Source organism: Abrus precatorius, unplaced genomic scaffold, assembly GCF_003935025.1.
Source record: "Abrus precatorius isolate BTA unplaced genomic scaffold, Abrus_2018 Scaffold7, whole genome shotgun sequence".
Taxonomy (NCBI): domain Eukaryota; kingdom Viridiplantae; phylum Streptophyta; class Magnoliopsida; order Fabales; family Fabaceae; genus Abrus; species Abrus precatorius.
Genome location: NW_020874417.1, coordinates 26,712,718 through 26,767,148, shown reverse-complemented (window position 1 = coordinate 26,767,148; position 54,431 = coordinate 26,712,718). Strand labels below are relative to the sequence as shown.

At 31.6% G+C, this 54,431-nt stretch overlaps 5 protein-coding genes across 8 annotated transcripts; 4 read left to right on the top strand and 1 right to left on the bottom strand.

Annotated features, from left to right (window-relative positions):
• Window positions 1-5,282: 5,282 nt before the first annotated feature.
• Window positions 5,283-12,369, top strand: LOC113872442 (AT-hook motif nuclear-localized protein 1-like). Its single transcript, XM_027509991.1, has 6 exons — window positions 5,283-5,370; window positions 5,460-6,121; window positions 8,000-8,067; window positions 8,648-8,779; window positions 9,845-10,006; window positions 10,318-12,369. The coding sequence occupies exons 2-6, from the start codon at window positions 5,779-5,781 to the stop codon at window positions 10,609-10,611; spliced, it is 999 nt and encodes a 332-aa protein (XP_027365792.1). The 5' UTR covers window positions 5,283-5,370; window positions 5,460-5,778; the 3' UTR covers window positions 10,612-12,369.
• Window positions 12,370-14,120: 1,751 nt separating this feature from the next.
• LOC113872108 (uncharacterized protein At2g17340-like) lies at window positions 14,121-19,474 on the top strand. Of its 2 annotated transcripts, XM_027509381.1 has the most exons (14): window positions 14,172-14,385; window positions 14,858-15,029; window positions 15,343-15,369; window positions 15,938-16,003; window positions 16,252-16,318; window positions 16,497-16,565; window positions 16,907-17,047; window positions 17,662-17,790; window positions 17,898-17,984; window positions 18,375-18,449; window positions 18,526-18,603; window positions 18,713-18,790; window positions 19,023-19,085; window positions 19,183-19,257. In XM_027509381.1, exons 1-14 carry the CDS (start codon window positions 14,271-14,273, stop codon window positions 19,255-19,257), a joined length of 1,242 nt encoding a protein of 413 aa, XP_027365182.1. In that variant the 5' UTR covers window positions 14,172-14,270. The 2 variants fall into 2 exon arrangements, with proteins under 2 accessions (XP_027365183.1, XP_027365182.1); XM_027509382.1 differs by lacking the exon at window positions 15,343-15,369 and having other exon boundaries at window positions 14,121-14,385; window positions 19,183-19,474.
• Window positions 19,475-29,830: 10,356 nt separating this feature from the next.
• Window positions 29,831-36,226, top strand: LOC113872125. 3 transcript variants are annotated; one of them, XM_027509412.1, is made up of 5 exons: window positions 29,886-32,338; window positions 34,310-34,537; window positions 34,717-34,895; window positions 35,605-35,660; window positions 35,765-36,226. In XM_027509412.1, exons 1-2 carry the CDS (start codon window positions 30,072-30,074, stop codon window positions 34,323-34,325), a joined length of 2,283 nt encoding a protein of 760 aa, XP_027365213.1. In that variant the 5' UTR covers window positions 29,886-30,071; the 3' UTR covers window positions 34,326-34,537; window positions 34,717-34,895; window positions 35,605-35,660; window positions 35,765-36,226. The 3 variants fall into 3 exon arrangements, with proteins under 3 accessions (XP_027365214.1, XP_027365213.1, XP_027365215.1); XM_027509413.1 differs by having other exon boundaries at window positions 29,831-32,338; window positions 35,605-36,009; XM_027509414.1 differs by having other exon boundaries at window positions 29,930-32,338; window positions 35,611-36,009.
• An 8,727-nt stretch (window positions 36,227-44,953) lies between these two features.
• Window positions 44,954-47,079, bottom strand: LOC113871688 (ribosomal lysine N-methyltransferase 3-like). The gene is made up of 3 exons (XM_027508786.1): window positions 46,820-47,079; window positions 45,817-46,086; window positions 44,954-45,587 (listed from the first exon to the last, which is right to left on the bottom strand). The coding sequence occupies exons 1-3, from the start codon at window positions 47,077-47,079 to the stop codon at window positions 44,954-44,956; spliced, it is 1,164 nt and encodes a 387-aa protein (XP_027364587.1).
• A 111-nt stretch (window positions 47,080-47,190) lies between these two features.
• Window positions 47,191-52,630, top strand: LOC113872127 (RAP domain-containing protein, chloroplastic). Its single transcript, XM_027509415.1, has 5 exons — window positions 47,191-47,458; window positions 47,546-49,495; window positions 49,600-49,682; window positions 50,729-50,827; window positions 52,284-52,630. Exons 2-5 carry the CDS (start codon window positions 47,674-47,676, stop codon window positions 52,329-52,331), a joined length of 2,052 nt encoding a protein of 683 aa, XP_027365216.1. The 5' UTR covers window positions 47,191-47,458; window positions 47,546-47,673; the 3' UTR covers window positions 52,332-52,630.
• The last annotated feature ends 1,801 nt before the right edge of the window (window positions 52,631-54,431 follow it).

Genomic DNA, 54,431 nt, shown 5'->3' with positions numbered 1-54,431 from the left:
CTCCTTTAATATACCCTTCTTTCAATTGAGTAATACATGCATCATTATCTTCGCATATAATTGTTGGGGTCATTTTTCCTGAAGATAAACCACAAGTTTCTTGCACATATTGAATCATAAATCTTAACCAGACACATTCTCGACTTGCTTCATGTAATACTAAAATTTCTGCATGATTGGATGATGTAGCCGTTATGGTTTGTTTCATAGATCGCCATGAAATGGCTGTACCACCACATATAAACAAATAACCTGTTTGTGATCTACCATTATGTGGGTCAGACAAAAAACCCGCGTCTGCATAACCAATCAACTCAAATTTAGATTTGTTTAGGTAAAATAAACCCATATCTATTGTACCTTTAAGGTAACGAAATATATGTTTAACTCCATTCCAATGTCTTCTTGTAGGTGAAAAACTATATCTTGCTAATAAGTTAACAGCAAATGATATATCAGGTCGTGTATGACAAGCAAAATACATTAGTGCTCCAATTGCACTAAGATAAGGTACTTTAGAACCTAGTAGTTCTTCATCTTGCTCTCGAGGCTTGAAAGGATCTTTGTTTACATCTAGTGACCTTACAACTATTGGAGTACACAAAGGATGTGATTTATCCATATAAAATCGTTTTAACACTTTTGAAGTATAAGTTTCTTGATGCATAAAAATTTTATTCTTTACATATTCAAGTTGTAATCCAAAACAAAACTTTGTCCTTCCAAGATCCTTCATTTCAAATTCTTTCTTTAAGCAATTTACTGTTTTTGAAATCTCTTCAGGAGTTCCAATGATATTTAAATCATCAACATAAACAACAATTATTACAAATTCATTATGAGATATTTTTATAAAAATGCATGGACAAATAAGGTCATTTTTATATCTTTCCTTCAACAAATATTCGCTGAGGCGATTATACCATATGCATTTAGATTATTTCAATCCATAAAGTGATTTATTCAACTTGATTGAATAACCTTCTCTAGAATTTGAATTATATGCATCTAATAAATTAAAACCTTCATGGAGTTTTATATATATGTCATTATCAAGTGAGCCATACAAATAGGCTGTAACAACATCCATTAATCGCAAATTGAGTCCTTCATTTGCTGCTAAACTGACCAAGTATCAAAAAATATTTGCATCCACTACAAGTGAATATGTTTGTTCAAAATGAATACTAGGTCTTTGCAAAAAACTTTGGGCAACAAGTCGTGCTTTATATCTCACAATTTCACCCTTTTTATTTCATTTTTGCACAAAAACCCATTTATATCCAACTGGCTTTACATTTTCAGGTGTACGAACTATAGGTCCAAAAACTTGATGCTTTGTAAGCGACTTTAATTCTTCCTCAATTGCAACTTTCCATTTTTTTCCAGTCACTTCTTTGTCTACACTTGTTGATTGATTTTGGTTCATGATCTTCTATATCAGTTATCACATCCAATGCTACATTAAATGAAAAAATATCATCAATATTGACTTCATTTCGGTTCTATTGTATTCTATTTATGACATAATTTATTGAGATCTCTTTATTTTCATCATTTTTATGTACCTGTGTTTCTTCGGGAACTAAAATATTAATTATGTCTGATGACTCCTCTGGAGTCTTTATATCCTCATTTTGGTCACCTTGATTCTTAGTTCATTTTTTTTTTCGAGGATTTTTATCTTTGGAACCAAAAGGTCTACCACACTTCATACGTGATTCAGATTGATTTGCAACATTAGATTGTCCAATCGGAACATTGATTTTGATTGGAGCATTAGCAGCTAGGACATATGATTTAATCACTGTTTTTGGATTTGTAAACACATTTGGTAGTTGGTTGGCTAAACCTTGCAAATAAATTATTTTTTGAACTTTCAGTTCACACTGTTTTGTTTGAGAATCAAGATGAGATAAAGATAATTTATTCTAACTTATCTTTTTTTCCAAATGTTTATTTTCTTCTCCTAAAGTAGAAAAAAATGATTCATCAAAATGACAATAAGCAAATCGAGCAGTGAACAAATCTCCTGTCATTGGCTCAAGGTACTTTATTATAGATAAAGATTCATAGCCAACATATATTCTTAACCTTCTTTGAGGACCCATCTTAGTGCGTTGTGGTGGAGCAATAAGAACATACACTGCACATTCATAAATTTCAAGATAAGAAATATTTGGTTGTTGACCAGAAACTAATTGCAAAGGGGATAACATATGATAGCTTGTTGATCTGATGTGAATAAGTGTTGCAACATACAAGATTGCATGTCTCCAAGTAAAAATTGGAAGTTTTGATCTTATTAGTAATGGTCTTGCAATTAATTTAAGACGCTTGATCAATGATTCAGCAAGTCCATTTTGAGTATGTACGTGCGCTACAACATGTTCAATATCAATCCCAATAGACATATAATAATCATTAAAAGCTTGAGATGTAAATTCACTAGCATTATCAAGGCGTATTTTCTTAATTAGATAATCAAGAAAATGAGCTCTTAACGAATTATTTGTGCAAGTAACCTCGCAAACGCCTGGTTGCGAGTTGACAACAAACAAACATGTGACCATCTCGTTGATGTATCAATCAAAATCATAAAATATCTAAATGGTCCACATGATAGGTGTATTGGTCCACAAATATCGCCTTGTATACGTTCTAAAAATATGATAGATTCATTTCCAATTTTAGCTGGTGATGGTCAACTAATTAGTTTTCCTTGAGAACAAGCAACACATAAGAAATTATTTGATTGAAGAATTTATTGGCTCTTAATGAATGTCCACATGAATTTTTAATTATTTTTTGCATTATGATTAATCCAGGATGGCCTAATCGTTCATGCCAAATAAAAAAATTATCATGATTTGTAAACTTCTGGTTTACAATAATGTGTGTTTCAATTATATTTATATGTGTGTAATATAAGCCAGAAGAAAAAGAAGATAACTTTTCTAACACACATTTTTTATTTGAGATAATTTTTGTGATATACATGTATTCTTATCTTCCTTTATTTGTTGTTTCAACATGGTATCTATTTTTGCGAATATCTTTAAAACTTAATAAGTTTCTATGAGACTTAGTGGAGTATAATGCACTAACAATGTGTAATTTTGTTCCATCAAGCAACAATATATTAGCGCTACCGGAGCCTTCAATAATTTTTATACTAGTAGATATAGTACTCACATTAGCTTGTTGCATTACTAAATGAGAAAAATATTTTTTATTTTTGAAAATTGTGTGAGTTGTTGCACTATCAACAAGACATATGTCTTCATTGTTGGTGTCATCCATAAAAACATTCATTCTTCATTGCAAAAATAAATAATAAATAATAAAAAATAAATTTGATACTAAAAAAAATGGTAAAATTTATTATTTTATTATTATTTATTTACAATGACTATATTAAAATTTAATTTAAATAACAAATATATCAATGAAAAAATAACTATAATACATGACAATTTATTTAATCATTACTATTTTTTTTAGAGAGAAATAGAATACATTAAACATAAATTAACATATAAAAAAAAATATAATAACTCAATAATAATAAAAATAATAATAAACTTATTTTAAACACTACCATAGGATTATAAATAAAATCATTAACAAAAATAATAATAGATCACTAATGAGATGGTCATTTTTTTTTTATCTTGATCGACAAAATGATTAGTGACATTTAAGTGGGTAACGTCCATATGATCATAAAATTATTATCATTTTCACAAATAAAATTTATCTTTATCTTTTTTTCTTATTTTTAAGTGATTTTTTACAAAGATCAATAAAATGCTTTGGTGTATGACAAATACATGATCAGTGAACCTTTGCTTCCACAATACATATGTTTTTCATATTTTTACCACTTTGAGTACCTTTATTCTTTTCAATTTTCTTACTATTTTTTCACTTCTGGTGTGAAAAATGTATATTTTTAATTATCGAAACGATCATGTCCATAACCATTACTACGATAGTAAATTCGTGTATAGTTACAATAGTCATAAGTTGTTATATTTACTTCTGGGAATGGAACAATGCCAATTAGACGAGGTTTATGATTTGTATCAAAATCTTATTATTTTATTCGACCACAAGGAAATAAGAATAAATTTAGAATATTTTTAAATTTTTTTTCACGATATTGCTGCTATAGGAGCACGTGCATAAAAAGTTAAGAATATTTTTTCTTTTAACGTATACTCATAAAAAATCTTTTCTCTACACAATTTTAATTGAGATTATAATAAATAAATAATGATATATTTTTATAAGAAAAATAAAAATAAAATAATATCGTATTTTTATTCAATAATATTCTTTTCTTAAAAAGTGTGTATTAGAGTTTTTAATTATAAATTACTTTATTTTTTAAATTTTATTAACAAATTTTTAATTATAAATTATATTAACATACAATAACCCAAGCCATAAATACGCTAGATCTTTTTGTTTTCTTGGGTAGGATACATTACCAGTACAAGTAGCAGAGTTTAAAAAACCTCGTATTGTAACTGACCCATAATAGCAGTGGCTTTATAGCACCCCAGAATTCAAAAAGATACAAACAGCACATATTTTGAACATCATAATAAAATTTTGAAAGATACTTACCAAACCTCAATAAATTTTTCTGAGAAACATGATATTGTCTCTCTGTCTTTTTTCTTTGTTTTATTTTTGTTTATTTCTGATACAGAAGGAAAAGTGGTTATATAGGAAACGGTCCTTTTTGGTCAACAGAAGCTGTAAATGAGGAGGAGAAAGCGGGGAAAAGATGAAGCAGAAGAGCATGCGTTTACAGTGGCACTTGCAGTAGATTCACCAATCCAAGAGGGCATTTCAAAATTTCATTTTTTTTCCTTTTAAATTCATCAATATGAGTTTCTTGGTCAACTTTAATTTAATTTAACTGAAAAGACAAAGAACTTGTCAGTAGTTGAGAAAATGTAATGGCTCCTATCTTAGCTTTACAGCTTTGAATATTTTTTTTAAGAAAAGCTTTAAATAAATAAATGCCGGTTTTATATAAAAAAAGCCAATTTCTTTCCTTTTCAAAAATTGTACATATTTTTTTAATGCATTCAAATTAAGTATCTGCATTCACAGTCATTTATTAAATCACCTTTATTAAATTTCCAAGACGGACGTGAACCAATTTCTTAACCAAAATTTATACTTTGAATTTTACAATTAAAATATTAATTCATAATTAAATTCCCAATATTTAATTACTTTATTTTAAGATTTTTTAATTTTCCAATTTTTTTATCAACTTTATTTATTTACTCCACCTTTTCCTGCAAAACCCTAAATTCACGAATCACTCTGGAGAATTTATGAAACAGAGTTTGTATTTTTCTCCTTAATTGTAGAATTTTTTTTCTCAAAATTCTGTGTTAATTTCGAAGCTTTCTGTGTTTTCTGCAATGGTGCAGATTTGAGCTTACAGCACTGCGATTTTCTCGGAGGCCAAGCTCAACTGCTCCAATTCAACTTCGGGGGTTTCATCTTTTCACCATTTCATACAATAAAGTTTCTAATTTTGAAGTTTCCTGCGAGATTGTAAAATTTTCCTGCTCTCAAATCCGCTTTCTCTTAATCAAATAGCATTTCCCCCCCTTTTATAAAGTTCCTATTTTTTTAATATTTTTTTTGGGCGATTGGGTGTGTAAGCGTTGGAATCTTCAATGGGAATGGTTTAAGCAGCGTATTGAGGTTTTGGGGTATCTTAGTTTTCTCTTGATTCGCATAAAAATGGAAGAAAGAGGGAATTTTAGTATTGGGCATGCGGTGGTGGGTGATGAAGCCCCAGAGAGCTTCCACGTGGCCCCCAGAATTGAGAACAACTTGGACTTTACCCGGACCACGGTGCCAGCGCCGTCGCCGGCGACGGAGGTGAAGAAGAAGAGAGGGAGGCCTAGAAAGTATGGACCGGACGGCAAGGTAGTTTTGGGGGCGGTGACGGCGCTTTCACCGATGCCGATTTCTTCGTCGATCCCGTTGACCGAGTTTTCTGCTTGGAAGCGGGGTAGAGGGAGACCTATTGAATCTATCAAGAAGTCGTCATATAAGTTTGAAGTTGACAGTACAGGAACAGGTATTATATAGTTCTTTGATCTTTTGAATTGGAACCTTTAATGGTGTTTTTAATTTTTTTTGTGTTTTACTGTTACATCTGTTGCCAAGGTTTTATTTTTACTGTTACATTTGCTGTTTTGGAGATATGAGAGAAGGGTTGTCATAATAAATGAGTGAATGCTTCAAATTTGGTGGCTCTTGTCTTTTAGCTCTTTAATGGAGGAGTATTGTTAATGCTTTTGTTTTTGGGTTTTAATTGATTTGGGGTGAATCATTTGGACGGTTAGTTATTTACTCTGATCTGTGTTTTAGTGTGCAGTGAACTTTTTGATTTGATTTTTGCTTTTGAGAGATATCGGGGGTGGGGTGTGAGTGGACCCTTATCTCTGATTCCTTTTCAGATCTGGATGCGAATTGTGAGGTGGATGGTGATATTTGTGGTTGAAAGTGAGGTTGGTTTTTTCTTTCAGGTAGCATATGGTGCTCTTTATTTTCCTATATGAGGAGAAGAAGAGGATTGCATTATCTGACCATGACAATTTTTAGAGTTAATGAAGGGACCGCCTATTTAGTAGGTTGAAGTCCAATAGTTTGTTAAGTTGATGTGCCACCCTTGAACTTGTCTAAAGTCTAAACTATTTATTATTTTTAGCAGCTTCTAACTGCCTTGTTGAATATTGGCATGATTTGAAAAATTTGCATAATAGGAATTTTGGTCGGAAATATTTTCAAAAAAGTTGAAGTTGTCCATTGAAGGATGTTGGGAGTGGCTTCTTAAAATGATAGTATCCATTTATATAACATTTAAATTCAATGAAATAATTTCTAAGTTCATGAGGGCATTTGTGGTCTCCTTGGGTATGTTTGGATGGAGGAGGATTACTGAAGGTTTTATGTGGACCTTCCCATGCATGGAAGTTCTATAAAAGGAAAGTTAGGAAATAAGGGATTTTCATTCAAACTTTTTAAACTATTCCTTATTCATTTTTCTTGAACATTAAAATATTCTTGATTTTGGAGAATTTTAAACATTGTAATAAATGGGAAATAAAAATAAAAATAAAAATCATTACTTAATCCCCCATTCTCTTCCTTTTTCCTTTATTTATTTTTTGGTTTCTGTCTCTGCTGACATTAAAAAATACTCCTATGTGCTGGATATATTTCCACAAGGGAACATGTGAACAAGACTTCCATATCTGAACAGATGGCTTATGAATTGATTGAGGTTTGGCTCTCTTTGTCTTTAAGGGATCTGAAGGAAGTTTAGAATGCCATAATGGACTTGATTAGTTAAGCAGAATTCTAGTGTTGGAATCAGGGTTACAGGTTATATATTGTGTGCATACTGGATAGATGTGATTTCTACCATATTTTGGCATAGCAGGGGTTTAGAATTTCTTAAACAACACATGGAAGGGAAGAACCTTCGCCGGCTTGACTAGAAAGACAGAAAATTTCGGGGGTAGTGATGAATCCAAAATTAGGATTTTAATAGGGTATTTTATGTGGCTATTTCTCCACCGTGTAATATTTTAATGTGTGAGGTTGAGTTTGCTGTTCATTGTTCAATTACTATATGAATGAGGTGGACTAGAGACATAGATGTGGCTTGTTGAATGCATCTTCTGCTTCTGATCACAGTGCAAAACATGCTTTATTCATTGTTTTTTCTTATGAAAGCCTTTTGGTTAGAATTATTCCTCTAAATGTACCTTATTCTTCCATAACTTATTTTCTGTAATTTCATGATTTGCTTTTATGAGGAACTAATTGTTGCAATTTCTTTCTTTTCTTTTTTGAATTATGAAGAACATTTCTCTCTGGACTCATGTTAATATTTTTGTTATTTCTTTCCCTCTTCATCTATTCATCTTGCCAAATATGTATTTTATAGGTGAGGGAATTGCATACTCAGTTGGTGCCAATTTCACACCACATGTGCTCACTGTAAATGCTGGCGAGGTATTTTGTTCATTTCCTTCTAGGTTTATATGCTGAAGTTAATTAGAATATAGTTTTAATACAGTTAATTTTTGTGTATGTGAATGCCATATATGGTGGAAATACGAAGGCCAGTTGTTTTGCTTACACTTCAAATGCCATTTTCATTAAAACAATCTTTTGATGAAACAAAATATTTTATACATAAAATGTAATAACTTAAGAACATGTAATATTCTTATTTCTGTCAATGTCGAAATTCCACATTTGATTCTCTACTGTATGTGTTCATTGCTTGTTCCTTTAATAGTGTTTATTTCTTGTGCTAACATATAATTTTCCTTATGATTAAATCAATTTGTCGGCCTTAGTAATAATTATAGGGAATTAGGATATCCAATTAGATAAAATTATATGATTCACCTGATAGTTGTAACAGAATTGGCTAATTTCTTAAAATAAAATGCTGGCCCAACTCACAAGGATGTGAGCTTCATTTGGTTGGCACAACTACTATTGACTAAGTTGTTGTTTGTTATTTCATTATTGCTTTGCAGTCTGCTTATTTTTGTATTTGTGATTTTCTTATGGTCTATCTCAGGACGTTACCATGAAGATTATGTCCTTCTCTCAACAAGGATCACGTGCTATATGCATTCTCTCTGCAACTGGCACGATTTCAAATGTTACACTTCGTCAACCAACTTCTTGTGGGGGTACTTTAACATATGAGGTGAGTTTGATTTTATTTCATAGGCACAGAAAGAAAATGAATTCAGGCATTTGTTTCTCAGATAATGTTTACTTATCATTAAGTTAGTCGCATAATATATGACACTGGTCACTAGTGCACTTGTTTTATGTGCAGCTCTGTCTATCTGGCATTGCATGTATGATGTTAGATATGATTATGAAGTGTTAATTTTTATTCAAGTTAATTGTTCCCTAATAGTGAAGGCTTGTTTATTTGCTGAGTTTTACTACTCTAGAAAGAAGTGCACAGTTAGATGATATTAAGAGGAAATGGATGTATCAAATTTGGATTGTTTGAATTTAGTGCACAAGGATAATAACCTATATTATGCGGTTAAACTTCTCTTGCAGAATTATCTGAAACTGCTGATTCTATTTAGTTACATTAATTAGGTCATCAGCTAATTGGTTACTATGTCAATCTTGTTATTAACAAACTTTGAAATGACACTTGTAGAAGGATTATTGTAACTGTTCTTGCTTTTCAAATGCAAATTCTAGATTTGAGATGCTGTTTTGTTTTTATATATTCATAATTCTAGCTGAATTATTTTAGTTTGAATTACTCTTATAGCTCAACACTATTAACTTAGTGTTTGGCATCTTTGATTTATGAAAACTGTGGATAAATCCCTTATACTGTGTTTTTTGATCCAAATAGCTCAGATGTTCATTCTCTTAAATCCAACAAGACATGCTAACTTATAACTAAACACACAATTAGGTTAATATGTTTTCATGCTTGTCTCGTCTCAAATACCACTTAGGATCTCACTTTGTGCTTCACCAACTAATGTCTCTTTGCATGTTATACTTGTGGAGAATGAAGACTAATTATATATAGTTTCAGGATAAAACTTCCCTTGCTTTTGGAATCAGAGATTTGACACATGGTTAATTCACTAACTTCCTCTACAAACATAACTGATCCTTCCTTGCCATTTATTGTCTAACATCAAACTGATCATGGATATATCATCCAATTTCAAGTTATGGCCTTCTCAAATAAATTAAATATGCTCACATTTAATTGTTTTTTTTACAGGGACGGTTTGAGATTCTTTCGTTGTCTGGTTCCTTTATGCCAACAGAGAATGGAGTTACAAGAAGCAGATCTGGTGGGATGAGTGTCTCTTTGGCTGGTCCAGATGGTCGAGTAATGGGGGGTGGACTTGCTGGTTTGTTGGTAGCTGCTGGTCCTGTGCAGGTAAACCTTATGCTGTACATGAAGGGATATTTGATAAATATTCAAGAACCTTATCAAAATTGCTAATATAACATTTCATAACCTTTGTAAGAAAACAAGATAATAGTATGTCTGGTTGTTCAAATTATTCCCATTATCTTAAAGCAATTTTTAGCTTTATAGGTTAGATGACCAATGCTCTTGGAATTATATTTATGCTATATCACATACCCCCAAAAATAGGAATAGAAACTGAAGACATGCTATGAAGAACAAAATTTCTGTATGAAGGACATTTCAGTAGTCTCTTCTCTCACTATCTTCTGCATCAGGTTGTGGTGGGCAGTTTTCTTCCTGGTCATCAGTTGGAGCATAAACCCAAGAAGCAGAGAGTGGAGCATATATCAACTATTACTACTACGCCTATTAATCTCCTCACTAGTGAGGAAATAAAAGTCAGTTTTGGTGGTGTAAAGCCTATCATGACACCTGCTGCTTTTCAAGAAGAGAATATTGCTTCTTTTAACAATGTTCAAGATTCTAGGAACTCATCTGCTGATGATAAAGATCCTTTACCTGAAAAGGAGTCTAACCTGAGCCAATCAAATGCTGAGGCTGCATGCTAAATATGTTCCTGTGAATTATTTGATATTATGCAGAGTCAACCTCATTTAGACTCACTCATGCTTGACTCATAGCTGACAATTAACCTACAAAGACAACTCTGATAGTCAAATGAGTGTCACACGATGGTTTTGACGCAAAAGTTGCAATCTTTGGGTTTAGGTGTTAGTTGGCAAATCTATTTGTTAGGTTTCCATGTCTCCGTTCTACAGATGTATCTTTAATATTGTTTACTCATTGTTGTAGCAAATTAGATGTAGGATATATGCTGTGTCTTTTTTTTTTTTTTCCTTATTTGTATTCTATATGGATGTTACAAATGTGAGTGGATGCGAGTGTTTCTGAACTGTGATTCAATATTATTTTGTTGTGAAAGAAGAAATTGCATCTCAGTCTTTTAGGCTTGCTTTCTTTTGGTACTATGAGTCTTTGCTCAAAATTATCTCCAGGACACGGGAACTAATAGATATCTCCAATCCCTTGAAATTATTTTGCCAAACACTTTAGATTTTGGTCAAGTAAAAAATGCACAAGATTATGATTATTGTTTAGTTTATGATAATTGAAAAGATGCATAAGGGATTGATGCAGAGATTATATGTCTTCAATCTTATCAAACAACTCTAGAATGTTTTAACCAGCACCTATTATGCCTACCTAATTGTGTTCAATACCCAAATTTTAACTCTAGGGTGGGTGTATCAATTTTGAATTTGTTTCTAAATTTTAGCCATGCACAAGACTATTGGAAGTTTGATGTTCTTCATCTTGTATACATATTTTCTTGTCATACAATTGTGGTAATATATAAGTAATTATCTGTCTTTTATCTCGATCTTTTTTTTTTTCCTAAACTAATCTTAATTGAGACCAAAATATAGCCTAAAATATCACAGCTTCCAGTTAATCATGATATTTACACGACCAAATAAACTTTAGGATCATTTCATTTAAAATTGTTTTCACAAACGCTTTAATATGAATTGATTTTAAAGTATCAAATTGTCTAAAACATTGATTTTTCCATATATAAATTTATTGTATTAGAATAGCAACAGTTTCGCTGCATTTCTTGCAGTTTACCATATCTTGCGCTTTATGATGGTCTACCCCGTTTCAACATCTTTTCCACATATGCTGCTTCGTAGCATGCATTTATGCGTCTTACTTTTTTCTCCTTATCCATGTGACTCAGAACTTAGCAAGAATTTAGTTCCAAAACACTCAAGAAAGAGTAAATTTCAGTCAGAACTCAGAACCATGGAAAATCAGTACTCACTTCTAATCTAAATACCTTGTTTTAAGATACTAAATTCAAGGATACAACAAAACTTAAAATATAATTTTACAAATGTTTCAAGAATGAGGGAAATAGCCCCACAAACAGGTAAATCTCAACATCCTCATTCCAACAGTTCCTTAGTATTGGAGTCCCATAGCAAACTAGATGTGCTCAAATATTCTTCTTTCCATCCTTCATTAACTCTCTCTATAAACTCTTCCACTCTTTTCCTGAGCTCATCATCTTCCTCATTGTAGCAATCATCATTACTTTCAGTTTCAATTTGATCCACTTCCACTCCTTCCTGGGATTGTAGAGATAATGTGTTTTGGTTGACTAAACACTTGGAATTTGCTCCTTGTATGCCTGTGTTTGTGGGCATGGACAAAGAAGTTTCACTTCCTTGATCAAAACTCAGCTTAGGCTTCAAGTCCACTAGGATAATGACTATGATCAAATTGCAGAAGCAGAAAATGAAAGCATAGCTAGAAGCTGCGTTAGTGATGTACTTCATCACAGAATCTAACATGGTTATGAACATGAAAAGTAAGGAGGAGACTGAAGAGTGAGAAGGTGGTGGCTTGTGTTAGATGCTGCTTGTTGATTTGAAGTCTATTTAAAGTCCTGTTTGGATAGATGCAAACGTGGACAGAACCTTCTTTTTTGTAGCAAATTTTAAGGAGCTGATGTGTGAATGATATCAGACCAGACAGTACAATATTCTTTTGTGTGACAATTGATGTAAAAATGTCTTCATAAAATCAATCAGAAGTCTATTGTACAACCTCAGATGCAACTTTCTTAATTGCTCATAGGCACAGCCTTCTATGTCATTAACTTGACTTCAGCCACCAAAATTTGTACGCACTATGCAGAATTCATTTTCTCTCTCTGGATTATTTCCCTTATTGTCTTATTTTTCATTTTTTTTATCATGAATTTTCTTAATTTCAGTCCTTGAAATATATATAAAAAAAAATTTAATAAAATTTTGCTATTATTAATTACTTATCTTCAATTCTCAATACGAGATTAACATATTCATGTTTTTCGTTAATAATCATGGGCAGTTGGGGTTAAAAGAAAATACTCCAGATGGATTATGATTTTCTGGGGTGGTTGAACATTTTGAGAATTAGGACTATGGCCCACTGAAAGCGACAAAGGACCAAAGTAACTAAGCGATTTGGCCGTTGGCAAATTGTTTCGTTGTTTGATTGAAAAATATACAACTGATGTTCACAGCTTGTCTATTATTGTTCATATATTACTCTATCTGTGAGCCTTATGTCTTTATTTTGCAATTCATCATCTTCACAACTAACCACAATAGGAGGAAAATGGATCCTCTTAGTGACACTATAGCTGAAGAATTTTTTTTTTTCATTGAAATAACTATTTTGTCTATTTGAATGATTATTTTAAAAACATAAAAGTCAGATTTTAACACTTCATTATGTCAAATTTTTTTACAATTAAGAGAATTTTGATCCCAACAATAGAAGTAGACGATCCGACAAAGAAGAAAAGGAACAGATTAAGTCTTGAAGGGAATGTGAGATCAATCTTACATGGAAAAATGGGTATCCGATGTTAGAAAACACATGAAAAGTGGAAATTTTTCAAAGGTAAGAAGACAAAAAGTAGCGCACATGCGTAGAAATAAAATGAGATGTTTAACCAATCGGAACATTCCATGTAAGGTACCACTCCATTCGTAAAATTGTTACAAATTTTAATTCGAACAAATAAGCATTTCTAATATTTAAATTGATTGAAATTAAGTCTCAAAATATTTATCGTGCGATTGCATCAACGGATAATGCTGAATGCTACACTTAAATGCAACTATTTTTTGTTAGAAACTCGATTAATTGGTGGCTAAAATATACAGGTAAGTTTATTATTGCCTGGTTATGTTTTTCTTTTTTAATACCTTTTTGGCTAAGATCAATTGGTTAGGTTTTTCTTTACCCATCTCAACACATAAGTTGCATTATTACGATTAAAATGAGACTCCACCATTTCATTTTGTATTTTTTTTTTCATTTTTGGCGTAATAAATCAATGAAAAATTTCTGGCTTTTCTGATGGATTATCCTATCCACCAGATTCTCTCAGACGGTGGACAGGTTTTAGCCTGAAAATGTCAAATTAACGTACACCAGAAAAATGTTTGCACGCCATTTCTTAGCAAAATTAAAAGAACAAAGGGAAATGATGAAGAACATAAAGAGAACCCAAGAATCCCAATTCAAGAAACCAAACCAACCCACAAGAACCAAAGTTAACCACATGCATGTACAATAGTATGCCTTGCCTAACATATGAAACTTCCCAACACTACCACTCTCTGTAACAAGGTCATTAACAGCTTCAATGGGGATTGTATCACCAACTCTAGCCACTTGGTATCCTTCATCTACCTCCTTCCACCTCTCAACCAAGGCTAAAACCTTGTCCCATGCCACGTGCATCAATCAACTTCAATTCAGTAGGTAACCCTACCTCGGAAAATTAATAATGCTACTACCACGAACTTTACATATATATAAAATGAGAAAAACATATGAAAAGTGCGGCTAAGCCTAAAAGTATTGTTGTAACTAAGGTAAAAAAAGAAGAAGAGAGAATGTTTGGTTTTGCATTAAAATATATATAAATTTATGTTTATTTTAACTTTGCACTTATAACTTTTAGATTAAATTTACGTTTACAGATACTTTTAATGTGTTTGAAAAAAAACACACGTACTATTTTGTAGGAAATGCCAGCAAACTAACACAAAAATTTATTACAACGTACTATTTTAGATTATGTACATGTTTACTAGGACTCAGTACGTTAAAAGATGTGTTTGTTTGTTTGTTTGTTGTTGAACTTGTCTGGGCGAGGCACAAAAGAAGGGTGAGTGAGTGGCCATTAGCATTGCATCGTTTCCTCAAAGTTGAACTCATTTGTTTCAGAAGCAACAATGGAGAGTAGATCACATATGGTGCCATTGCCGTTGTTGATGAACAGTGGGAATTACACAGCATGCACCATTCCTTGGAGGTTACCTTCTGATGATCCACGCGTCCCCACTCCCACCGAGCTTTCTTGGATTAATCTCCTACTCAATGTTATCCCCTCCTTCAAGTATGTTATCCTTTTTCCTATTCACAAACAAAAATGGATGTGGTTCAAATTTATTCATTTCACTCATTACTTACCTTTATCCTTAGAAAAAAATGTAAAGAACAAAATTCGGCGTGATTCATAAAAAATAGACAATGCAAGTCCTTTTTTTAAAAAAATTAAAAGATATATATTTATTATGTGGTTCAGAATTCTTTTTCAGTAGGACAAGTGGTGCACAGCCCCCAATAACATTTTTCTCCAATGTGGAGTAAAAAACTTCTTCGGAGTACTGGGTTTGTGGGTAACTTTTGCATTCTGGTGCTTTTGGAAGGTTGCTACCTTCAAGAGCAATTGTGTGGTTGGTAAACATTTACCAATGGTATTGGTATCATAGTCATCTATATTTCTAAATGGACATGCAAACAGTGAAGTTATAATAATGAATGTTCCAATGGATGGGTTTTATTATGGTTTCTGAATCTGTCTATGTATTTTGTGTTAGAGATATAATATGAGAAAGTTTGAGCTTTTGTAATAATTGGTTTTTGCTAGCTGTTAGAGCCTCTGTGATTAAGTGTTCCAAAAGTTTGATGCATTCATTCTTCTAATTACAAAAATAATCAAATTTCATCACTTAGATTGGGCCCAAGCATTGTCCATTCTTCAATTTCAAGGGGCTTTTCCTGAAATAAGAGAAAGAAATAACAAATTTAAGAGTGTTTCCTAACTGAAGTTTAGAAGCACAGTGTAGATGCTGCTCCTAATTAGTAATTATGGAAAATAGAAACAACTTAAGTTAAAAAAACAATACTAATGTAGCAATTACCAGTTTTAGTAAAATGTGATTTTAATATAATTGCAATGCCAGGATTCTATTATTTCGACATTTCTTGTTTACATCAATTTTGTGCATTGATTTGGTACAGGAATCGTGCTGCGAGTGATACTTCTGTTCCTGATGCTGCAAATAAAGCTGAAAAATTTGCTCAAAGGTGGGCTTTTACTGCTTATCTGTTAATTTTTTGTACGCTTTGAGAGGTTTGTTGCATGTCAGAGACTTAGGCTTTTTAATAACATCAGCACACTTGTGCAAATTAGAAAGGCATGAGCACGACCTTACTTGTGGATCTTTATCCTCCTCTTGTTATATTTATGTAATATCTTAATTCAAATTGTTATCAATACGGGGGTATTGTTAATTTCAAGATTGCACTTTTTATTGACTCGTTGCCTGCAAAAGGTATGCAAAAATACTAGATGATTTCAAGAACGACCCTGCAAGTCAAGGGGGGCCTCCAGATATCCTTGTATGTTCTTTAGCTGAAGTTATATGCAATTTTTTCTCAGCAACACCCTTCCCCCTTCTGTGTTTGTCGAATAGCAAACATAAAATGCAGCAGTTTGGTATATGTCTAATTTCTCCTTTTGTGTTTTACCTTTATTTCTCTTTTCTTTGTGTGTGTGTGTGTGTTGGGGGGTTTCTAGCTTCTATGCAAACTTCGTGAGCAAGTCCTTAGAGAACTGGGATTCAGAGATATCTTCAAGAAAGTCAAGGTAAATTTAACTGCATAATCTGGGGTTCTGTATGCTAAATGATAATACCGTTCACCTAAAATGTTAAAGAAAAGCATGTATATATCTGTTATCTGATATTCTGATTAAAGGATTGTAGTAATGTAACATCTTTCAAGAATACTGGGAAATTTAATAGCATTCTTTTCATGATGTTGGCTAGTGGTCTAACTTTTATAAGCCAAAGTTGAAGAAATTTAACATATTAGTTTTCAATTTCAATAAGAGAAGTGGTGGAGTGGTATCATGACTATCAAGTATCAATGAACCTTGTAGTTTACCTTTGCTCAAGATTTGTGATTTTCTCTGATTGAATGTGACAGGATGAAGAGAATGCAAAGGCCATCTCCCTATTTGAGAATGTTGTTCGTCTTAATGACGCCATCGAAGATGAAGGCAAGCGACTTGAGAGTTTAGTTAGAGGGATTTTTTCAGGGAACATATTTGATCTTGGTTCTGCCCATGTAAGCTGATTTTCTGTATGTAATTTTGGTCACTGTTGGTATAATGATATTAGTCAGCAACTATTATCTTGCATGCAGCAACTGCATTATCACATTCATCCTCTGACTTGGCACCTGATTCACTTCATTCATTACATGCCAATAACTAAAACCATGAGTCTTGGCACAAAGTGGACTAGCCTACTTGTTCGTGCAAACATTGGTTTTACTTGATTAATGTTCCATGTGACTGTACCAATCCTTTTATTACTCACTTTCCTATTGTCTGGTTTGGTCTAGTTACTCTCCAATATATCAGCGTACATGGTGTGGCTAATGATGTTTAGAATATGATGATCCTTCACTACGTTCAATTGGCATTTGATAGTACTTGGCAAGTTGTTAGCGGCATTTACCCATTATCTCACCTATCATTTATCTACACAACCATAGGTCGACAATTTGAGTAGAAAACCATATATAGTTCAAACCTTTTTTCAAACTAAATTTATTTGGCTACTTGAAGAAGTTGACAGTGTGTGTTATTTATTACAATCACATGCCACAGTTTGGAGGATTATATAACTAGTTGTAGTTTATATGGGCTACCTTTTTCTCCATTCAATTTCTTGAAGCTTGCAGAGGTTTTCTCTAGGGATGGAATGTCCTTTTTGGCTACTTGTCAAAATCTAGTCCCAAGACCTTGGGTTATTGATGACCTTGACACTTTCAAAATGAAATGGATCAAGAAGTCCTGGAAGAAGGCAAGTGTCGTATGGTTATAGAAATATACAAGTTTGTGGTGCATTTTATGTCTTCTGCCATATTTTGTGCAGAGGTCGTGTCCTAATCAATCCCTTTTTCATGGTAGGTTATCATATTTGTTGATAACTCTGGTGCAGATATCATTTTAGGTATTTTGCCATTTGCAAGAGAGCTCCTTCGGCGTGGAAGTCAGGTTTGCAGACATTTTATTTCTCTTTCAGCTATGTTTTTGGTCTAGCAGTTTAAAACCCATTACTAATTTTTGCCATTTATTGTCTTATGTTTATTTTTGTTTTAAAGTGGAGGAGAGTAGTGAAAGCATTTTTCTTATTGATCACAATAGATCAATGTGTGAAATACTTGGAATTTATTTTGTATTAAAAGGAATTTAGTGGAACGGCAGATTTTGTTAATCTGTTTTAAGTAGTTTGATTAGATCCACTACACTCGTCTTTGTTTTAGGTGTAATAGTTTTTATATTTATCCATTTTGAAGTTTTGTTTGAAATTGAAATTCTTTTTCATGTGCTGTTCTTATTGCTACCTGCTTCAAAATATTTTACATAATCCTATTTTGAACGCAGGTTATATTGGCTGCTAATGACTTACCTTCCATCAATGATGTGACTTACACTGAGCTAGTTGAAATTATATCAATGGTAACAAAAATTAAGTTTGGAAAATTTTTTGCATGACCAAATTCTTTTCCTAGATAACACTGATGTTGATTGCCAGTTAAAGGATGAAGAAGGATGTCTCATGGGTGTCGATACTTCAAATCTTCTAATTGCCAACTCTGGAAATGATTTACCTGTAAGAAAATCAATATATATACACACACACACACACAATTGGTCTATATTGTAAAATCATTGACTTTGATGATGGTAACATGTTTCTTGTTATGTTCAACGGATTGAAGATTATTGATCTTACAAGGGTGTCACAGGAGCTAGCATACCTTGCCAATGATGCAGATCTTGTCATCTTAGAAGGGATGGTAAGTTCTTCCTTATTGATGCTTTCTGTTGGGTTAGACAAATTGCATGCTCATACATTTATCTTCATCATTTTTTGGATTCTTCGTTTCTTCACTACTTGCTCCAAATTCCAATGAGGCCTTCACACTTATCCATTGAGTCTTGTCACAAATTGTTGCTTCATAAATATTCAACATTTTTCACCAAAAGTAAATAAATAAATACTAAGCACTTTCCTATTTCTTTTGACAGGGTCGTGGACTAGAAACAAATCTCTATGCTCAATTTAAATGTGATTCCCTCAAGATTGCTATGGTAAATTTTATCATATTTTTTCACATGCTTCTTAACAAAAGAAAATTTGAATTCTGATGATTCTACTGTTTCTTCTTATTTCTTTTTCTTTCTACAGGTGAAACATCCTGAGGTTGCAGAATTTCTTGGGTCACGTCTGTATGACTGCGTAATCAAATACAATGAAGTTTAAAGCTTATAATTAAGGCTGATTCTTTCCTCTGATGATTGCTAATACTACATTAGTATATGTATGAAATTAGACGAGTTTTTAATGTAAGAGTAGAAGAATTAAATTTTAATCATTAGATTTAATAATAAATAGTTAAGATTAAAATAGCGAGTGATGTGGCATTTTAAAATGATTGTGACCATTAAAAAGCTTTTAATCTTGATTATCTATTTTTGACTGCATGATTAAGATTTACTTCTCTCACTCTTTATATTAAAAATTCTTTTTACTAAGAACGTTCCCCGTATCATTATATACATGGTTGAAATAATATATCCTGAGTTGATTTATCAAAAAATACAATTTTAATTTAATTTAATTTATCCCAACCAATTTAGACTTTTTATTTGGATTGAGTCAAGTTAGGAGGGTTGACGGGTTGGATTGGATTAATAATAACCCATATATTTGATTTCTATATAAACTTGTTATTATCATATTAAAATTTGAAATTCTCAACTCTTTCAATAAACAATTACCTTTTCAAGGATGATCGCATGTCTAGGGTTGGATTGAGCTTAGAAAAAAAAAGAGCCAATTAAATTTGACTAAATTGAGTTGAATAGGATTTACTATTTTTTAAGGATTTTCTAAATTTTTTAACAAACCCAATCTAAATTGATACAATTTAAATTAAGTTGGGTCGCGAGATTTTTGTGCGTGTGTATAACACAAAATATTCAGAAAAGAATTAATATTTAAAACTTAAAAAAAAAGGTCATAATAAAATAAGAAAGAAAAAATCTTTAATAATAAGGTTGTCGAGTTTATAGAATATAAATGCCTAGTCTTATATTTGACCTTGAATTGTAATGATAGGATGATATCTTCCAATAAAACCCAGTTCTTGAAATCAATTTTTTTTATAAAATTGGATTGATTTGATTTACAAATTGAATTGGATCTACAATGACTATATTTCTTTCCATGAGATAATTATGTATTCTAATTAGAAATTAAAAGCCCGTGAAAAGGGTCAAATTTTTAATTTGACTTTTACATCTCAATAAACACAATTTCAACTATATCCATGATAATTATACAAAATTTTCTTTCTTCACAAATGACATTTATCTTGAATTTAACATGTCAATGCATTGTCTCTTTCGAAACTCGTAATAAATGAATCAAATTAAAGGGTATTTAAATTCATTTCTACAAAGAAATTAATGTGAGTTACAAAGCGTTTTATATTCATCATATTTGTTTCCTTTGACTCTGATGGTTCTTTTCTTTCCCAAAAGTGACGGATGCAATCCACATCTGTGCAAAACTAAGCAAACTGAAAAAGATCGAAGACAAACGCTTTACAGTGTGTGTGTGTGTGCACTTTAATAAACAGAATGAGACGTATTCCATAAGAAAATGGATTCGTTTAAATGGCTATGATTAAAGCAAGATTCTACTTTTTCTATTTTAAGATGAAAATTTCTTGCCAAGCTTCAATGTTGCTCTTTAATGCAAAATATGGCAACTCACTTATCCAAAGATTTATGATCTAATTAGCTTTTTCTTAGCAAGTAGGTCTCTTTTTTTCAAAGGCTTTCGCTAAAATGTTGAAATTTAACTTAGTTTATTTAAGAGAATATCAATAATATATATATTGTTATGATTTTTTTTATAGTAATGTCAATTTTTTATTTCTTCAAATTATATATTTATTAATCTGTTTAAAAAGGCTTTAAGTTGTTAAACTCCATAAAGGCGTAGGTCTTATAGTATTTTTTTTTAATACAATTTTACTAATATTAAAAAAAAATTGAAAGGTTTTGATACACCTAGAGATTTAGATATCAATTTCTGTCCTAATAAAATTGTCTATCAGGATGTTATTATTAGTATAGATTTATGATAGCTATATTCAATACACAAACTTTATTTAATAACAATTAATCTATAGAATTATCTTTATTTATATAAATTTTGTCCAATACTAATTAAATTATTAATATAAATTTATACTTAATAATATGGTACATTATTCTGACAAATAATTTTAATAATATAAGAATTTGATAAACTATTATCACATCATATAGCTAGTATAATATATTTTATTATATTAATGTAGACTCATGATAATTATATTAAAGTTTAATTTTCATTAAAAACAATTTAAACTAATAGGAGCTTACTAAGCGACAAATTGTTATTAAATAGAACTTTCGTGTAGTGACTAATAGTTTACTTTTTATTAAACAAAAATTATAATCAATAGAGATTAATTTAAGACCAAAGCATTAATGTAAGATTTTTTTTATTTTTATAATAAAGTAATTTGACCATTTACCTCTTAGATGATTATTTTGTATGAATGAAAAGGCAAGATGTGGTGGTCTCATCAGAAACGACAGTGGAAAGTGAATTATTGGATATTGCTATGATCAGATTGGTATTTGTTTTGCTTTCAACGAACATTTATGGGGAATTTTAAAAGAGATAGAAACTATTTGGAAGAAGAGATACTGTAAGGCAGTGGTTGAAAGCGATTCACCAAAGCATAATCTCAGAATATACGATGAACAAGGATCATACCCTTCACAAACACCCAAGAAATTCACTTGCTTAATTGCCTAATGTGAGAATTAGGAAAAAAAATGATTTAAAAGTAAAGTTGATTAAAATTCTTGATTTACATTAGTTTCAAAATATCAAGAATCTCATGATCGGAAATTGTTACACAAATGAATGGTACCATAGAATTTAGAGGGGAAATTAAAATAATACTTTTTTTCAATTTTTTTAACAATCTTTAATATAAATTTTTTATAAAAATTTAAAATATTTTTTACTTTTTATATATTCATTTTTCATAAATATTAAAGCTTTTAAAATTTTCTAATTATTAATATAATAATAGAGTTTGAGTTTAAATAAAAATAAATTTAAAATATTATAATTCATTTTTAAAAAAACTAATATATTAATTAATTTTAAACAATTTTTTTATTTCGTGTGATTTACTTCCTTCGTTTTTCTTTGATGTTAAAAATTTTGCACAATAATTAAAAATAATTAGTATTGTAAATTCATAAAAAAATATTACTTAAATTTGTATTATACCATTCATCTATTATATACTCAGTAGCTATATTTATAAGACTATTTTAATTAAATCACACAAAACTAAAAAAATCGTTGAAAGCAGTTATTAGATTGATTTCTTAAAAAATTACAACATTTCAAGTTTACCTCCCGTCAAAGTAGAATTCTATTATTATACCACCTCTATTCTCATTTATGTAAAAAAGAATTACATAGACTAAGTAATTTAGTTATTTTGTTAAAATCAATTACTAAAATTTCTAATTTAAATTTTGCTGTTAAGTTTTCTTCTGATTATTTCATTACTCAAATAGTACAAGTACTTTAAAATTTTGGTCAAATTTAAGTAAGGTTGTGAATAAACTCTTGTAAGAAAAAATTAATATAAAAATTAATAAAATTTCTCCTATAAATTAAAAATAAATCATTTCTTCAAATTTTAAAGAAGCTAAATAGAAAAGACTTCTAAAAAAAAGTATAATTTCATTTTAGCACACATTAAGAGTTATATTCAATTCTTACATTGTTTTTAATTTATCTACAAGCTCATTCAAATTGAATTTTTGTTGATCTCATTTTTTAGTCATTAATTAGTTTAAATATCAAAATAATATATTTTTATTAAAAAATACATTCATTATATTAAAGTTATAAAAGTGTAACAATTAATTTTTTATATAAAAATTTAGTATTATTAGTTGTGACACTCAGGTTAAAATTAATATTTTTCTAATATGTTAATGACAAAAGACATAAGTAGAAAATAACAATTAAAACTGTCTACAACTTGTACATAAACAGATAAATAAGAATAATGTGAATATTGACAGCTAAGATGTCTTGAAGGTTTAACAATGAAAGACATGCACAAAAAGTAATAAATAATCTTAAAATTTTATATATAAAAAAAACTTTATATTATTTATTATTTTTATCAAGTAAATATTTTTAGTGATAATAAATACTTAAAAAACAACTAAATTTATAAAATAATGGTAAAAATATAAATAGAAAAAATTGTTAAAACACTTTAAAAAGTGTTATAAATAAAATAAAAAGAACTTTAAACTCAAAAGCAGCGAAGGTATATATAGCTCAAGGCCAAAGGTAAATTAAGGCAAACACATAATGGAAAGGGGCAAAAGGGAATAAGATTTGGAGGTTAAGGCTAATATATGGCTTACTAATGAATAATCTTAAAAATGCAGTGAGACATATCCTTGTGGCACTCCAATTATTTGGTCTAATCTAAGGGCCCCAACCAAGTTTTGAGTTTTTGTTTGAATGTTGGTTTTATAACAGATTGGCAGTAATTGAATTTGAAAATATATGCATACCCCGCCCCACCACTCTCTTCAATCAATTACATCTTCCCACACCATTTTATTCCTCTTCTTTCTACTTTCTAAGCTCCCTTTCCTGCATTCCATCTTACCCCAATTTTTCATCACTCCCTTCACTTTCCAAAGGCTGTAATAAATTTATCATATTAAGCACCAATAAATTTAATTTTTTAAAATATATATAAATTAAATTTAAAATAAATATTGCATGACACAATAAAAAAAATTAATTCATCAAAATAGCTTATTTAAGATAACTCTTAAAAGTGCTCTCTTTTAAAAATTAAGATTCATAATTTATATTTTAAAGGCACATTATAAGCAAAATATTATATTATTGAATTAATAATATTAATATATATAAACTCTAACATATTAATTAAAATTAATACTAACATTACTAATCGAGATTAGTTTGAGTGACAAGCAAATTAGTATCGCTTAAAGAAAGTCTCAAGTTCAAATTTTTTTATTATTAAATTTTTTTTAATAATACATTCATTCAGTACATCTAGTTAGTGACAGAATTTCTCAAAAAAATGTATGCAAACGACAGGAAGCTTGCACGTCGTATAGTCATTTTTATTTTATTTTTTTCACGTTGTCTTAGAATCTACTGATTGGAAAATTTGTATATAAGTATTAAATTAATAATAATATTAGATACTATATTTGTCGTGAATAAAACTTTGGAGCCAAAAAAGGATTACAAATGGTAGATTAATTTTTTACTCTAAGAAATGCTTAGATTTATACTTCCTTTACCACTTCTTTTAAAAGATAAAATAAAGATTTTAGATGAAATTTTAAATATAATAATAGAGGCATTAAAAAATTTATTCTACTTTTCAAAGTATTTAAAACAATAATAAAATTTCTAGAATCAATTATTAGAAACATTAAAAATAATAGAAAATAAAATAAAATACTGTTGAACGACATATTTATAGTAATTATTCGTATATGTTAAGTTTATTCATATTTAACACAATTACAGTGAAACAGAACTGTGCCAAACAAGTCTGGGAGCTATGGCAAAATTGATAGAAAAGCCTAATGTAATATTAATATATTATTATTATATATATATATATATATATATATTAGCTTTTTAAACTCTAATATTATTTATTTTATGATACATACAATATTAAAAAGTATCTGTTAAATAATATTAAATATTATAATTAATGTAATAATTATTATAAAAAAACTTAAAACAAATATTTTAGTTACTTAAAATAATTAAAATGTGAAAGAAAGTAGTTTCATATTGTATCCTTAATTGAAATAAAAGTTTATAATATAATATTATAGGAAAGTGGATAATTGATTTCCGTCATGTATATCATTCTCAACATTAGCTAAAACCTAAATCATATTTCAATTTTTGCAAACAAAATCTCATAATAAATTGATGTTTCGTGACATTACAAACTGTAGCAATATTAAAATAAATCTGAGAGAAAAAGAGGCTATTTTCTCATTCAGTGTTAGACACAACTAGTATGGAGTATTAATCGGCAATTTTATTTTTATTTTTACTTGGCATGGAATTTTGATAAGTTAAGTTATCGTAGAATTAAAGTCACTCTAATTATTACACTTTACATTGCAAAGCCAAATCTCCGGACCAAACTATTATTGATTGAGTGTTTGAATTATTATGTGTACCTTTCTTGGTGATAACAAATATAAGGCTAATATTTAAAAGATACATATGTGGTAACATGTATTGTGTAATCATTGACAATAATGATAATTAATCATAGCCACACATAATACATATGGGAGGGAGAGGGGTACTTACCTTTTTTGTCCCGTGGATGATGGATATTGGTTAATCTTTTTCAGCCCCCAAAAACTTCAAATATTAACTTCAATAATGTTACTTTTTCTCTTAAGACTACTAATGTCTATGTTCAACATTTAATTAATTTAACTTGAATCAAATAAGATTACTATAACGATTAAAACAAATTCAAAATTTTAACATAGCTATTTTTTATTGATTCAAATTTAAAATCTTAGAATAGTCATTTATCAAAACTTTAAAGTAATTACTTTTTTATTTTTTAATAATGAATTTATATATGCATGTTGGCTTTTGGAAGCTAGTTTAAGTTAACTTTATTCAAGGTAAACAAATTCCATTGCCGTTTTAGAATACTGGAACTAAGGTGTAAATTAAAATAAAACCACATCTCTCATCACTTTTCAATTTATAAAGTAGAATTACGTTTTTAAGTTTTAAAAAAAAATATTTTATGTAGAAAAAACAATTACATTAGTTTTCACTGTTTTAAAACAATACGTAAAACAGCAAGCAAAGAAAGTTCAATAAACGTTGTTTAAGTATTTAAAAATGTTCCCTCCAAAGAACATTTAAAAATCTCAGGACATGTCAACGTAAAACTCTTCCTTTAAACTTTCGCTTAGTTTAATCAAAATCCTAAATATAAAAATACTATTCTTTTTACAATGATGACAGAGAAGTTTGAACTTGCAATTTTATGTATGTAAATAATCTTAATCCTTAATTAGTTACTAATTAGCGAATCTTAAACAGCTTGAATTTGTCTTATACAATAACATCTTTTGTTGGGTTGCAAGTATAAACTATTTTGGTATTTTCAAAGCTCAGTTATTGAAGAAATATTCTCTCCAAAACAATGGCTTTCTTCTCACAGTCATGTATATTAATAAACATGGCCCAGAAAATCTTCAAATGTATATTCAATAAATTAAAATGCTCTTTTTGCTTTTCAGTTTGAAGTAGTCATCACTGTATATGTATATTTTGCTGATGGATTTAGACACGGTTGAGCTATGCCCCCACTTGTTCTTAATTATTTATAAAATTCTCATTCTCTATATATATTTATTTTGTAGCTAGCTACCTCTGCAAAACTATAGCATGAATAAGTACTCTATTGGCTTAAGTTTTACTCAACTAATAATTAGTAATTAATTAGTCCAAAACAAAGAAGAAAAGGTAATGTACTCAACTGAAGAAAATTAAAAAAAAAAAACATGAAAAAACACCAATCTTGGTTGCTTAATTGTCTGAGTGCATCACTGCATAATTTGCAAAACATAAGCCATTATAAGACAATAAAATAGCGTCCTTGCATTGCTCAAAAGTGATCCAATTACAACGTCTTGTTCCCAACCCCCTCTCCTTCTTTTTCTTCTCTTTTTAAAGGCGAATAAGACATTACAACTTATAATACTTGCAAAGTCTATGGTTAACAACCACATGCTTTAGGTGAGATTATGTCATCGACCCTCCTTACCACAACCAAGTATTTATATCTTTGACTTGTCATCCTAATCATACACCATCCTTCTTTTTATCTTCCTTCCCTTTTATGGGGATTATTAATAATTATCACTGAGATTATTAATAAATTTATTAACAATGTCATCTAAGATTATTAATAAAAGTATTAAAATTCTATTTATGTTTATATAAAACATTTTAATAGAGGTAGCTGTCTTTGTTCCTCATATTCCATCACGATACAATAGAGCATGCATTTGGAAAATGATGGGAAAGATAGTGTCGCAAATGGTCATAAGATAGACCTGTGTTTTCATGACTTGATATACAATATATTTATTATGTCAACACATAATCATATCGAATATTGTGTGAATATTTTAATTAGTTTTAATTGCATTTTAATAACTTTTTTTTTAAAATTTATATTACAAGTTAGAATACCATAATGTTTAGATAAATTCTAATATTTAGTGTCTATATCAATGACTCGTGTTCATTGATTCAATATTAATTTTTTTCCTGCTATTCAAAACTTTTATTTTATATTAGTTATATTTTTTTCTCTCCCATGCATTTATATATAATTAAGTATTCCCGTATAATTGAGATTAAGATAGAAAATTATTAATAATATTGTAAAATAAAAATGATAAATCAAACAAAAAAATAATTTTTTAATCGTGCAAGAATTAAATTATGTTTATAAACGTATATCAGAAGTTCATCAACATACCATTCTATAAACAAACTAAATTAGTCATATACTTATTAAATTTTAGATACATAAAGTTATATATTTTAAATGCAATATTTTTTAAAATATCAATATAAGTATATAAGCTTTGATTCAAAGCTTTAACTGTAAAAAAAAAATGAAATATGTTTATAAATATTAAAAAAATTAAAACTGCTCAGGCTTAAAGGAAAAAATAGCATCTTAATTATGAACACAAAATGATGAGTTATAAATAAAACTAAGAAGTGATTACATTTTTATTCTTAAATGCTTTTGCATTATGAGTGGGACTGTAAGAGAGAGGTTTCCATACATGATGCATCAAAACTAATTAGAAGAAACCAAAACATAATGTCTTGGGCTTAATGAAACATAAAGAAAATTAATCATTATCTTCAGGAATCGTTGATAAATATCAAAATCGACAAACTTAAAATGTCATATTCTAAATTTGTCACTCTCAAATAAGTTGAATGACATTGAAAATTGAAAATCACATTTAGCTTCTAATTGTCTTTTAAAAATGGAGATGAGCAAGAATCTCATCATTTCATCATATCAACATTGAATAAATCTTTGGAAAACAAGAGTAGACAAACTTAGGAGAATGATTGTGCCGTGCATTAGCTAGTAATCCCTCTGTTACACAAACTTGTTATGAGAAGGATATTCGGTTTTAAAGAAAAAGAAACAGTGTGAAAAATATTGCATTATTCACATACATTTTACTCAGGTTACTAATTACTTTCAGAATTACACTAGTCATAAAAATTTCCATAGTGAGAAATTTAAATATTTTATTATAGACCATATGTTCAATCTTCTATATAATATCATCCGAGAGAAAGAAGGAAATGGTTCATAACATTTAACTTCAAAAAGTATAATTATTTCTTTATTTTAATTATAGAAAGAAAATTAGGTTGGAAATAAGTTCGTCAGCTTCTCTCGTATATAAGTTTGATCTAAATTTGTATATATTAGATACCTCACTTATGGGTAGTAATAAGTTTTTCATCTAAATTTTGTCTTGCATGTTTTTTTTTATGTAATATTCTAGTTTAATTTGACATATTATGTTTCCTTTTTCTTTTTTTTTTTGTATGAAGTTTTATTAATATAAATTATTATCATCAAAAGAAAATATTTAAATTACATAAAAATGACAATTGTAACATTTTATTATGACTAAGTTTTAGATCCCGATTGATATTCGGTTTATAATGTATCTGGAAATTTCTATTAAAAGATATGATATCCACTTAATTTCTCGCAAGAGATTAATCTTATATTATTGTTTCTATAATATCTTTGGTTCAATAAAATGATTTAACCAAAATATTGTATAGAGATTTATAATTTTGAAGATATTGATGATATCGTATTTGAGTAAATATTTCTGATTTTTGAGTGCGAATATTACCACTCTTAAATATTTATTATTATGTTTCAAATTAGTTTTTGTTTAAAATATCATCTTCTCTCTCATGATGATATCAATATTAAATACATATAGTAACAATAAACATATAGAAGTGACAAGAAGCACTCTCCTCAATTTTTAGTCCATCATCCCTTAATGAAGTGTTCATTAATGAAAGTGAACATGTTGCCCAAAATCTTGTTTGTGTGATTAGAAGTAAAGTTAAAATATGTTTAAAATTTGTAAATTGTTAATAAATTTAAAAATAATATATTATTTATTTAATGATAATATAATGTAAATATAATCTCTTATCAAGTTATGTGATATGACTTAAAAATAATTATTAGCGCAATACAATTAGATATAAGATATGTTCAATATTAAGTGATGTTAGTAGATTGAAACGAGTTGAGTGAATTAAATTACCATAAATGAATTGAAAATATAAAAGTGAAACTCCTCTGAATATGTATATGTATGTATATGCAGCACTCGATTGTTATCTTGTTCCGTGTGTAAACCTCTTCTCGAGAAGTGAAAAGTATATAAATGGAAAGCAAGAGAGGAAATTACAGTGTTGGTTTTACCTAATTGAAGACGAGAAAGAAAAAACACAAGTTAAAGGCATGCATGGGCATGTTTGTTGGTAAAAAATACAAATTCTGTTGACTCACCACACTCATCACTTTCTACTCTCCACCAAACACAATAACAAAAAACCTTCTTCCCTCTTCCCCTCCTTTTCTTTTCTCCATTCCATATTTCCATTCCATTCCATGCCATGCCATGCATCTCTCTCTCTCTAAACAAATTCTAAGTAAACACTCGTTCGTTCTCGCCTTTCACTCACACAATTCTTCAAACACCTTATAATAAAAATAATAGCATCGTTCTCTGCATGGAACACCGGCGAAAATTATCACGGCGTTAACAACCCCAATGGCTTCCACCAACTCCACCTCCACCGAACCCGACCCACTCACCCCTTCCCTCCTCGATGACGTCGCCGTTAGAGCCGTTAACAAGCGTTACGAGGGTCTTCTGACGGTGCGGACGCGAGCCATAAAGGGAAAAGGCGCGTGGTACTGGGCCCACCTCGAACCCATTCTGGTTCGCAACGCCGATTCAGGCGCGCCCAAGTCCGTGAAGCTCAAGTGCTCCCTCTGCGACTCCCTCTTCTCCGCCTCCAACCCTTCTCGAACCGCTTCCGAACACCTGAAGCGAGGAACATGCCCCAATTTCAGCCATTCGTCGTTGCCGTCGCCGTCGCCGATTTCCACCGTGCTTTCCGATTCCAAACACAGGAAGAGAAGCTCCCCTAATCAAATTCAAAACCACTCCTTGGCTATGGTTGAACAGCTGGGTTACTCTCAGGTGGTGCAGGTTCAGGAGCAGTTGAACCATCAGAGTCAACAGCATTTGGTCTTGTCTGGCGGCAAAGATGATTTGTGTGCTTTGGCTGTGTTTGAAGACAGTGTGAAGAAGCTCAAGAGTCCTAAGAATTTGTCACCTGTTGCTGTTCCTTCTTTGACCAAGGATCAGGTTGACTCCGCCCTTGAATTGCTTGCAGATTGGTTCTTTGAGTCTTGTGGCTCTGTGCCTCTCTCCACTCTTCAACACCCTAAATTTCAAGCCTTTCTTGCCCAGCTCGGTTTGCCATCATCTTTGTTGGGACGTGAGATATCGGGTTCTAGGCTTGAGGATAGGTTCAAGGTGGCCAAGGCTGAGTCTGAAGATAGAATAAGGGATGCAATGTTTTTTCAAGTGGGGTGTGAGGGTTGGAAGAGCAAGGAGTGGTGTTGTGGAGGAGGGGATGGTTTGGTGAAGTTTACTGTGAATCTTCCGAATGGGACTAGTGTGTTCCAGAAGGTGGTGTTCACTGGTGGGGGAGTGGTGTCTTCCAAGTATGCAGAGGAGGTTTTGTGGGAGACTGTGAATGGTGTTTGTGGGAGTGGTGTTGTGCAGAGGTGTGTTGGAATTGTTGCAGACAAGTTTAAGACCAAAGCGTTGAGGAACTTGGAGGTTCAGAACCATTGGATGGTGAATGTTTCTTGTCAGCTTCAGGGATTCATTGGTTTGATCAAGGATTTTAGCAGCGGCCTCCCACTTTTCAGGGTTGTCACTGAGAATTGTCTTAAGGTTGCTAATTTTATAAACACTGAGTCTCAGGTTAGGAGTAGCTTTCTCAGATACCGGATGCAGGAGCTGGAGTGTGCCGGGTTGGTTCGAGTTCCCTCGCCCAAATGTGATGTGTTGAAGAACTTTGCATCTGTGTTCCCAATGCTGGAGGACATCCTGAGCTGTTCTAGAGTAATCCAAATGGTGATGTTGGAGGACACGTTTAAGGTGGCGTGCATGGAGGATCCACTGGCCAGAGAAGTTGCCGGGATCATTCAGAGTGATGCGTTTTGGAATGAACTGGAGGCAGTTTATTCACTGGTGAAGCTTATCAGAGGAGTAGTTCAGGATATTGAGGCTGAGAGGCCATTGATTGGTCGATGCCTGCCACTTTGGGAGGAGGTTAGAACCAAAGTGAGGGAATGGTGTGCCAAGTACAGTGTTGTGGAAGAACCTGTGGAGGAAATACTTGAAAAACGATTCAGGAAAAACTATCACCCTGCATGGTCAGCTGCATTTATACTTGATCCACTTTATTTGATTAAAGACACTAGTGGAAAGTACCTTCCTCCATTTAAGTGCTTGACCCGTGAACAAGAGAAAGATGTAGATAAATTATTGACGAGGCTAGCTTCCCGAGAAGAAGCTCATGTTGTGTTGATGGAGCTAATGAAATGGAGAGCAGAAGGGCTTGATCCGCTTTATGCACAGGCTGTACAGATGAAACAACGAGACCCGATTACGGGGAAGATGAAGGTTGCAAATCCACTGAGCAGTAGACTTGTTTGGGAAACTTGCCTGAGTGAGTTTAAATCCCTGGGGAAGCTTGCAGTGAGGCTCATTTTTCTGCATGCAACTTCATGTGGATTTAAGAGTAGTAGCTCTTTCATGAGGAAGATTTCTGCACATAAGCACTCAAGAATTTCCTTGGAAAGAGCTCAGAAAATGGTATATATTGCAGCTCATGCCAAGCTTGAAAGACGAGACTTTTCCAATGAGGAAGAAAAGGAAGCAGAACTGCTTGCCATGGCAGGTAGTGATGATGGCAATGGCATGCTGGTTGAGGTCTTTGCTGATGCACCCCTATTGTAATGTGCTTCTTTTCTACTCCTATAGAATTTGTAATTTTAGGATTTATCAGATTTTTTTTTCCAGAACTGTTCTATTATTCCCTTATTCCTAGTGAAAAATATTTTGTGACTTGTGATTGAAACAAAAGGATATTGGAAGAGACTTAAAAAGCGTGTCATGACTGTTATATCATCTTTGATTCAAATGAATCATTAGTATTTTTTCCTGCCATTTTTTGGATTTCGTAGGTTTGTTGAGGAGGAACCATTGTTCATTTATTAGCAAAACAACAATTCAGGAAGAGGGCCAGAAAAATACCATAAAACGTCTGCTTTAATAATTTGTAACAAGAATTGTTTTGAGCCTTATTCTAGAATTAATTTTACAATTTATGATATCTTAAAAGGCTGAGCTTCATTAGATCTTGCGAATGAATATATGAAATTGGTCATAGTGAACTACGTCATGTTTAGTCTCTACCTCGTCTGTGAAAATTGAAGTTCTAATTGTCTGAAATGCTCAATACTAAGACCTGAATTTAATCCAGTTCCACAAAATGCCCATGGTATCGGTTGAATTACTATCCCAGTCTCAGTTTCAGAAAAACCGTAAACATCTTTCTGAATTGATTATTATCGTTAAATTTCTGTGGACCATTTTTTAGCTGTTGAACCTGATACGATGTTGACACCAAGCACTGAAGCAAGATATTCAGAAATTTAAAGCTAACTGAATTGATGGTCAATATGAAAAATTATAATGACAGGAGGAAATATTGTGGCTGGAGCAATTTCCTTTTTTTACGTTGAAAGACCGTTTTTCTTTGGAGGGAACTATTAACTTCATGTCTTCACATGAAAGTGGAAAAAGCATCCTACAACAGTCAATGACTTTGGTATATGCATCTCATTGATACTTCATGTCTTGATATGACATAACACCGTGCATAATCTAGATTCTGCTTGTCATGATCAGTTGTTTGAGTAGAACAAGATGAAATATCTCACTGTTTGACCAGCTGACCTCCATCCCATCCAAAGACCATAGTGTTCAAGTGTAGTTCCAAACTCAGTTGACCAAGAACAAAAGGTTCACCTGCTTCGAGCAAACTGCTTGATTTAGGGGCTTGAGGTGCACATAGGTTCTTTACCAAAATGGAGTTTTCTTGTTTCTCAAGTTCTATAGACGAACTTGTTGGACTTATCCCAAATGTTTTGCTAGACAAAGAAGGGCATATATTAGCAATTATTCATATATTGTTCTAATAACAAATAATTAAATTCTTAATATCAGATGAAACACTTCTTATTCATCTAATCAGTTGTCTTTTTTAGCCGTAAGTTACTGATAATTTCACCAGTCAACAGATATTAAGAACAATCATGCTATTGCAAACCAGTGAATCAGTAACTAAGCAGAAATCCACTTTCAAGAAATATTCGACTTTCAAGTTTTGAGTGCAATAATTTCTGAACAATATTTGCCATTCCCTCAGTTTCCCTCTTTCTGAGAAGACTATCGATGCATGTGATTGCCGTCCCTTTTATGAAGTGGAAACTTATTGGCAGGCCAATTTTTTGCCTCACATTTTATATTGATTCCAGTTTTGGATTATTTTGTTTCCAACAGTTCACCACATTCACACAGTACCATCCCCCACTAATATCTTTTTTACTCCTAAAAGGAAAAACGCAGCAGCAGATATATCTGTTGGAATACTTCTAATAAATTTTCTTCATTACGAGAGATTATTTGATTCTGTTATCTTATAATTTGAAAGATAAAATGGGAACACTGATTATCAAGAAATTTTTAATGAAATGCTCTGAAGACCAAAATCTATTGAGAAATCTGCTAAAATTTATAATATTTTGGTTTACACATGACATTACATGCTGTGGTTGGATAAAATTTTGATGTAGAAGGAAACTACAAAATGACACAAAAGTAGAAGGCTCCCATAAATTGAATGTTACTTTTTGCTGCAGAGTTGGAATTGCTTGAAGCAGTTGGGTGGGTGGCAAACCGGACTTGGTCATGACGTGGGTCAACCTCGGAAGAACATGAGAAAGAATCTTTGTTGCTGAAGAAGCACTTCTTATAGATAATCCGGCATATCTACTGGAGTGTTTGTTTCTGACAAATGGTTAGGCCCACCACGGAGGAAGTGGCTGTCCATGTCACTGCTTTGGTTGTCATGGTCAAAGAAAAGTGAGGTATGAGTGGCCTTCCTTTACATCAATCCACTCTCTGTTTCTGTGCGTGTGTTTATTATTGTTTTTGGCTTAGCTAATGTCCCACAACCTTTGTTTTCAAAAACCATTAATTTTTGTGATAATATACTTTTTTAATGGGGCCTGATGTAAACTGTTTATCTTAACGTTGAAAATTGTAGGTTTGCAAATGAACCGTTTGGCTTGCATGATTGCTAAAAAGTCTTGGAGAAAGTTGAAGCAAGGAGTGTAGAAAAAGAAAAACAAAGGGAAAGCAAGGAGGCCTGTCGGCATAAGGAGATGCATAATATGGGCGAGGGATAACATTGCAAATATGCTACATCATAAAGCTTTTTTGCATGTATGTTCACGGTATTATTCATGTTTTAAACCATGAACAGTAAGCTGGTAGTTCTATACTTGTGGAAGAATGACACTCTCATATCATTTTTACACTCTTCTTGTCATAGTCATATCAAATGCATATGACACCCTTTTTGACGTCATACTTTTGCAAACATCAGAAATTGATGTTAGCAAATTCTGACATATGACACATACTATCAATTTATTGCATGCATTCTCCACTCTCTTAGTCAATAATTAAATAAACTCTTTACAATAAGGTGGTGGAAATGGAACTACGTTTGCCTCTCCATTCGTGCACATAGATAGGTTCAGAAATATCGTGTGCATGTAACATTTAAATCCACAAAATAAAGAATTTGGCTGTTGATAACTTCGATAACACCACGGCAATCTATGATCTATCCCCTAAGGTTTTAGATTGTTTCTTAAAGTTTAATATAAAAAAAGCCCATGTGTATTTGCACTGTCACGGGTAGTTTATTAGATATGCTAGTGCATCTTAGAATTTCTCCTTTTAAGTTTCTCCATTCACATCAAAGCCAGAAATAATGGAAGTTACTGCGCCTCCTTAAATGACTAGCAAAGAGTCAAGCAAAGATGTGAATGAAAAAGTTACATGGGCTATCAGAACTCATTAGTAGAGTAGAATGCTGTATTGGTGATTTGATAATTGATTTAACTTTGTAATCAATTTCGTGTAGTGACAGTGGATCATGTCGGCAAGGCGAAGCAATTCTGACTTCCTACCAACTCAAAGGTATTTTTGTGTTTTTATTTTTATTTTTGGTGAGTTCTTAATATTCCTTTCCTTGTGTGCTGTATGGTATACTTCATTTATCGTCCAGTCTGGTCCTTGTATAGGAGAGCAGAATGTGATGATTGGCACAGGGACAATGCCTTACAAGAGTCTTCATAGTTTCATGTTCCCTCATGATTAATCATCCTTTCAGTGTCGCTTTTCTTCTTCCTACTTAACATAATCGTTGTTTCAAAAATGGGTATGGTGCTAAGTGGGCCATACTTGACCAAAATTTAAATCTTGATTAAGGAAATTGATGGTAGTGTTTCCTAATCGCCAGAGCACTCCTTGTAGGAATACCTTGGTTTGAAAAAAAAAAAAAGAAATGAAGATACATGTAAGAATAGATAATTCCAGTGGCATGCTGTATCTGTAATATTTTGACACCTAAACATTTTTTTCTTTCATTATTCATTAAAAAAAGGAAGAAAGAGCTTTTTCATTACCATGTTTCTATGGTCATAGAACTAATCAGCAAAAAATTTCAGTAATCATGGGAAAAATTAGAAATACACACAACAGATTCAGAAAAATAGTGCTGTATTTCTTCGGTTTTGACGATTCAATATTTCATTTTCATTCCTACTCTGCAGTCGCTGTTCTGGAGATGCAAAAGTTAATTAATCTTAAAGTGTACATCTTAATATTAAAAGAATTTTTTTGGGGCTGATTTTAAATACAGTTGTTACTCCCTATTTGTCTTTTTTTAAAGCGAGTTGGTTAATATGATGACAATGATTGCATTTAAGTCAAATTCCTCTCCTATAAAATTGCAGACAGTAGTTTTTTGCTTGTCTATCAACCAGCCCTAGGCTCCCACAATGTAGAGGGAAACAAAATGCTTGAATTTTGAAATTGAATTCAAGACTACATATTTAAGCAATCTAAAAATTCTTTTATCTCAAACCAACACATATCGATCAAGTTACTGTCATTATCTTTCCTTTGAAGATTTTAAAATAGGAAAATGTTTATTTGACATTATTTTGGTTTTCATCCTTGTTTATATTTGTACTGCAATAGGCTAAAAAGTGAAAAACTTTAAAAAAAAAAAAAAAAAAAGGTTGAGATGTAGGTACAACTTTTCAAAAAATGAAAGACAAAACTTACGTGCAGTTATTTAGGTATTGTTGGTGTCTTTCGTTAATTAATTTTAGAGTTTTACTTCAATAATATGCAACAAAATTAAACGTAAATATTTTATTAAAATATAATTCTAATTTTAATTATTAAACAACACAATCAACATTTAAGTTCTCTCTAAAAATTGTATATATATATGAAATGTAATAAAAATTGATGTAAAAAATTGCATCTCTTTAAAATATAACTTACCCTATACTTGTCATTGACTTAGATATTTTCATACACTCCATTATACTACTATTACTTGAATGTTTCCTTTCAATGCTTTACTTTTGTTTGTACATTGATAAAACAAATTTCGGCACTATTGCGGTGAGAAAACAATTAACAAACAAGTACACCGTTTGCAAAGCTCTTCTCTGATAACAATCTCTCTCTCTCTCGCTCTCTCTCTCTCTCTCTATATATATATATATACACATATATTAAATCCAATAATAATGCCGCAAATATAGCATTCAAATGCTTAATTATTTGGACACGACATGTGTTTTTAAATCGGAAAACAAAGAAGTTGCCTTTAGTTTATTCTTTTGTTGTTTTGATCTTAACTACTTCAAGTAGGTTGAGTTTGTTTTAAGGAAAGTTGCTTCTTTTTTTGGGTTGGAGTAGAAAGTACCCGCTTAACATATTTTCTTGTGTTTGGTACAACCATATATTCTATAATCAACTTGTTCCAATTCATTTAATGCGAGGAAATGCTTATACTAAAATTTATTGGAAAATGTATCATTTTATAAAATTATTGGAGAAATATTTTTTGAAAATATCCTAAATAATATTTTCAAATAATTTTTTTTACTAAAAATAGGGATATTAGGTCACTGGACTGAAGCATCCCTATGTAATTTGGGATTTTTACCTGATCTATCTATATTTAGTTTAGATTAATTTTTGTGTTTTTTCTTAATCATTAAAGAACTCCTTCAAAAGAATAGTGTGAATAAATAAAAACGAATAAGATATTCTCTTAAAATGCGATCCTATTATTTCTTCTCTTATTTTATTAAAAACATTAAGTAAAACATAAATATATTTAACATCTTGAAAACAGAAGAAGTTTTAATCTTTTTTTACAAGAGTAAAAAGATGTTATAGAAAAATTTATAATTATTCAATGAAAAGATAGGGGATAGTCTAACAAATAATACAGTTAAATTATGTCTAAATGTTAATTACAGATGAACAACTGTTGATATCGCAAGACTTCAATATAGTCTTGAGTTCGTTTTCGTTTTCTGTGAGCAGTCCTTCATTAGTATTTAAAAGTTTTATTATAATTACAAAAAAAAAATTGAGGGAAAAATACAAAATAGATATGAATTTAACTGAATATTATAATATTATTAAATTATATGCTATCATAATAATAAATTAATTTCGATTCTGATTCCAACTATCTAAAAGGTGAACCCTTTTCAATCTAAATTCATTAGTTAACATAAGGATCCAGACCCCCTTTTTGACAAAAAGATTGATTATCTCTGGCGTTTGGGATTGCCAAATACTTCACAGGGAAAGAAGTGCCACGATTATGAGGCTCATATTAAATTTAAATCGAGGATTTTTCAATTATATGGCATTTGTTTATGGTGTGACTATCTGGTTTCAAAGAGATGATAAAGTATCAATTCCGAATAGTGTGGAACAATGACATATGATATCATACTAAGGCTTAGTGTGGAGGTATCTATTTTCCATTTAATTGCTGACATATTATGATAATATCTTATTAGTATTACTCAAAACATCGTTCATTATAAATAACTCAGTTATTAATTCCTCTTCTCTAACCCTCCATTTTTGTCTGGCTTAAGCAAATGGTCCTACTGAATAGACATTTCATATAATAACAAATAAAGAAATACTAGCTTGTCAAATTAGACATTAACTGCAATTGTTATTTTACAGCTTACACTTGTTAGGAGACTTACTTTAAGTACAAGGCATTATGTGCCATTTCTATCACATGGTATGTTACTTTTGCAGTTCTCACTTAATTCCTGACCCTACAAACATTGCCAAGACAAAATTCTCTCTGCATGAGATTTCTTTCTTTTCTCATCCTGTCTTCTCTGATTCTCCCACCAATCTATGGCATAATTGGCTCTTGTGTAAGTGGTCCCAATTTAATTAGAAAAGAAATAGAAGAAATAATTGTGATCCTATACTATTATTAGTTTATTACACAGACCCTCAAATTTTACTTTGGTTATATGAGAGGATGGGCCCTAGCATTAGACAATAGACAGAGTAATACATAAAGGGGAATGAGTGAGGTGAGGGGTAACAATTTAAGAGTGCACATATGATATTACCAATCAGTAAGGCTTTTAATACTCAATTGGATTAGGCTACTTTGGGAAAGTGACCAACAAATAATCATTCGAACTTGAAAGGTAACCATACCCTCTATCTGAAAGTAATAGATGGTGATCTTGTGACATTTCATTCAAAGATAATGCAGTTTTCAAAAATAATTTTCCATTTTGGTAAACAATTCAAAAGGGTTCAAGTGCAAAGAAAAATCCGTTTAGCATAAAAAGATAAACAACAATTATTTAGAAGGAAAAACCAGTGTTAATAATTGATTTTTGTCGTTTTTACTAGTTAGAACTTAACTCTCGGAAGAAAGAATAATGTAGTCATCAAATAAATATCCGCCATACCTTACCCATAATATTGCTTATCGCGTGTGATGATTACGAAGCTTTATGTTACTTATCTTCCTCAATGTCTTTCATTGCATTCCTCTGTTACTATAATTATTGTTTTACATCCCAGACATACTTCAAGTGACCAACCAAACATACATCAACTTGATCAACTCAAAAGATCTAAATTCAACTAACCATATCCTTAGATGCTTAGTTTTATTGGGTTCATCATAGCTTGGAGTCTTTTCCGATTTCAATGCTCGTCGTTTTGTCAAGTCCACATTACATTAACCTATTTGTACTCATGAAAACATGTGTAGACACTTTCTATTTATTTTCAAAATTTATTCTAACTTCTTTTAAAATGTTGCAGTAGATTCCAAGATACTACGTAATTGATCAATCTTGTTGCTTACTTCAGATTAATTTTTCTATTATAATAACAACTCTAATATCATTCGCCAACCTATGAAAAACGCCAAGAATAAATACAATCTATTTGAACCTAAAAACTTGAATTGAGATTAAGAAAACCAAATTATAACAAGTTCAAACTGAGAAATATCTAAAAATTTGGATCAACATTGTGAGAAGAGGATAAATAAGAGAAAAAAAGAGATGAAAGATCAAAGCTAAGATGATTAGTGATGAAAAGCCCGTGCTTTGACATGATTTAAGCCCTATTTAAGATGATAATGTTTTCATCATGTTCCTGCTAAAAATTGATATAAAAGTTTCAAATTTTGGTGTTTATTTTCCAAACAATCAAATTAGATAGGTTCTGATACTATAATAGGAAAAATCTACTCCTAAAAGTTAGGTAATAGAAAGATAATTGTTCAAGTTTTATGAGAAGTATTTTGATCATAATCTTTGCTGACCTGAAACATTTTAACAACATGATCACGTGCATTCAAAAGTGAACAATGCTGATATAATCTCAATGTTGTTACATTGAGAATTTGGTATACTCACACACACTAGTCAGAATGTGTACTCGTTTGAATATGATGTGTCTTTTCTTTGTTCTAATGTGGTCATATTGGTGTGGTCACATTGGCTTTTAGGGATGGTTAATTATGCTTGCACTCCTATAATCGATTAACTTAATTTTTTCTTGACTCGTTTCATTTAGATGTTCCCTATGTCAATCAATCCATCGAATTTCAATGTTATAGAGCTAAAAATTGATGAAACTCAAGCTAATCCAGATGATGATGAATATTATACAATAGCACTAATGATTCCTCTAATTATCATGAGAAATATATGGATTTATGCTCTAATTGCTTTTTAAATTCACCTATGAAGTAGATTTGTCACCTATTAAACCATTTTTTAAATAAAAGTTAAAAATATTTAAAAGTTAAATTATTATTATTCACACTTCTTATCTGTCACAAGCTAAAATATCATGTATACATCCAAGTGAGCCGGTCATTTTTCTATAATTTTGTAGTTAATTTTTTTAGATTTATTTATAAGAAATAATTATTACTTTTTTTTAAATATAAAAAATAATTTGTTAATGCATTAATTGCTAAGTTTTTTTTATTGATATCTTTGTTTATTGTAAAATTTGTGTTAACGAGGTACCAACTCTTTATACATAAAAATATATATGTTTATTTATTTATTTATTTTTGCTAATGAAATAGATATATTTATTTATCTAACATATGACAAACTAACTTAATCATTTAATACTATTAGTATTTCTAAAATAAGAATATAAATTTATAATATATAATTACTTTTTATACCATTTAATGAATTAGATACTTATTTTTTATAAACAGAATCGAAAATAGTATAATGTTAAAACTTATTTGTATTTTACAACCTAGTAGACACAGATGGAGAACACAACTGTTTTTTTTCTCATTTTATTTTAACTTTAGCTTTTTATTAATTTTTAGATTTTGCGATCAAATATTGCATTGTTTTGCGCAAGTCGATGTTATAGCTTTAACTCTTAACTTTCAGAAGTTGAATGATTAAAGAAGAGATAATCACGGATCTTGTTTTTCATCGAAAAATACTTTAATTTTGAGCATTTCGCCACCCTGAGTCCCATTTAAAGCTCAAAATCTGTAGTTTGACTTTGATTTAAAAGAAAATATATAACTTTTAATCATAAAATATATTCTTAGAAAATAATGTGTGATCTACAACAAGAAAAATTATTTATTATGTGCGACCAAAGATATTTGTATTGAAAATAATAATTCTTTAAGGGTGGATGTAGCATTCCACGATGATAGTATATAGTTCAAGTGTGAGATGGTCCTTGTAAAACGACAACCTGAACTCCTTGCAAATATCATGTTTAACATTAATATTTTTGTCGTTTTATTTAAAGCTTAACTTTCGAAAGCTTAGTGCAGTAATCAAATCTCCAATTTACCTTACCTAACTAATAATATCATGTATGATCATTACAACCTTTCACTCTCTTTATTTGTATTTTTATATTATGATTATTGTTGTACCCAAACAATGCTTACAACTGGCCACCAAAACATATTAATTATTCAACTCCATTTCGTAATAAAATAACATATTTTCCATTGGATCACTTTAAACGGTCTACACTAAAATTGCACCTAATTATAATCATTTGTTAATATTCTTTAGTTTACTGGATTCAGCTCAACCAATCCACGCTTTTCATTTTTATTAAGTATACATCACTTCAACCTATTCTATAGTCTCATGTCAACGATTTGTTTTTGGTTTTTTTTTTTTTTTCTTCAAAATTATACTCACTAACTTCTTTAACAAATGTTCCTTTTACCTTTTAGGAGCTGCATGGTTAAATTTCTAAGCCTCTTGAGTCATGTCCAATTAATAGTCTTAATCGTCGCAGCAATATATAAAAGTTGAAATACTGTTCTTCACATCTTTAATTAATTTGTCATCATATATGGCTTTAATCTAACTTAACTTTCTCCTAACTCCTTTTTATTTTTTTCGGATATGTTTAGCTCCAAACTTCTAGTTGTAAGAAAGCTGCATGATTAAAAGAAGAAGTAATCACGGATCTTGTTTCTCGTTCAAAAAATACATGTTGTTCAAGCATTACAGCAGAACCCTGAGGCCCCATTTAAAGTCTAAATTTTAGAATTAGTTCTAAAAAGTAAGAACTTTTCATCATAAAAGTATATTGCGACATATACAGTTTACGACAAGAAAAATGTTAATCATTTGAGACCAAAGATTTTGTATTAAAAAAAATGTCATAAGAAAGCCAAGACTAGCCACTTTACCCTTTTAAAACCTCCATTCAGCAAGATTTCCTATGCTTGATTCCTATATCAGAACATTTATTTTGTTGGTTTATATATATGTTGGTGCAACTACGATAGTTAAGAGGATCTTATCAATGTTTGTACTCTTCTCCACAAAAGCAACTCTCCTCTACCATGTGTACATATGTATACACCTCAAAAACTTTTTTATTTTGATTAGCAATTAATTATTGTATAAATCCTTATAATTTAAATGACTATAGATTAGCACAAAGGCTGATTAAACTAAAATGAGCTCTTCCTTGTAATTAATTCCCTAATTACCCTATCCCTTAAGCAAAAGTGAGCTAATTGGATTCAGAGCAAGAGAGTGAACAAGAACCCCTGCCCTCATGTTATTTTTTTTTATGGTCAACTCCCCTCCAGTTCTTAAGAATAACCCTTTAATTTTGGTCCAAGAATTAATCCCTTTTCTGGTGCAACGGTCCATTTTCTCTTGGTCAAGTCAACCATCATTGAATAACTTCCCATGAGTTTTTGGTGTAAGAATAACCCCTTAAAAAATGTCTCATTAACAAGAAAAACATCTGGACTGGACCAACCCTTCGAAGAGTGAAGACCAAAATGAAAAGGCCGAAAGAAACTAAAGCAAAATGTTGTATGGGCTCTGCCTAAACACCAAATCTAAGTGCAAATGGATGGACCAAAATCAGAAGTCCAAACCAGAATTGGCTTGACGCAGGCTGTTGATTCACGGAATGATGATGGAGGGTCTGCGAAGGTTAGAAAAAATACTTTAATTTTTTTATTATACTATAATATTGACCCAAAAAAAAGAAAAAATACTTTATTCAGTAAAAACAAAAAATAATTATAATAAAGTTTATTATTATTATTATTGTCGCAGTCGTCGTATAAGTTCTATTAATGTAATTCTGATATTTTTCTCTTTCATGAAAATTTTTATTTTGTATTTTTATATTAATACAAGAAGATCTTCATTCTGCGTAAATCAGTAAATGTGCCAGCGAATATCTGTAAGGAAAACGTAGATAAAGTTGTATAGTAGTGAATGTAAAACCAACGTGGATAGTGCTTTTAGTTCCATGATGGTAACTTGTGAAGTGTATCTGGTTGCTTTTAGTTTCATAAAATATTATATAAGATGTCTCGCATTTGTTAAAAATAAAGTAAGAAAATTTTTATAAGAGTTTATAAATTATTTTCTAAAAGAGAATTAGACTTAAATTTCTTAATATGATATCAGTATTTATCTAATTTGAATGTTGGACTACTCATGTATATTTAATTTTGTTGAATCACATAAAAATATTTAATTATGTAAACTTCAAGCATTAATAGAGTACTATTAAATGAGTAATATGATCGTCGGAAGGTTAAGATAAATTGTTTTAGTTCCTAAAAAAAGAAAATTAATAAAATATTTTAAAATATATTTCATTTATTGTGTTGGTTTTAAAGTCAATATCAATTACTTATTATTAACATTCTTATTTATGTGGTACCTTTAATGCTGTATAGGATGTTTATGTAGTGCTAGTATCTATATATTTTTTTCCTCTTCAAAGACTCACAGAGCATGTAAAGACAATACTCAATCAAAATTCAATCTCTCCATTATTGTGGTTGTGAATATTAAGGATAATGATATCATAAATCACTTCTATATTTGTGGATAAAATATTTGCTTCCGAATCATTTTTCAACATCTAATTTTCAGACACACTTCATTCTCAGTCATAGTACCTATATATGCCTTCACAACCATGTACACAAGTAGAAGACACTAATCAATATAAATTGTTACAGTTTCCTCCTTCAAAGATCGAGCATGTGTCTATTCTAAGATAAACACACGTTTTCTCTTTCCATACTCTTAAAATAACAAATCAGTTTGTCCCGTGACAATATTAAAAATAAAACATCCTAGTCCTTATATTCAATGAATAAAAGGGCTAAAATATTTCACATTTAGAGACTATTTGGTGACTCTTCTTCAAAGACCAAGTTAGGAGTGAATTCTTCCAGGGACAAAATTCGGCATTCACTCCACCAAAATCAAAATAAAGCATAGATGTTACGGCTTCTCATGGAAAAAAATAATAATAAAACAAACACCAAAAGATCAACAATTTTTCTTTGTTGTCCTTTCAACTTCTTCCTCGCAGAACTATGGTTACTGGTTAGTGGTTTTAAATGGCTTTGAAGCATAATTCCTGAGCTTTTGAAGGATCTTTCTTTCACTGATCCGCAGCATCAAAGAATGATGCTGCTTTTTTTCTCTAACATTACGACACCTTCCCAATGCCTCAATATCATCTTCAATTGATTTCAAACCGTAGAGACTCTCCTTCATATCAGCAAGTGACAGCAGAGCATCACTTACTTTTTTAGTCAGCAACGATTTATTGCTCATATTAAAGGTTTCCCTTGATAAGATATGATTATTCAAAAGAATGGTTTCACTTGATTCATGACAATTTCCAGCAATTGATACTGAAAGGTCTAACTTATGGTAGGCATCATCTGGTAATAAAATGATGTATAATAAAATGAGGAGCTCAATCTGCGGTTCTCCATCAAATGAGATCTCAAAATATTCACTGTTTTGGCTGCCACACGCAGAATAGCCTAACCTCCTCCAAAGGGAGGCTCTTGCTCTACCGTGGCGGTCAGAAAACAATGAAGAACACCATTGCAGTAACAGTTCCAAATCAATGTTCACAATATCATAGGAATTGTCTTGCTCAGTAAATCCATATCTATGAAGCAAAGCAGCATTACCCAATAACTCGTAAGTATTAAATACCAGATAGGCAAGAGTAGCATAAAAGAAAATTATATCTAATATCTTGCATCAAGAGTAGCATAGCAACTTTGGCAGTCATTGAACATTTCAAATTAAAATGAAAAACATTTCCAAAATTATCAGAACAATAAATAAACATATATTACCGAGTTTCATTTATGTGATTACGCAAGACTAATTACTTATCCACGAAAGTTAAGAAAATCACATAACTGAGGAAAATTCTGACCTCGGCTCCACTGCTGACATCTGTTATCATAATCATCTCCAGCATTGAAGTATCACCCTCAGTAACTGAAGAACTATTCGACTCACTAACAATGCAGTTCCCAACATGAGCAGTCTCTAACGCAGTCACATCTATAGAGGAATTTTGAGCCAATGCTGCTTCATCAACAATGCCCTCATCATTGTTAGAACCATCAACATCAGTATCAGATTCATAATTAGAGGGCATAGCAGTGAAATGCACATCCTCTGCACCCGTTTTATGATTGAATCTAGAGCAAAGCACGTTATAGACATTATTAGAATAGGAAAGCCTTCATATCTAGATCACAAACATAACAAGGAAACACAGACACTTCAATATAAGTAGTTGTGTCATGTTGACACTTAGAATACTCTAAATTACATTTTACATTTTTCTTTTACTTTTATTTTGTAAAACTTCTATAAAAATACTAATGGGAATATTACAATAATTAGATAAACTGCAACAATTTTTTAATGTCTACAGTGATTCATTTAAAAGTTAAAGTATCATTTCTATCTTTTGAATTATATTTGTATCTTATGCTAATTTTATACGTTGTATTATAATTGTGTTGTGTCCTATTATTTTTAAAATTTTGGAAATCCCCATATCTCTGTGTCACATTGCATTTGTATCATGTTTGAGCTTTTTAGCACATAAATCACTTTATGCAGATTACACATACTCCCAGTCTCTCTGGAAAGTTTGGCTTTTCCTCTTATGTAAATTAAAAACCTCAAAAGATATTGATGAACCATAGCAGTTCTTGAATAGTATACTAACACAAGCAGGCATTACTTTCTAGACAGGATAAATTTCTCAGGATCCACTAAACTTGAAAAGGCTTTAATGCTAGCACTCAAAATTATCATTCAACCAAGATTAAAGAATTGCACACTTCCTTAAAAAATAGCAAATAAAGGGGTACTCTGAAACTATAAAAGAAAATCAAGTTCAATACCAGAGGCTTTACTTACAAATCTGCCAGGGAAAGCATGCCATGACCATGATAATCATCAATCTCAAAAGATCGTGAAGATATAAGACTTTTCGCTGCAAAGTATTGTTCGATACAAAAGAATTTTGGGTTAAGCTTTGGAGGTGCTAAATCCAATAGGGGAAGAATACTCTCTTTCCAGTCCTCATGTATAAGACCTTTGTCTTCTTGCACTGCGTTTCCGGCCGTCGCGCTGGGAATCGCGCCCAAAAAACAGACAATATCTCGGAGCAATTTCATCCGCGGTCAAATATCGAATTTACCCTTCCTTTCTGAACGTTGGGCAGGGGGCAATCTTGGGATTTCGCCCCCTACATTCCTGATATCTTCTCGTAAGCTGGCCGTAAGCGTAAGTCTCATTCTCATCTCTCAGTTCTCCTAGTTCTCTTCTTCTTCATCTTCTGCCACATCCTCGTTTCCGGTTTTCTTCTTTATCTCCGGCGAAACTTTTGACGCCGATAGCAGTCATTTTCTTCATCTCTGGCGAAGCTTCCGACGTGACCCAAACGTTTGCTGGTCGTCTTCTTCAACTCCGGTGAAGCTTCCGACGCGACTCAGACATTTACCGGTCATCTTCTTCAGCTCCGGCGAAACTTCAGGCGAACCTCCACGTTTTCCGGTGACTGACCATTCTTCTGCAGTTTTTTTGCTATTCTTTTTCAATTACGATGATAGTTGTTGCATTTCATGACTGCGACTTTTGCAGGAACCCCTGTTATGAGTTATTGATTGCTGTTTATAAGGAGGGAACTGGGAAAGACTACAGTTTTTATTGAGTTGCATGGTCAAACCGGTTTGATTAATTTGTTTTCTTTTTGAGGATAAGGAAAGAGTATGGAAGGGTTATTGAATTCTTTGCTAAACCAAAGTTGTTTAAAACCCTTTGGTTTTGCTCCAAGACTTAGTTATAATTTTCCAGAGATCACGAGAAATAGGCATTTAAATCGAGAACCCAAGTCTTGCACCCTGAGAAGTAATTGCGCACGTTTAGGTAGAGACACTACCACTGGCTCCAGAGGAGCCAGTGTTACTGCACTGGATGGTGATGATAAAGGAGAGGAGTCTAATATGGACTGGGAAGTGGAGTTCCTTGGGGAACTGGATCCATTTGGTTACCGGGCTCCTAAGAAAAGGGGAAAAGAACAGAGGTCAAAGTTGCTTGATAATACTGACGGAATGGATTGGTGTGTGAGGGCAAGAAAGAAGGCACTGAGATCAATTGAAGCGAGGGGCATGACTGATGTGATGGAAGATTTAGTCGCAGTGAAGAAGAAAAAGAAGAAGGGTAAGAAGAAGTTGGAGAGCAAGAAGAAAATTGTTAAGAAAATTGAGGACATGGAAGATGATCTTGAGTATAGTTCGGAGGAAGACTTGCCACAGCCTATGCAACCTGTGAATGATTTTGGTGATTTGAAAAGGAGGGTGAGTATGTTTGCTGATGGAATGTTTGTAGAAAAGAAGGAAAAAACAATGGAAGAATTTGTCAATAGGCTTTCTCAATTCTCTGGGCCATCTGACCATAGAAAAGAAGTCAACTTGAACAAAGCAATTACAGAAGCACAGACTGCAGAGGACGTCTTGGAGGTTGCTTATGAAATAATTGTTGCAGTTGCGAAAGGTCTTAGCCCCTCACCTCTGTCCCCCTTGAACATTGCTACTTCTCTTCATCGCATTGCTAAAAATATGGAGAAGGTTTCTATGATGAGAACTCGAAGACTGGCTTTCGCTCGACAAAAAGAGATGTCTATGCTTGTGGGCATTGCAATGACAGCCTTACCCGAATGCTCTGCTCAAGGAATTTCTAACATATCTTGGGCATTGTCTAAAATTGGAGGTGAATTACTTTATATTTCAGAAATGGATAGAATTGCGGAAGTTGCACTGACCAAGGTTCAGGAATTCAACTCTCAAAACATTGCTAATATTGCTGGTGCTTTCGCATCAATGCAGCACTCTGCTCCTGATCTCTTCTCCGAGTTGTCCAAAAGGGCTTCAGACATAATTCATACCTTCCAAGAACAAGAACTTGCTCAGCTTTTGTGGGCTTTTGCTTCTCTGTATGAGCCTGCTGACCTTGTATTTGATTCTTTAGACACAGTCTTCAAAGATCCTTGTCAATTGAAAGGTTATATTAGTGGAAAGACATCAAATAATGATGTACAAGTCAGTGTTGATAGAAGTGGTGCCTCAAATGGATCTCTTGGTTCTCCTATACTAACTTTAAGTAGGGATCAGCTTGGGTCTATTGCTTGGTCCTATGCTGTCCTTGGACAAATGGATAGGAGATTCTTCACTTATGTCTGGAAAACTCTCAGCCATTATGAGGAACAAAAGATTTCAGAGCTGTATAGGGAGGATATCATGTTTGCTTCTCAGGTTCATCTTGTAAACCAGTGCTTGAAGCTTGAATACTCACATCTTCAGTTGTCATTATGCGGTGAGCTCGAGGATAAAGTTGCTCTTGCTGGAAAAACTAAAAGGTTTAATCAGAAAATAACTTCATCATTTCAGAAAGAGGTTGGACGTCTACTTATTAGCACTGGCCTGGAATGGGTCAAAGAATATGTTGTGGATGGATACACTTTGGATGCTGTGCTAGTTGATAAGAAGCTTGCTTTGGAGATTGATGGTCCAACTCATTTCTCGAGAAATACTGGTGTGCATCTTTTGTTTACATATATGAAATTTGTAACTGTTCTTTTTTACCCACTTGAGTCTTGACTAACCAATTTATTATTTTATCATCGTTGCCTATTGTAGGTGTTCCGTTAGGACATACCATGTTAAAACGCCGATATGTCACTGCTGCTGGTTGGAAAGTCATCTCATTATCCTATCAGGAGGTGAGCTCTCCTATTTCATGTTTCAGTTAATACTTACCCACTTTTAATCCGCTAACAATTTTCATCATACAAAATAAAACAGAATAAAAAACAGGAATTTGATCATATATGTTAGCACACATCTTTATCAGTTAGCACATTGTTATCAACACCTGTGCCATACAGAACTCAGTAACAAGAGTATGTATCATCTAGGTAAATCTATTCTTGGCAACTTATGTGCATTTGGCATACCTTTAGAGCGATTGTCTTTCAAATTGCACTCAACATCAGCAGAAACATTCTGTCATAACTCTACACCTGTCATTTTTCCAAATTTTGTTGAGCAAACCATATCAATATATTAACCTGATGGTGTTAAATTGTTTCACCCTCAAACACATGACCTCTTTGTCAGTATCACTATCACAATAAGCTATAACCAATACCTGCGACATGTCCTGACCTTAGAATGTTGCAACCTTCCCCCTTGCTTCCTGCTAAATTGTCATTTTATGTTCCAAAAATCACATCCTCTAAGATGCTCATTTCTAAATTTTATATGTATAAAAAAATTCTAATGAAAAAGTAACCTTAATTATAAATATTTTCACTTCAAATACAATTACCTCTAAAAAAACGTATATATCATGGTTATTTTACACCAACATACACAATGCTGGCTGTAATTAAAGTAGACATGTTTACTCTCAGGTTGTAGTTTATTTTTCATTACTAATCTGTTCAAAATCACAAGGACATTGTTGCCTAGCTTTTTGTTATATAAGTGATACAACATTAATGGTGCGAATCCTGTATACATAATTCATTTCATGAACGTTTATTAATTAATCCACTGTGATATCAACTTAAATAGCAAGAAATGTGGAGACAATCCTTGCAACCAAGATGCTGTAGATATTACAGATGAATGTGCATGTGTCTGCATGAAATAACATTATTGTTCTTTTTCCTCAACCAGATGCTTTAAGGACTTTGTTATTGATAGGAATCTTGTTTTGTCCTTGAAGATTTTATTGACGTTACTTTAGTGCTCATTCTTGTAGTGGGAAGAACTTCAAGGAGCATTTGAGCAAGTAGAGTACCTTAGGAACATTCTCAAAAATCATATAGATGAAGGATATGCCAAAACTACATTGACTGAGGTAAAGTGATCCAATGCTGCTTTTCACAAGCATAAGGAGGTATCAGATATGAATTTTTTTGTTATGCTCCCTAGAGAAATTTTAGTAAAGGGGATGTATATTTCTTAGAAATTTTACATTTCAAAAGCATATAAATATCATTTCCTCCTCCTCCTCTTCACACCTTTTTGTAGTAAAATATCTTAGTCCCTGAAATCAACACCACAGATGAATTTGGTTTTTGGCAATGCAAATTCAGTCCTTGACTGACAATTGTAAATCAATTTGGTCCCTGAAATTCGTATTATTGATAAATTTGGTCTCTAACATGATAAAATAAGTCAATTTAATCCCTAAACCTAAGTGCCTGCAAAGGACCCAGTGCGATTTATTTATCTTTTTGGCTGTGCTAACTTTTTAAAGTTAGATTCTCATTTTGCCATTGTGGGTAGTATCAGCTTCTGTTGAAGCGAACACATACTGGCTCCATTCCTGTCTCTTTACAAGTAATTATGATGTTAATTTGAGCTAAGCGGAGACTCCATTGTCCCTGGAAATGAGAGAAATATGATATCATTTGATCATCAGTGCTCAGACCTTTGATGAGCCTTTCACTCATTAGCTTTACTCCCTTGAACAAATAAAAGGCATAGATTTTTATTAAAAGGCTATTGTATTGTTAATGATCCATGAAAAACCAAACAAAATGATATATTAAAATAACTGGCTCTTTAGTAGAAGCACAGAAGTGGCCACTTTCTTTTTTAATGTCAATAATCCATAATGCCCATAGAATTGTCTTCTAACTCAATTCCCCAATTCTATGTTAGGGATCAACTTCTTGTGTAAAGTTTCGGAAATGTTTGCGTTTGGTAATTTTATTTCTTAATTGGCTGCTCTCTCTCATACTCAGTGACTTGTGATTTAAGGACTCAGATACCTGTAAATGTTGTATTAATTGGGGGAGCATAGTGTTCGCACAGAAGTTATTTGTGTATTCGCTAATCTTTAGTTTGAAGAGTTGATAACTCTGATCTGTCAATTGTACATAATTTGATTAAATGATTTATAGCTTAGTGATAACAACTTAAGAATTAAAGAAAACAAATGTAGGAATAATGTTGTAACACCCCCTCACGTCCCCCAACCCCAACCCAATCTATGTATGTATATGTAGAGAGAGAGAAAGAGTATCGTCTCATCTCTGAAATGGATGATGATTACGCTGAGAGATGGAAGTTGCAACACTATGAACTCATCTAAGGATTTAACAATCTGTTTCATTCTAGCATTTTGTGAATAATCTAACTGATGTTTCATGCACTAAATATCTATTCATGTCTTACTACTTCTTGATTAATTTTCGTCTAGTTATCAGTCTAATGTTTTGTGAGTGTTTGCTGGTTTTAAGAAGATTCACATGGCCTAGGTGTTCTTGATATTGACTTGCTTAGCTGAATTAAAAAAATGTACTTAGCTTTCAACAAAACCATGTTCATCAAAGAGGGAACATCCATCGATATAATGCGGAATGAAGATGGGTGGAATATGGCAGGTGAAGACGTACTAGATTCTGACCTTCGGTTCATCTTTGGTTTCCCGTTTGAGGAGCCGAAGTTATTTTACTGCTAAAACTTTACTTCTACCATGTTGGGAGCCATTAAGCCAATGCGAATCCAAAGCTGTAAAAGGACACATGCAATCATAGTTAGGTAGGTAGGCATGGCTAAGAGTGCTCCAAGTACTTGTTAAAGAATAACTACATTTAACACTACTAATATTTTTTAAATACATTGATTGTCTTGCATTTGCAGGATAAAAATGTCTATGGTTGCATAATGAATTCAGTAATATGCTGTATATTGTAAAGGACTTGATTGAGTGCTGATAATTGGCATGTTGGTGCAAGTGTGTATTTTTCCTTCTCTTTGGATGTGTGAATTCAATAATGTGTGATGAATTGGTGATTTTATTTTTTATCTTGTAGCGCCAAAACCACATCACCATATGAGATGTGTGTTGCTTTGGGTAGCTTAAATATGCAAGTGACTTATTAGTGGTTGCACTGCACATTCATAAATGCGATAGGATTTGAAATTTGATGGATTTTTATCAAACCTTGAGGGAAGAAACTTTGAATAAATTTATTTTTGTTTTATTTATTTACCGATTAAAATATGATAATGTTAATACAATAAAAATAATATAGTCAAAATAATTGAAATCCTTATATATAGCTTTAAAGTGATGTTATTTTTGTTGACAAAAGAAAGTGGGGATTATTCTAAAATAGATGAAATATTTATTAGTCTAACTTGGACATAGAATTGTGAAATAGATGGGCTTGTTCAGACTAACTTTAATGATTCCATCTTTTACTACTGTCTTCGTTTCACATTTCATTCACAAATCCATACAACGGCTTCATCGAACGGTTCCACCGTCTACATTCTCAACTTGGGTGAAATTTCGAGACACATGAAAAAATGCTCACTAAAAATTTTGTATAACTCATGAAAAAAATTATTTACTGATTTTTGCTGAACAGGTATGTCGATACCATTCCTTCACATTTTAAATCTTCCTTTTTGGTACCTTTTTTATGAGTTTTATCATATTAATCTTTAAAGAGTGGATCTTAGCTCGTAAATATGTCGGTTACTATGTTTTAAATTTTTATATAAAAAAAAAAGATAATATCGAAAGAATTAATTTGAAAGATCACTATTTAAAAATTTGATATGCATTTAAAAATGATATTTTAAAATTGAACTGAGTGAAATTGATTATCTAGTTGATAAATAAAATAAGTTGACCAAAAAGAGGTTGATAAAATATAATCACTTTTAAAATATACACATATTATATATGTATATATTTAAAAGTTTTATAGGTACTATTCCAGAATCAAGTCTACTCAATGAAAATGTTTAAAACTTTTGCTTCTCTTAAAATTAATTTTTAATTCTGTATAAAGGAGACAATTAATGTCTACTTGAGTTAACTTTACTTAAATATGGGCACACATCTCAGGAATTGTAAACTGCAAATTTTTTGCCTTTTTCCAAACAGAGTTTGCGGCTCATTTCATGGTGTATTAAAACTGTCAAAAAGGCTAAGAAGTCCAATAGTCAGTTTTACTTAACTCTGAATTAATCTATCCAGCCCTACCCCCATATTAATTACAAAAACTAAATTATTTAGCCTATAATATGCAGTTAAGGTGGAGATATCATAGGTTAGCCCTGATCGTACCAAAGTTATACGAACTTTAATCTCAATTCTCTAAACACTCTCAAATCCTAATACTTGTATTGCGTTTGCTTTCTCTTACTATCATTATCATATGCTAATACTGTAATTCTTAATTTCACTTTCCAAATCCAAGAGGAGTTGGAACACGAGCTGAAGAGAAGTAGAGCTTAGTTCAATTTTCAGTCGAAAACAAGTTTTGGTGTTCGACCAGGAACCATGTCTTTTACTTCACCTCCTCTTCCTCAAAATTTGATCAAATGTTTGAATTTTTATGTGAGGATTTTCATTCTTTTCTATCTATCGGTAGCATTTAGATTTCAATGGTATGGGTTTTTTTTATTTGTCTGTAATGGAATGTGGTTTTTTAGAA

Excerpts from the sequence above, each read along its gene's own strand:
- LOC113872127 (XM_027509415.1), top strand. The coding sequence starts at position 47,674 with ATGGAAGGGTTATTGAATTCTTTGCTAAACCAAAGTTGTTTAAAACCC. Across the intron at positions 49,496-49,599 it reads TCATTTCTCGAGAAATACTG|GTGTTCCGTTAGGACATACC; the intron begins GTGTGCATCTTT and ends TGCCTATTGTAG. Across the intron at positions 49,683-50,728 it reads TCTCATTATCCTATCAGGAG|TGGGAAGAACTTCAAGGAGC; the intron begins GTGAGCTCTCCT and ends TCATTCTTGTAG.
- LOC113872125 (XM_027509412.1), top strand. The coding sequence starts at position 30,072 with ATGGCTTCCACCAACTCCACCTCCACCGAACCCGACCCACTCACCCCT.
- LOC113872108 (XM_027509381.1), top strand. The coding sequence starts at position 14,271 with ATGGGGATTGTATCACCAACTCTAGCCACTTGGTATCCTTCATCTACC. Across the intron at positions 14,386-14,857 it reads CATCAATCAACTTCAATTCA|AAGCAACAATGGAGAGTAGA; the intron begins GTAGGTAACCCT and ends CATTTGTTTCAG. Across the intron at positions 17,985-18,374 it reads TCCTTCGGCGTGGAAGTCAG|GTTATATTGGCTGCTAATGA; the intron begins GTTTGCAGACAT and ends TTTTGAACGCAG.
- LOC113872442 (XM_027509991.1), top strand. The coding sequence starts at position 5,779 with ATGGAAGAAAGAGGGAATTTTAGTATTGGGCATGCGGTGGTGGGTGAT. Across the intron at positions 8,780-9,844 it reads GGGGTACTTTAACATATGAG|GGACGGTTTGAGATTCTTTC; the intron begins GTGAGTTTGATT and ends TTTTTTTTACAG. Across the intron at positions 10,007-10,317 it reads TAGCTGCTGGTCCTGTGCAG|GTTGTGGTGGGCAGTTTTCT; the intron begins GTAAACCTTATG and ends CTTCTGCATCAG.
- LOC113871688 (XM_027508786.1), bottom strand. The coding sequence starts at position 47,079 with ATGAAATTGCTCCGAGATATTGTCTGTTTTTTGGGCGCGATTCCCAGC. Across the intron at positions 46,087-46,819 it reads ATGCTTTCCCTGGCAGATTT|ATTCAATCATAAAACGGGTG; the intron begins GTAAGTAAAGCC and ends GCTTTGCTCTAG. Across the intron at positions 45,588-45,816 it reads GATGTCAGCAGTGGAGCCGA|GGTATTTAATACTTACGAGT; the intron begins GGTCAGAATTTT and ends TCTTGCCTATCT.